Source organism: Magnolia sinica, chromosome 9 (genome assembly GCF_029962835.1).
Source record: "Magnolia sinica isolate HGM2019 chromosome 9, MsV1, whole genome shotgun sequence".
In the NCBI taxonomy this organism is placed as follows: Eukaryota; Viridiplantae; Streptophyta; class Magnoliopsida; order Magnoliales; family Magnoliaceae; genus Magnolia; species Magnolia sinica.
In genome coordinates this window covers 77,574,669-77,646,182 of record NC_080581.1, presented here as the reverse complement: position 1 = coordinate 77,646,182, position 71,514 = coordinate 77,574,669, and the positions used below count along the sequence as shown (strand labels likewise).

At 39.3% G+C, this 71,514-nt stretch overlaps 6 protein-coding genes, 1 long non-coding RNA gene and 1 other non-coding gene across 13 annotated transcripts in view; 6 read left to right on the top strand and 2 right to left on the bottom strand.

Moving 5' to 3' along the window:
• Positions 1 to 21,949: 21,949 nt before the first annotated feature.
• On the top strand, positions 21,950 to 24,278 carry LOC131255181 (receptor-like protein 7). The gene is made up of 2 exons (XM_058255878.1): positions 21,950 to 24,193; positions 24,246 to 24,278. The coding sequence occupies exons 1-2, from the start codon at positions 21,950 to 21,952 to the stop codon at positions 24,276 to 24,278; spliced, it is 2,277 nt and encodes a 758-aa protein (XP_058111861.1).
• Positions 24,279 to 24,313: 35 nt separating this feature from the next.
• Positions 24,314 to 25,315, top strand: LOC131256487 (receptor-like protein 33). Its single transcript, XM_058257367.1, has one exon. The coding sequence runs from the start codon at positions 24,335 to 24,337 to the stop codon at positions 25,115 to 25,117; it is 783 nt and encodes a 260-aa protein (XP_058113350.1). The 5' UTR covers positions 24,314 to 24,334; the 3' UTR covers positions 25,118 to 25,315.
• Positions 25,316 to 29,833: 4,518 nt separating this feature from the next.
• Positions 29,834 to 29,940, bottom strand: LOC131257281 (small nucleolar RNA R71). The gene has a single exon (XR_009177288.1). It is a non-coding gene; the product is annotated as a small nucleolar RNA R71 (small nucleolar RNA).
• A 3,589-nt stretch (positions 29,941 to 33,529) lies between these two features.
• LOC131255764 (uncharacterized) lies at positions 33,530 to 35,968 on the top strand. 2 transcript variants are annotated; one of them, XM_058256572.1, is made up of 4 exons: positions 33,530 to 34,943; positions 35,107 to 35,182; positions 35,335 to 35,366; positions 35,620 to 35,968. In XM_058256572.1, exons 1-4 carry the CDS (start codon positions 34,851 to 34,853, stop codon positions 35,653 to 35,655), a joined length of 237 nt encoding a protein of 78 aa, XP_058112555.1. In that variant the 5' UTR covers positions 33,530 to 34,850; the 3' UTR covers positions 35,656 to 35,968. The 2 variants fall into 2 exon arrangements, 1 of the variants encoding a protein (XP_058112555.1); XR_009176382.1 differs by lacking the exon at positions 35,107 to 35,182 and having other exon boundaries at positions 35,620 to 35,965.
• A 316-nt stretch (positions 35,969 to 36,284) lies between these two features.
• LOC131255763 (uncharacterized) lies at positions 36,285 to 42,424 on the top strand. 5 transcript variants are annotated; one of them, XM_058256571.1, is made up of 4 exons: positions 36,285 to 36,527; positions 41,246 to 41,463; positions 41,910 to 41,953; positions 42,046 to 42,424. In XM_058256571.1, exons 2-4 carry the CDS (start codon positions 41,286 to 41,288, stop codon positions 42,217 to 42,219), a joined length of 396 nt encoding a protein of 131 aa, XP_058112554.1. In that variant the 5' UTR covers positions 36,285 to 36,527; positions 41,246 to 41,285; the 3' UTR covers positions 42,220 to 42,424. The 5 variants fall into 5 exon arrangements, 3 of the variants coding, with proteins under 3 accessions (XP_058112554.1, XP_058112553.1, XP_058112552.1); XR_009176380.1 differs by lacking the exon at positions 36,285 to 36,527 and having other exon boundaries at positions 40,378 to 41,463; positions 42,146 to 42,424; XM_058256570.1 differs by lacking the exon at positions 36,285 to 36,527 and having other exon boundaries at positions 40,378 to 41,463; positions 42,049 to 42,424.
• Positions 42,425 to 45,877: 3,453 nt separating this feature from the next.
• On the bottom strand, positions 45,878 to 49,397 carry LOC131255180 (receptor-like protein 7). The gene is made up of 3 exons (XM_058255877.1): positions 48,807 to 49,397; positions 46,059 to 48,425; positions 45,878 to 45,904 (listed from the first exon to the last, which is right to left on the bottom strand). Exons 1-3 carry the CDS (start codon positions 49,395 to 49,397, stop codon positions 45,878 to 45,880), a joined length of 2,985 nt encoding a protein of 994 aa, XP_058111860.1.
• A 16,618-nt stretch (positions 49,398 to 66,015) lies between these two features.
• Positions 66,016 to 71,514, top strand: part of LOC131255760 (sister chromatid cohesion protein PDS5 homolog A-like) — a 15,411-nt gene continuing 9,912 nt past the window's right edge. The window contains exon 1 of the mRNA XM_058256567.1: positions 66,016 to 66,128. Within this exon, the coding sequence (XP_058112550.1) occupies positions 66,126 to 66,128 (3 nt within the window). The 5' untranslated portion in view covers positions 66,016 to 66,125. The remainder of the gene's footprint in view (positions 66,129 to 71,514) is intronic.
• Positions 70,016 to 71,514, top strand: part of LOC131255762 (uncharacterized) — a 7,663-nt gene continuing 6,164 nt past the window's right edge. The window contains exon 1 of the long non-coding RNA XR_009176379.1: positions 70,016 to 70,224. This is a non-coding gene — a long non-coding RNA (uncharacterized LOC131255762). The remainder of the gene's footprint in view (positions 70,225 to 71,514) is intronic.

Below are 71,514 nucleotides of genomic sequence, written 5' to 3'. Positions count from 1 at the left end.
TCTTCATGGAGACCTCCAAGAAACCGTATATTTGAAACCTCCTCCTGGCTCTTTAATCCCTGACGATAAGGTATGTCGCCTAAAGAAAGCCCTGTATGGCCTCAAACAGGCACCTCGGGCATGGTTCCAACGCTTTCACGATGTTGTTACGAGTGCTGGCTTTACTCAAAGTGGTTATGACCCATCCTTATTTTTGCGAACCACTGCTCACGGAATTGTCATTGTTCTGGTCTATGTTGACGACCTCCTGGTAGCGATGCTACTGGTATTTCGGCTTTAAAGGAAGTTCTACAATCATCCTTCAAGATGAAAGACCTCGGCCATCTCACATACTTTCTTGGACTTGAATTTTCACGTTCCAACCGTGGGATCCTGGTCAGCCAGCGTAAATATACCAAGGATCTTCTCGCCTTGGCATCATTGACGGATCAGAAGACAGTTCAGACTCCCTTAGAACTTAACGTTCACTATGGCCGTGACGATGGTGATCTACTTGCACAGCCCGACTTATACCGCCGTTTAGTTGGGAGTCTGGTTTACTTAACTATGACTCGCCCTGATATTGCCTACGCTGTCCAAGTCGTCAGTCAGTTTGTTTCTGCTCCTCGGACTCTTCATATGACTGCGGTGTTGCGCATCCTACGGTACCTTCGTGGAACTCTAGATCGATCCCTGTTCTTCTCCTCCACGGCGACTCTGGACCTTCGTGCTTATTCGGATGCTGATTGGGCTGGTTGCGCTCTCACACGAAGATCTACCACTGGCTACTGTGTTTTTCTTGGCACTTCTCTCATCTCTTGGAAGTGTAAGAAGCAGGCCACTGTTTCCAAATCGAGCACAGAAGCCGAGTATCGGGCGATATTCGTTGCGTATAGTGAGCTCGTCTGGTTACGTGGACTTCTTTCAGACTTGGGCATTCCTCTACAGAATCCTACTCCACTCCATGTCGATAATCTCAGTGCCATTCAGATTGCCTCTAACCCGGTTTTTCATGAACGGACGAAGCATATAGAAGTTGACTGTCATTTTATCCGCGAGAAATTTCAGTCTGGGCTCATTTCTCTTCCACATGTGGTATCCCATGATCAGATTGCTGACATTCTCACCAAGTCCCTCACATCTGCACGTCACTCTTTTCTTGTTGGCAAACTATTACTTGTCGATGACCAGCATTAGTTTGAGGGGGATGTTAGACAGCTCACATACTACCTTGTATATCTTCCTACCTTGTATAGATGATTGTAATATCTTTCCTTTCCTGTTATAGATGAGTGTAATATCTATATATTCAACCCCATTGGGTTGTCTCAAAGACATAGAAAAACCTTTTTGGATTCACTGTTTACAGTGACAGCAAGTAATCAAAAGCTATATCGCTTTTCCCTTAGTTTTCTTTTCTTTTGTGGGGACCTATGATACCACCAAACCCACAAGATCTGACAGTGATGTATAGCTTCATCCACAATTGGGTCAGCAATTTGGACAATCTAGATTTCTGAACAGCTAAAAGTTGCAATTTATCAGATATGTGTATCATTACAAGCTATGTAGTAGATAGTTTGTATTTAGAGAATTCTATAAGAATATCTGTAGCTCTTGTGTTCTTTGAACTGACTCTGAACATGTCTCATCACATTCTGGTATCAGCCAGCTTGTTTTCACCACATTGCAAAGTGGGACCGCATGGGACAACTTCCCGACAAATCAACAATCATTGTTTGGCGGTCTGAAACACAATGAATGGTGATTTGGAGTGTGAGCTAATTTTAACTGCTAATGTGTGCTACTTCTTCATGAATATAAATTTGCAGTTAGGTCCTCTTTAAGCTGGATTGGGCTTGGGCTGACCCTCTCATTGGAATTGGTCAGGTCAAGTATGGTTACCTGATTTGGCAATTCTGCTTCTATCCTTGTGCTTCTCTGTTGGAATGTAACTCTTTAGAGATGGTAAGCTTGTTTTGCTCTTTCTCATTTATTTTCTTTTTCTTTTTCTTTTTTCTTTCTCTAACTTTTTGGTCCATGCAAAATTCATTTTTTGGTGATCTTTTTGGTCCATGAACTTTGCACCATTCCTCAATTTGGTTTTCTTTTTGTTAGTTTCTATACTATGACTTGCATTGATCATTGTGCTTATCATTGTTATCTTATTTACTTTTCTACTGTAGTTGTTTATCATTGTTATCTTATTCACTTTTCTACGCTAGATGAAAATTGTTGTTTCATGGAAGTAGATTGACAAATTTTCCTTCTATGTGTTGCATTTTGCAGGATTCTGAGCCTATATGATATTAGGATGAGGATATTGATTGTGTTTTTAATCATTCCCAGCCTTTGCTCTTTATAATTTTGATGAATAACAGTTTGTTATCTGTTTTCTCAGGAAACCTTTTGTTACAAATATCATGTGGATGAACTTACTTGTTCAGACAAGTATCTATTTTCTCTTATGCAATGTGTTTCTAAAATTTATCATCATCACCAGAAAAAGGTAACAGTGTCTTTTTGCCATTGTCTAATCTTTTATTTTCCCTTGAACAGCTTTTACCATGCTTTCAGAGCTTGCTAGTTTCAAGTTAAAATCCATATACACTGCAATGAATAATTTATATTGCACAAAATCTTCTTTCTTTGGGAAATAAAAGAAGAACGTTAACATGTCAGTTCAAATGCGATTCTAATTCCATGTGCTATTTATGCTCAGTTTCCACGAATAATTTGCATTATTTGGTTGCAGCAATGATAATCCTCTCAGCCAAATGGAACAAGATTGGATCGTCAAGCCGATCATTTTAACAACCATCATCTGGCCTTAGAAAGACCAAATTGGGGTGATCTTACAATGGAACTGACTATTTTTTCCGTGTTTATTGCACTTCCGATCCGGTCACTCTTCACCAATCTGATCATCAGCTTCTTCAACATCAAAAAGGGCATTGCCAACATCATGGCCACAATCAACATCAGGATCACAATGTAGTGCAAGTTCCTCTTTATATTGGTTTTCAAGCTTTTTTTTTTTTTTTTCAAGTGGTGGTTGTGCAAAACACATGCCAATGTGGCATATGTTACTGAGATCTGGGCCATTCATCGGGTGGGAGCCACCACAAACATAACCAGGCCTAAAAACAGGTGAAGATTCGTGTATTTGACTGTCAGTTGCTGGAGGAACAGCAGTTCTTGTCACTTATCCCCTTGATTTAGTCCGGACCAAGTTGGCATATCATGTGAAGAACTTTGAATCATGAGCTACTTTACTACTTCACGTTGCCTTACTTCTCCACCTCTACCTCCACTGCTCTACCCTATGGTTTTAGGTCTACTAAAATTTGAAAGTAAGACTGTTCTGTTTCATTTCCTCAAAGTTGCCACTTGGGTGTAAATGGACTGAACCTGGGTTGTTTTGGTTTTTCTTATTGCATGCCACACCCATTTACACTTTAATCTTTTGATTTTTTTTTCTCCTATAGTTTCTGAGTCTTTTCTGTCTTATTTGGATTGAGTTTATCTTGCTTTTACATAAGCTTTGATGGAGATGTGAGTAAAGGTTATATATACAGAAGTTTTCTTAATATTTCTGACATGGGTTTCTCTAATCTTCTGATTTTTCTACAGTTGATTCAGAATTTCTTTCTTACTTGAATTGGGTTCTTATTTTTCCACAAGTTTTATTCAGATATTATCACAGGCTCACAGCATTTTCCTTAATGTTAGGGACTTGGGTTTTTGCAGTCATTTGATTTTTTGTGCTGTTTTGAAAACATCTCTCTTGCTTTAAACTGGGTTCTTGCATGCTCATAAGCTTTCATGGATATGATACTACTAGTTATCAGTATAGCAGTTCACTCAGTGTTCTTTATTTGGGTGATAGTAGAATTTTTCATGGAGTGGAAGAGATGTTTGGATGATGAAGAAATAAAACATGAAACAGTTGATAGAAAATCTATGGTTCTAAGTGAGGTTTTTGTTCTTTGTAATGTTTTAATCTCTATTTCCTATTTGGGTTTTCTTGTTTTTGAGACATTGCGAGCAGATTCAAGTTTTGTCGAGTTTCATCAAGTTTTCTTTTTTCAAGTTTTATGAGTTTTGACTAGTCAAGTGGACTGAATCTTGAACAAGTCTCGACTGAATTGTGACTAAATTGATTTTTATTTTTTTTCCTTCCTTTTTTCAAGTCTTGGTTAAATCTAAAATTTTCTTAATGAAATCATGTGGAAGTTTTCAGAATGCTGGAAGTGGGAACATGTGGTTCCATTGTGTTTCATGATAACTAAAAGTCGTCTTTCTTTCTTTCTTTTGGATATAAATTCATGTGGAACTTTTTTTTTTTTTACAAGTTTGTAATCATCTTTTACCATAAGATTGATATTTGGAGCATATGTATCTATGGAATAACCTGGAACAGTGGCTAATGGCTAAGATATGTTTTGTAGGTTAGAACTGACTGTTAAGCTGAGTGCTTCCCTTGAAGAATCTCCCAAATAACAGGTTTGTTTCCATTCCCTTGCAGCAGCTGAGTGCTTCACTCGTATAATCGCCTTTTAGAACCTTACTGTTAATACATTGATGAGTATTTTATCTGTCATGCTCAGCTGGGTGCTGACCAAATTCTTTTGCAGCATTAGGCTGACTACCTTTGACACTGTTAAAGGCTGACTACCTATGACTGGTTGTAGACAATCAGCATTAGGCTAAAATAACTGTTCCAACTGCCATGCCATCTTGGTTCTTTAATTGTTCTAAAAGAGGATGGGCATATTTTTTATTCCAATGTCCAATCTCTATTGTTTTCTCATTGGTCTTGCAATGATGATATGGTGATTGCCGTTTCAAACTTTAGTTGGATAGATTCAGTATGTCCTATGTACATTGTAATGAGCTTCATTATGTAGCCCTGGCTCATTGTTTTATCCATCTTCAAGCCATCTGCTGAAAACTCAGTGCCTACTGAATCTAGTTCCTTGTTATGTTCATTTCAGTTTACTCCATCTAATCATGTTTGGCTTTGGTTCCTTTTTTTCTTTTTTCTTTTTATGAACACAACCTGCAAAGCTAAGCTTATGCAATGGTAAGTTAAGTTGAGACAAGTGAAAGACTCGAGATACAAAACCAAGAGAAGCAATCCAATCCATGTTTTTTCCTTCACATTATTCTTTTCTGGAGACAAAATAAGGAAGTTACATATATTTTTCTACTCCCTCTTACACTGTCAGGAACATCTTTGACATAAAACTCTAGTAGTTTTCTATTTGTTTCCTCAAATCATACCCATTTTTTTCAGATCCTCTTTGTTGAAAGGTAGGAGAACCATTTTCCAAGAAAAACATTATCACAATTCACAGAAATTTCATTATGTTCAAAGGCTCACATCTTGCTAATCATTTAAATTTGTACACTTTTTATACTATAAAACCTTTAAAATTAGTTTAAGTTGGGAGCGTGATCTACTTTGTTGATGGGTTAATCTTAGATGCTACAAATCACTAAGCCATAAACCAAGAATTATGTAATACTTCGTCCCATACTGAACAAATTATGTTTGCACTACATTGATTTTTTATTTTATTTATTTATTTATTTATTTATTTTATCTCAATGTGAATGTGGTGCATCATTATATTTTTCTTACTAGTAAGTGACTAAAAATCCTCAAGGCCGTTGGTACTTGTACCATCCCACATTTTGCTTCCCTCTTGTGATATCTATGGTCCAATATATGATTCCATCTTTGATAAGAGCCTTTTGCAGCCAGCTACTGTTGGATGATTTTAGACTGCTTCGCCAACAAAGGAGCCCATTATGTGGATGGTCCAGATTGGTATCTTGAATGCCACACAAACAGTGGATGAGTTGCAACATTTCAAAAACAATGTGGCCCATGTTTTGGACAGTCCAGATTGGTGGTATGTATGCTGCTTTACAGTAGGTGAGTTGCAGCATGCAAATGGCATCAGGCAACAAAGGATGGCAACCTATTTGTTTCTTGATACAACATTCATTCATGGTGCAGCAATTTTTTTTTTTTTAACTTAGCAGGGCAGGAGACCACATCACCTTTTCTTTTTTCCTTTCTTCTTTTTATTTTTTATTTTTATACTTTTGATGAGAAAGCTTTGCTCTATGGCTACGGATTATTGGAAGCCATAAGTTCTATTGCTATGTATTTGATCTGTAGTCAGATCTATGACTGTAGCCTCATGTCTTTAACAGTTTTTATCCATAGCCTTTGACCGTTTTTCTGCTAGTGCAGCAAAAACTGATGATTAAGGGGCGTCCATCACAACAGCCGGTAAAGGTCCCTGACTGCAGGTAAATGCTTTATCAACGCCACCTTTACCGGCGCTTAACCGATCGCTGCAAAACTTTTAGCGGCGGTTTTGGCCTCTGTTCTGCAATCACATCAGTCACTGCCAGCTGCTACCTTTTTCCTACACTTCTGCTTTCTCTTCTCCCTACTATTGAGAAACGCCAACTCTAACTTCTCGCTGTAGTTTGCTCTCTCATATAGGGGTGAATGGATGCAGATTGTGTTCAGAGGCAGAAAACTCCACCCATCATTGTGCAGGCACCCCAGCTCTGGTGCAGTTGAAGCTGTCCGTTTGTTTGTCTGGTGGGAGTAGGGCTTCGTGCAGTTTTTAAACCATCATTTAGTTGGTAAGGACATTAAATGGCCTTGTGATAGGCCAGTTTGGGTTGGGTTGGGTTGCGTTGGGTTTGACAGCCCGTAACTATCTTTTTTCACGCTTAGGCTTCGACCAATGCTGGGCTCAGTCTAGGCAAAGGCCTTAAGTCTATATGTTGGGCCCGGCCCGGACCAGCCCAATCCTGATCTAGCACAAACTCGGCCAATCACCACTTCATAACTCATAGTGTAGCTAGTTGCCTGAGTTCACTTGGATAGTCCATTTCATGGGCTACCATGCAACAACTATGCTTATTGGATGATCCAATCCATTCTTAATTTGGCCTTACTTTCTATAGCCAATCTGTTTCCAACCCCAATGTGTACTGGATTGGTGTACCATTTGTACATTAGCCAATCAAATGTGATTTAGACTTGAATAAACAATCTAGATCAATGCACTGTACTTTTCAAGTATCCGAATGAAACTAGTAGACTTATAGTGCTGTCGGAGCACCAGAGCATTTCTTCAAGATGATGGTGCAATTTTGTACTGATAGATTACCAAATGGGCTCATGGTTTTGTAATCTAGACAAATTGGTCTGTCTAGACGCTTATGGTTTTCTAATCCAGACAATTGGTCTGTCTAGACGCTCATGGTTTTGTAATCCAGACAATTGGTCTGTTTCGACTATCTAACGGCTCATTAGCTGCACACGGGGCATACTGCGTCGCAATCCAAACTATCTATACTTCTAGCCCTCCTGTGAAAGGAGAATAGGCCAAAAATCACATTGACCCAAATCGAATACTGACCTATTTACTTGCAGCGGACGGACAATAGATGCTACACAGTCTTGTCCATTCAGATCCATTTGAGTCTTGGATCTGCCTTGCTTTTCGGTTCATACCTGGAATTGGATTGCTGTGTGCTTTCATCGTACTAAGTAAACTCTATTGAGCCCACAGAGAATGTATCTAGTTTATCCACATTGTTCATCCAATTTTTTTTTATCTCATTTGATGGGTTGAACTCAAAATCAAACATTCTCCAAATCAACTGGACCACACCACAAGAAGCAGTGGGAATAATGATTTCCACATTTGAAACCTTCGGAAGGCCAACAGCGATGATTATTTGTCATCCAACCTGTTCATAGGATCAAACATATATGGATGAAAGGAAAACACAAATGTCAGCTAGATCCAAAACTTATGTGGCCCTTGAGAATTTTTCAATGGTATATGTTCAATTCACACTGTTTTCTGTAGTGTGGTCCACATGAGCTTTGAATATGCTCCATTTTGTAGGCTCAAGCCCTAAAATTATCTAGTAAAATGGATGGTTGGAGTGGATAAAATACATATATCACAGTGGGCCCCACAGAGTTTACTCAGTATGCTAGTCCTAATCCGCTGGCAAAATTATCCGGCAAAGAAGGCATGCATATATCAAAGTGGGTTCACAGAGCTCCTGCCACGCCTGAGTCCAGGCAGGGACAGGATGCAATCTTCTCCCCTATCAAAACCTTTGCTTATTTAATGTTTCTTGGTAGCTATTTGAGAAGTTGCTAAGGCCCACCATGATGTTCATCTACCATCCAAACCGTTCATAAAGTAATTCTAACTGTGATCAAATGAAAGCATAAATATTAACCTAATCCAAAATTTATGTAGCCCGGTGAATGTTTCAACGGTGGGCATTCCATCCCCACTGTTTCCAGTAATCTGGTACACTTGACTTTTGGATCTGCCCCAGCTTTTGGATCATGCTCTAACATGAGCGGGAGAAACGGATGAAAGTAGTGGATTTCTCACCAACATCTCGGTGGGCCCCACTAGCTTCCGAAGGGTGTGCAGGGGCATAGGCAACTGGCTTCCGTTTTCTCATGCTGATACTACAAAACGTTAATTTGTTTAATAATAATTAAAAAACAAATTATTCTACAATTCTGCTTGAGACACCCACAATATAGAGAATCCAACCCATTCAAAAGGATAACCCAACCAAGAAATTAGGAAGCCCCAAAAATAATGCCGATCCAGCCATCACATCTTGAATTTGAAAGTTTTTCATAGATGTCCATTGTTTTCTGTGGTGTGGTATCTTGATTTTTGAGGCATCCGACGGACTCATGTGATGTGTGGGTCGTAATGAATACACGCGATGCTGTGGACCCCACACAGAGAGAATTGCATAACATTAACACAGCACGTGAGGCAGAAGATCGGGCCTCGTCCGGAAAAAGTCATTTTGTGTGGACGGATTTGCCCTCGTTTTGAAAGCTGTGGTTTTGTTTATTACAGTATGGCCTGACTAATGAGAGCTAATTGTATGTGCCCTGGGGCACAGAGATATAGGTGTGCCTGAGGCTATGTGGAGCCCACAGAGATGTCCATGACAAATCCACTCCATCCTTCTGTTTTTAAAGACGACAGTAAGATATGATTCTAAAAATCAGGCATATACAAAACTCATCTAGGCCATATCAAATGAAACAGAAAGGATTGAACGCCTGGGGTGACAAAAGCTTTGTATCATGATGATATTTGTTCTTGCAGTTTATCTGAGTGGTAATAACCATATGAGTACGGTTTGGATGAGGTTTGGCCCCACACAGCACCGGGCACATCTATATCTCCGTGCCTGTGGCACATGCAATCGGCTCTCCTAATAAATAAGTAGACCCGCTTGATTCTTCTGGTGGCAAGTCATCCACATGACGGTCCCAACAGATGAATGGCTTATATGTTCCACACATGATCACATCTACACATTTGGAGGCATGTATTGGGTTAGGCTATACACACGAATAAAACCTGAGTACTTTAATCATCAGGTCCGTTGCACTCCTAATGTAAAGGAGGGAAAGTGGTCCATGATCTAGACCATTGATCTGATTTCTTCCAATTTTCTTATTTGTTGCTGTTCACTGTCCCAGAGCACATCTATCAAACAATCATAACCATCCTAGTGGTGGACCTGTTCCTATTGATCTGACTGCTGCCAATATTCTTTATCAAACCTTTATTCTAAGGATATAGATAAGATGACTAGGGTGAGAAATTCATGATTTTGCCAATCCATAGTATGACCCATCCTCTTCACTTGTTGGAGATATATGCTATCACGTGTTAATGGGCTGGGTTTTTCTGTTAGGCTTTTGAGCCAAGCATAAATTTAGCCCATCTCTCAAACTTGTTGGGTTTGGACTAGTGTATGACAGTTCATATATAAGCCCGGCCTGGACAAGCTCATTAAGGTTTCCGAGGATAATTTTATAATATATATATAAAAAGAAAGCTCGTGGACCCTTTTGCATGACTAAATGGAATCATTTCCCTGACCGGGTCATGGTTGTTGCTTGCTTGACCTGGTGCTGGTTGTTGCCCACTCATCATGGGTGTCTCATATGTATAACAACAGTACGGAATTTCTATTTTATTGTAAACAGCTTAATTATTGGTGAGTGGTTGAGACTCCTGTGCTTGGAATTTAGAGAGTAGTTGGAAATTAGAGGGTGTTGGGCCCACATCTAATGGCCATTTTCAAATTCTTGGAAATGTGCTGTGATGCACATTAATTTGACTAAGAAGGGCTGCTTTTAAAAATAAAATAAAATTGGATTAATAGTATTTGTAAGATAGAGATGGGAAGTAGGCCACTTGATGCCACCTCTCTTTAGTGGTCACTACCAATTTGACTTGTTTATGCATGATTAGTTGATCATCAGCAATAGGAAATAGGGCAAGTTAATTCATCCCATCCATGTAAAACATCTAACACAAAGTTCCACATTACATCAATGAAACAAGGGGAAGTAGGCCCCACTCTGATGTGCATCATAATGTGGAATTTAGGAACTGTCGATGGGCTCATTGCATACATTCCTTGGCCAAAACAAAAACAAAAAACAAAAAAGAAAAACAAATCACGTAAACTTATTTATGTGAGTCCATCATGATAATCCATAAATAACAGGAAAAAAAAAAAAAACGGCAAAAGATGATCTGTGTGAACACATGTATGCACTTATTTTTACACACACACACATCCCCACACATGTGTGCATATTTATTTACACACGCACACATGTACACATCCCCACACACTCACACGGCAGTGGGATTTCCCCACCCATGGGTACTCCAACCCTTAACCTTGTGTTGAAACTTATGTGAATCTACCACTGGGGGCAAGAGCGAGGACCCCGGCCGTGCATGCATGTACTTTTTCTAACGATTGCACTTTCATTCGGCACTCAACGCACCTGTGTAAAACAGTCACACGTGTGAGATTGGAGCCATCACTAGATCATCCTGATGGTGGAGCTGCCTTGACTCAAAGAACGGACCATGACCATATATACGGAATGTGGTTAACTCACTTCTATGAATCATTCACATCTTGATACACCTCTTGGCCTGGTTTGTGAAACAAGGCGTGGAAAAAGTCGTGACTGCCTGATAAGTGGCCCTCATCTTTATTAGGTTGATCAAAGCCACTCATCAGTCAATCACGATAATGTTATACACCTTGCCTAATAGAATCTGGCCCATCTGATATTCAACTGGGCAAACTTGTTTGTAGAATGCGGTGATCGTCAGTCAAGTCTATCAATTAATCCTTTTAAAGTAGATGACTATCTCAAATACTTATCTTATTGCCTGGAGCCGTTAGATGCCATTGATGATGATGATGATAATGATAATAATAATGCCTCAAATTTGGCTTGTTCTTCCATACGATAGGACCCACCTGTCTTAAATTCGTTGCCGTGTGAGGTAAGGTATTCAGAAACTTTGCCAATGTACCTTATAATACTTAAGGTTTGTTGACCATGATTCATGAAACTGGTGAAATGAGGGCAGTCAATAGCTGAAATAAAAAAATGCATGGGAGGCATCACATCTACATAGTAGGATATGACTCTAAAAATCAGGCATATGCAAAACTCATGCGGACCATACCACATGAAACATAAAAGATTGAACGCCTGGGGGACACAAGCTTTGTATCATGATGATATTTGTTCCTGCTGTTTGAGTGGTAATAACCATATGAGTACGGTTTGGATGGGCTGTTGGCCCCACGCAGCACCGGGCACACCTATATCTCTGTGCCTGGGGCACATGCAATCCGCTCTCCTAACTTATAAGTAGACCCTTTTGATTCTAGTGGTAAGGCATCCACATGGCGGGTCCCAATTGATGAATGGCTCATATGTTCCACACATGTCACATCTACACATTTGGAGGTATGTATTGGGGAAAGTGAGATTAGCGGTATAATAACACTAAATAAAACCTGAGGACTTTAATCATCAGGTCCATTGCACTCCTAATGTAAAGGAGGGAAAGTGGTCCCTGATCCAGACCAATATTGATCAGATCTCTTCCAATTTTCTTATTTGTTGCTGTCTACTGTCCCAAAGCACATCCATCAAACAATCATAACCATCCTTGTGGTGGACCTGTTCCCATTGATCTGCCACCACCAATATTCTTTTCCAAACCTTTATTCTAAGGCTATAGATAAGACGGCTATGGTGAGAAATTCATGATTTTGCCAATCCATAGTACGACCCACCAAACAAACGGTATAGATATATGCTCAGCCTCATCACTTGAGTTGTTGGAGACAATGACTAGCCTTTTCCACCCCACTATAGATGGATGGTGCTGTTACGGACTGGGCTTGGCTGTTGGGCTTTTGAGCTCAGCCTGGACAAGCTAATTAAGGTTTACAAGGAGAATTTTATAATATATACCATTTGTAAAAATTTATATATATATATATATATATATATATATATATATATATATATATATATATATATATATATATATATATATATCCCAGCCTAACCTAGCCCATTGACACTGCAAGTTCTTATATATATATATAAAGCACGTAGACCCTTTTGTCGTGAGTAAATGGAATCACGAGCCTGACCCGGTCATGGTTGTTGCTTGGTTGACCCGGGTGATGGTTGCTGCCCACTCATCATGGGTGTCTCATATGTATAGCAGCAGTACAGAATTTCTATTTTATTGTAAACAGCTTAATTATCGGTGAGTTGTTGAGACTGCTGTGCTTAGAATTCAGAGAGTACTTGGAAATTACAGGTGTTGGGCCCATGGCCATCGTCAAAATCATGGAAACGCGATGTGATGCACATTTGACTAAGAAGTGCTGCTTTAAAAAAAATAAAAATTGAATTAATAGTATTTGTAAGATAGAGATGGGAAGTAGGCTACTTGTGATGGGGACATCACGCGCACACGCGCACTCACGCCGCCCCCCTATGCACGTACGTACGTAGAAGGAGGACCCCACTATCAATCTGGCTCGATGACGACGTCCAGGGAGGGCCTCCTAGCTAGAAGTCAAGTTTTGGTTCAGAAAAGTGACCCGATGGTCAAGAAAAGCCCATCATGGGATCTCATGATCATGGCTCACTCGTTGGATTGGTTTTATATTTTAGGTTTTGTTTATTGTTATTATATAGAACATCGTGAACGCTTTAAATTTTCTTGTTTGATTTTTATTTTAGTTTACTTCATCGCCAAGTAATAAGTGTCGCACATAGTGCGAGTTTTTGGGTATAGGGTTCTCCCTATAAATAGGCACCCCTTGTAGTTCTTTTCATTCATTAAAGTTAATAAAAAAATTCTTACTTTATTTTTCTACTCTCTTCGTGAGTTGTGAAAGAATTCAAAAGTGGGTGCGAAGCCCTCCCTTTTCGAAGGGCTAACTATCGTGGTGCAAAGCCACATTGATCCCAATTCACCCCCATCTTTCATCATCTTTTTTTCATCTTCCCCCCACCATCTGTATTTCGAATTTGTCCTTTTATTGCATCAGATTTCTTCATTACAGCAGGTTTTCAAATTTCGGCCCGCAGGCGAGTTGAAACTTTGGCGGAGCACTACGCACAAACCGTACATCGAATCGAGCTGAGATTTGAAAATTTTGGAGTCCATCCCTGGTCGACTAGGGCCAAGATGGCCTTTTTCTAAATAGTGGACCCCACACACATGCGGCCGGGATCACACGCACATCCGTCTGGGCCATTGTTGTTGTCCACACGCGGGATCATCTTTTGGCTTAAGTTTTTATCCTCTTTTATCCTCTCATAGCCATTTTTCATGAATCCTAACCCTAGATTACATGATCCCTAATTAATTTGCTTATTTTTATCACCATAGGGTTCCTTGAATTGAAATTACGGAATCCCTTAGATTAAGGACTGATTTTTATACATGAGTAGTTGATTTTATTTCTCTTTGACATTGTTTGGTTTATAATTTTATTGGTCCAGTCCTAGCCTGTGTCGGCTTGGACCTGCATAGATTCCCCTTTTTAATTGTATGTTTGGATTTTCATATGGGACGTGGAATTTGTGTGATTGTTTCTGAATTGGTAGGATCTAAGCCTGAAATCTTGCATATCATATTTAATTTTTCATGTCCTGCATCAAATTTGGTATCAAAGCCTAGGGTTATTATAGGGGAATTCATTACATGTTTAGGATTTGGTTGTTTATGTCCATTACGCATCAATTCTCATCATATATGGCTGTTTAGAGGTCCATAAACCCTAACATAAGCTGCTGAAATTTTCTATTATCCCCTTATTTGAATTATTTTAGAAATTAACTTAGTTTTCTATTTCTAGGTTTAGAAACTTTTATTTTCTGTTTTTTTTTTATAAACTAATTTTTTAGAAACTTTCTTAATCTGTTTTTAGAAACTAATTTCCTTTCCTTTTTCTTTTTTAGAAACTAATTTACTTTCCTTTTTCTTTTTTAGAAACTAACTTATTTTCTATTTTTAGCAACTTTCCTTTTTTCTTTTTCTTTAGAAACTAGGTTGTTTTTTTTTAGAAACTTTTCTAATTTGTTGTTTATTTTTTTAGAAGCTTTCCTAATTTGTTTCTTTAGAAACTTTCCTTTTTCGTTTTTTAGAAACTAGGTCGATTCTTTCAAAAAATAAAAAACATGGAACAATTGCAAGAGTCACTAAACAAGTTGTCTCAGAAGTTGGAGTTTATGATTAAGCGCTTGGAAATAGACCAATGCTTTGAGCAGCTTGATGAACGTATTGCCCGACTAAAGACCATCGCCAGGACAAACCCCACCATTGGGGTAGATGTCCAATCTCAGGCAGGTGGCTTGAAGGATAGACCAATGAATGGAGTTGGCCAAGGAATCAGTTATGGGCGTGCACCCATGTACCCATCCCATGAGGGACATCAAGACCACTATTTTGAGGGGTACAACGTGTGCAGCCTTATGACTGGAGAGAGTGCACCAGATGTTAGTGTAGAGTTATCCACTGAGGTCATTCCAGTAGTGGATGAGTTTCGTGATATTTGTCCTGATGATCTACCGGATGAGTCCCCTAGGAGGAATATAGAGCACGCCAGAATATGGGACACCGTAATACCTACAACCGAGTTTACGTTGAATAATTTTGTCGATAGGTCCACAGGTCTAAGTCCTCGTGAAGTCGTTACTGATTATAAACCTAGGAAACTAATTAATCTTGTCCCTATGTTACTGTCCCATAGGCCGTCAGAGTCTGCAGAGTCTTTTGTGCATCACATTCATTCATGGCATCAAGCAATCAGGCAGAAGATCATGACTAATAATGAACATTACACATTTTCTACAGAGCAGTATAAATGTTTCAAAGGATTCAATATTGGGGACTGTGTGATGGTTTGCATCAGGCCCGAGCGGTATCCTTCGAGGGCCGGTTGTAAGTTACACGTGTGTAGCACTGGACCCATCAAAATTATAAAACGAAACGGTCTTAATGTGTATGAAGTAAATCTTCCACCTTCCATGGAAATTAGTTTCACATTCGATATGGAGGATTTATTTACTTTTCAAGGGACCACTGATACTTTGTTTGGCCCTTCGCCCACCCATCCTGATTCCCCATATTTATCCCTTGAACCATTGCCCCTTCCCAACCCGTTTTCCCAACCTCTACCTCCCATATATACTTTTTCTAACCTTTCTTCCCAGCCTCTACCTCCCATACCTACCCTTCCCGACTCATTTTCTCAGCCTCTACGTCCCATACCTACCCGTCCTGGCCCATTTTTTTAGCCTCTACCTCCCATATCTACCCTTCCTAACCCATTTTTTCAGCCTCTACGTCCCATACCTACCCGTCTCGACTCATATTCCCAGCCTCTACCTCTCATACCTACCCATCCTGACCCATCTTCCTAGCCTCTACCTCCCATACCTATCCTTCCCGACTCATTTTCTCAGCCTCTATCTCTCATACCTAACCTTCACAAACCCAAAAAGGAAATAGAGGATATCCTGGACCATCAGATAGTTTCAACATCGGACGGCGGGTTTCAGAAGTACGTGGTTAAATGGAAGTCACGCCCAGCTTCAGACAGCACGTGACTCACTAGGAGAAGCTTCAGAGACTTAATCCTGATATCCTGGAGCGGTTCAGGAGTTTTATTTCATCAGTGGCAAAATCTTTGCAGCCAGGGAGAATTGATGGGGACATCACGTGCACACGCGCACTCACGCCGCCCCCCTACGTACGTACGTACGTAGAAGGAGGACCCTACCATCAATCTGGCTCGATGACGACGTACAGGGAGGGCCTCCTAGCTAGAAGTCAATTTTTGGTTCAGAAAAGTGGCCCGATAGTCAAGAAAAGCCCACCATGGGATCTCATGATCGTGGCCCACTCGTCGGATTGGTTTTATATTTTAGGTTTTGCTTATTGTTATTATTTAGAACATCGTGAACGCTTTAGATTTTCTTGTTTGATTTTTATTTTAGTTTACTTCATCGCCAAGTAATAGGTGTTGCACATGGTGCGAGTTTTTGGGTATAGGGTTCTCCCTATAAATAGGCACCCCTTGTAGTTTTTTCATTCATTAAAGTTAATAAAAAAATTCTTGATGTATTTTTCTGCTCTCTTCATGAGTTGTGGAAGAATTTAAAAGTGGGTGCGAAGCCCTCCCTTTTCGAACGGCTAACTACCGTGGTGCGAAGCCACATCGATCCCAATTCACCCCCATCTTCCATCATCTTTTTTTCATCTTCCCCCACCATCCGTACTTCGAATTTGTCCTTTTGTTGCATCAGATTTCTTCATTATAGCAAGTTTCTAGATTTCGGCCCGCAGGCGAGCTGAAACTTCGGCGGACCACACACAAACCGTACATCGGATCGAGCTGAAATTTGAGGATTTTGGAGTCCATCCATGGTCGACCAGGGCCAAGGTGGCCTTTTTCTGAATAGTGGACCCCCCACACACATGCGGCCGGGATCACACGTACGTCCGTCTGGGCCATTGTTGTTGTCTACACGCGGGATCATCTTTTGGCTCAGGTTTTTATCCTCTTTTATCCTCTCATAGCCATTTTTCATGAATCCTAACCTTAGATTACATGATCCCTAATTGATTTGCCCCTTTTTATCACCTTAGGGTTCCTTGAATTGAAATTACGGAATCCCTTATATTAGGGACTGATTTTTATGCATGAGTAGTTGATTTTATTTCCCTTTGACATCGTTTGGTTTATAATTTTTATTGGTCCAGTCCTGGCCTGTGTTGGCTTGGACCCGCATAAATTCCTCTCTTTAATAATATGTTTAGATTTTCATGTGGGACGTGGAATTTGTGTGATTGTTTCTGAATTGGTAGGATCTAAGTCTGAAATCGTACATAACATATTTAATTTTCCATGTCCTGCATCAACTTGATGCCACCTCTCCTCGACAATCACTACCAATGAGACTTGTTCATGTAATTAGTTGATCATCAGCATTAGGAAATAGGGCCAAGTTCATCCCATCCATGTAAAACATCTGAGACAAATTAGGTTCCACATTACATCATGGATACAAGGGGAAGTAAGGCCCACTCTGATGTGCATCATATAATGTTGAATTTAGGAACTGCCGAGGGGCCCCATTGCATACATTTCTTTGCCAAAAACAAAAAAAACAAAAAAACCAAAAAAACAAAAAAACAAAAAACAAAACAGAACAAAACAAATTCCGTAATAAAAACTTATCATGTGTGCACACATGCATGCACTTATTTTTACACACACATCCCCACACATGTGTGCACATTTTTTAACATGCCCACAATGTACACATCCCCACACACTCACACAGCAGTGGGATTTCCCATGGGTACTCCAACAGTTGACCTGGTGTTGAAACTTATGTGAGTCTACCATTGAGGCAAGAGTAAGGACCCCATGCGTGCGTGCACTTTTTCTAACGATTGCACTTTCCTTCGGCACTCAACGCACCTATGGAAAACAGTCACACATGTGGGATTGGAGCCATCACTGGATCATCCTGATGGTGAAGCTGCCTTGACTCAAAGAACGGACCCACACACACACACACACACACACTGAATGTGGTTAAATCACTTCTATGAATCATTCACATCTTGATACACCTCTTGGCCTGGTTTGTGAAACAAGGCATAGAAAAAGTGGTGACTGCCTGATAATTAAGTGGCCCTCATCTTTATTAGGTTGATCAAAGTCACTCATCAGTCAATCATGATAATGTTATATGCCTTGCCTAATAGAATCAGGCCCATGTCTGATATTCAAATGGGCAAACTTGTTTATAGAATGTGGTGTTTGTGAGTCAAGTCTATCAATTAATCTTTTTTTAGTACACAACTAGCTCAAAGAATTATCTTATTGGATGGAGCGTGAGATGCCATTGATGATGATGATGATGATGATAATGATAATAATAATGCCTCAAATTTGGCTTGTTCTTCCAAACGACAGGACCCACCTGTCTTAAATTCGTTGCCGTGTGAGATAAGGTATTCAGAATTACCCAAATATCTTAGGGTATTTTTGTATTTTAATATTCTGAAATATTAAAAAATCCTAATATAATTAAAATAAAAAATGTACAATGGTCGTATTTTAACAAATATTAAATCCTAATATAATTAAAATAAAAAATGTACAAGTGCCTATAAATCAGAGGTTAGAATTTCTCAACCACCCTGATTTTGGGACGGTGGAACAGAGACAACGGGTCCCATAGTTCAGACAGATTAAATTGCGTGAGCACCTACATTTTGCCATCTCTGCTGCTTATGTATTAAGCATTGTACTCTGCCACACTATCTGAATAGTGACAGAATACGAGTTTTATAGTCTCAGAATCTTCTCCATCACCTGCTTTACCTAATGGGCAAAATAACCAAGCTCTATGAAATCCACAATGTTGGATATGTAACATCCCACTCCGTCCATCTGCTTATGTCCTGGATTCAGGCCTTGGGACAAAAAACCAGCTAGATCCACAACTCAGGTGGGTCACAGCACAGAGAACCATAAGGATGGGATGCCAACCATAAGCTTGAGCGTGGGGACACCATGATGTATATCTTTCATCAGCCTGTTGGCCAAGCGTAAATCGCTGAGATGAGCTGAGGACAGAAATAAAAATAAAAATAAAACCTGAGCGAAAACTCAGGTACGGCATACTGTTTGTACGTTTTAGGAGCAATTTTACATTCTTCTGGTCGTGGTGGCTTAAATTCCCTATCAAGTTAAGCATTTTGTGCATATGGATCTCTCAACATATGAACTGAGAGGATTTACATAAAGCACAGAAATGGGTTTACACATAGAATATGGTGTGGCCCACAGAGGTTGAGGGTTTTACATGCTACTTAAAATTATTATTATTATTATTTTTTAAATGCTACTAAAATGGTTTTATGAAAAATTCTGGGCAAGTTTCCTTGTGTCTATCCCTCTAAGGGTTACAATGTGTTTTAGAAGGAGCTGTGTAAACAAAAGCTCTATAAGACTCACCATGATGTCTATGTGGCATCCACTCCGGCCATCAATTTCTCCGGCACCCATGTTTTATGCCATGAGTCGAAAAATGAGGTGAATCTAAACCCTAAATGAGCCACACCATTGGGAACAACATGAATAGAAATGTTCATCATTGAAACCATTTTGAGCCCACTTGATGATTATATGCCATCCAAAACATAAGTAGCCCAAGAATTCAAAGGTGACCGCCTGATCATAATCCAAACCCTCTTATGAGAAACTGAACCTCACAAGTTGCAGTGGTGCACCAATCAAACTAAAATTTGGATTTGATAGCGCTTATATGTGCCCATATTTGAACCCGACAACTCCTGATTCCTTGGTTGGATAGCTCATGTATGTGCCCATATTAGTTGAATCTGTAGTGCAACTCAATCCTGATCAGTTGATAGTGCTGATGATGAAATCTGAATGGGTTAACTCATTGATATGTTTCCACATGTAAAAAACAGGACCTTCAACACCTGTAACATTGTTGCATACATGTGAGAGATTTGGTACATTTATTGGTTGAGGATCGAGTCCTCACCATGAAAATAACCTTCAAAAAATCCACTCATCAAGTGGGACATGTTCAAACACTCAAAAACTCAACTTTACCATCAATTAATTAATTTAAGTATTTAGGTGGGAACCACATGATTATAATTCCTTGCCTCATGGAATACGGTATTTCTGAAACTTTGTGGATCTACTTTATAACTTGTACTGTTTATTAACAATAATTCATGAACGCGGTGATGAAAGAAGAGATGAGGGCAATCATTAGCCATGAAAAAAAAAAAAAGCCTATGGACCTATTGCATGAAAAAAATGGTACAGCCTGTTTGACGGGCTGAAAGTTGTCGCTTGCTTGAGTGGAAACATTGAGTGTGGACCATTATCTGTTTCTCCTCACCATCCATTAATTTTATATAGCTGTAACCAACCATCTTTGATAATGGATTAGAGAGCCAACACTAAGTAAAGCAACATAGATTTTTTTTTTAATTATTATTTTAAATAGCCTAATTTTAAAGAGTTTTTTACCCGGAAATTCCTTGAAGCATATCATATTATGTTTTTTGACCATCCATATAAATGAAAACATTCCTCCATGCATACGCGTAGGGATGCAATATGAAATGTCCACTTTACTCTTTACAAGAGATTTTTGCCAAATCGAAGCCGCCTCTCTTCCCAATGCTAAGAGATATTTCACTTGAAAATATGGAAAGCTATGTGAGCCTTAACTTATTGTGTATCTGAAAATCCAATCCGAGCATTAGTTGAATGGCTTAATTTTATGTATAGGTATTAAAAAATAGCCTTATCTATAATTTAGGTGGACCATATGATTGAATATAATGTATATGATGATTGCCACCTTCCGAACTGTTTCTTTCCATGTAACCCACCTGATTCATGGATTGTCCTGATTCTTGAGCCCTGATAGTAAATATTATTGTGAAATCTAATGGTTGGAGTAGATTTCTTATAACGGTGGGCCCAATAAAAAATCAATATTATTCCAAAGATTTTCTTTGGTGCGGCCCATCTGAATTACAGACAAAACCGTTTCTTTTTTTTCTCTGCATTGGCCTAATATCCTATTGCACGTGTAATGGTTAGGGTGAATTTTATATACAGATCATGGAAGGCCCATAAAAAAATAGTAGTGCATAGATTTAGGTTTGGCATATGCTGTGGGCATTACAGTGGGCCCTATGAAGTTTTTAACTGTGGGCACTCAATCACCATTGTTTCCTACGGTCTGATCTACCTAAATAAATAAAAAATATACATTAAATGTCTTAGGTAAGGCGTGCTGTGATGTTTGTGAGAGCTTATTTTAACACTTGAAACCAAAGGTGAGCAGGATCCAAGACAAGTGGGCCTCAGTAAAGGAAAAGTTGGGTAGGAAAATTTCCACAGTTGAAACTTTCCTAAGGTCTACAGTGATGTTTACATGCCATTCATGCAGCTCGTAACGTAATTCCTACTGGGATGAACTTAAAAAACAAATACTACCCCATTCAAAACTTTTGTGGCCCCATGAATATTTCGGCTGTGGAAGTTCAATCTTCGCATCGTCGGCCCACTTGAGTATTCGATGGGGCTTATTTTTGGCCTCATGTCTTAAAATGAGCTCAAAAAATGGATGAACAGGGTAGATCTCTGGCAAACACCACGGTGGACCCCACCTAGGAGCAGCAACTTCTGCCAAAGAAATCTGCGTACCCAAATTGGAAACTGTACCATTGGGAAACCGAGTGAAAAGCTCTTCCGTTTGTGTATGAAAATACCCACAGCGCGCTTTCTCTTCCTTTGATGACTGCTTTTATGAGCCGCTCTCGTATTCCACACGTATGATTCTTAATAGTGGTAAAACCTCTTCACTTTTTGACTATAAATAAAGCTCACCCTTTCTATTCCTACACATCCCAAGCTCTATTAACTAATGGCTTTCCTCCGTTTTTCTAAAAACTCACTATTTCTCATTCTCTTCCTTTTACCAGCTCTTCTCTTTCCCATTACCCAACAATGCAACCATCATCACTTCTCTGCTTTCCTCCACCTAAAGCATGGTTTTCACTTAACTGCTTTCAGCCTCTCTACTCTCTCCTCATGGAATTCAAACAATACCAATTGCTGCTCTTGGGAAGGCATCACGTGCGATGGACCCACTGGTCACGTGATCAGCCTCGACCTCAGTGAGCTCCATATCTCTGGTCGGATTGATTTTGAAAGCCTATTTCGTCTTCGGAGCCTGCAGAGGCTCAACCTTGCTTACAATGAGTTTGATCCCACTCCAATCCCATCTGGGTTTGACCAGCTCACCAGTTTGACCCATCTCAACCTCTCTCAGTTATCCTTTTATGGCCAAATCCCACTGGAAATCTCCCGCTTGACCGCTTTGGTTTCTCTCGATCTTTCTTCCAATAATTATTACAACGGTTCTATATATCAACTCCTGAAAATCGAAAACCCAAGCCTTGGAGCACTCATCCAAAACCTGCCCAATCTGAGTGAACTCTATCTCGACTCGGTAGACATCTTAGCGCTGGGTAGTGAGTGGGGCCAACCCCTATTCTTCCGACTCCCTCCTCTCCGCAAGTTGAGCTTACAAGTTTGTGGTCTTTCGGGCTCCATCTATTCTTTCCTTTCACAGCTCCATTTCTTATCTGAACTCGACCTCAGTGGAAACAATCTCTCCTATGCAGTGCCCAGTTTCCCAGTGAGTCTGCGCAAGTTGATCTTAATAGATTGTGGTCTTTCAGGCTCCATCTATTCTTCCCTTTCACGGCTCCATTTCTTATCTGAACTCGACCTCAGTCGAAACAATCTCTCCTCTGCAGTCCACAATTTCATAGGGAACTTATCCTCCTTGACGTCCCTACTCCTTACAGATTGTGGATTGCAAAGAAAATTCGCCGACAGTGTTTTCCAGCTGCCAAACCTACAAATCCTTGACATGTCGAGGAATCCCCTTCTGACTAGCTATTTGCCAGAATTCCCTCGAAACAATACTCTACAGAAATTGATCTTGTCAGGCACAGGGTTTTCAGGAAAGATACCAGATTCAGTCAGTAATCTCAAATTCTTGACTCAATTAGACCTCAGCAATTGCAACTTGTCTGGTTCATTACCATCCTCACTTTCGAACCTTACCAAACTTCAATACTTGGATCTTTCACAAAATAGATTGAGCGGTCCGATTCCTTCTTCCTATGGAAATGAGCTTCAGAATCTCAAAGAGATCATCTTATGGAATAATTTGCTTAATGGGACCATTTCATCATCTTTGTTTTCACTCCCATCATTACATACGCTGGACCTCACAGGTAACCAACTTAATGGTCAACTTGGTGAGTTCCACAATGCCTCTTCTTCACGGCTGGAGATCCTCTATTTGGATAGCAATAAATTGCATGGGATGATACCCGGATTTATCTTTCAACTTTCCAAGCTTCAACTACTTTCCCTTTCTTCCAATAATTTCAGTGGTGTTGTGGAGCTATGCTTATTTCAAAACCTCAAAAAACTTTATTATCTGGATATTTCAGATAACAACTTGTCAGTCCAAGATGGCATTGCTAATTCCACATTTGTTCCCATCCCCCAGATTGAATCTTTGTTGTTACGTTCTTGCAACATCAGCTCATTTCCAAATTTCTTGAGAAATCAAGAGCGGTTGAGGGAATTGGACCTTTCCAACAATAAAATTATTGGCGAAATACCCAAATGGATATGGGAGGTTGGCAATGGGTCTTTATACTATTTAAATCTTTCTCACAATGTTCTGCAGAGAATAGAACCATCTCCACATCTTTTGTTGAGTGCCTTTAGCATTCTTGACTTTAGCTTCAACATGCTAAAAGGTTCACTTCCAATACCATCACCATCTGTCTTTTTCTTCTCAGTTTCAAACAATAGCCTCCGTGGAGAAATCCCTCTATCATTTTGCAATGCAACATCCCTAGCGGTCTTTGATTTATCTCACAATCACTTCATTGGTCGGATTCCATCATGTTTGGGTGAGATTGGTGATAGCCTTAGTGTGTTGAATCTTCAAGGAAATGCTTTCATTGGCACCTTACTTCAGACATTTAAAGAGGGATGTAACATACAAACGCTTGATCTTAGTGGGAATCAATTAGAGGGCCAAGTGCCACGGTCTTTGGGCAATTACAAAATGTTGGAGGTATTAAACCTTGGAAACAATCAAATAAATGACACCTTTCCATCATGGGTAGAAGCATTGCCCCTTTTGCGCATTCTTATCTTAAAATCCAACAAATTTCATGGCCCAATTATACTTCCACAAATAAATCAAAGCTTCCCAATGTTGCAAATCATTGACCTCTCTTCTAATAGTTTTATGGGTAGTTTGCCATCAAATATGTTTGAGAATTGGAAGGCAATGATAGATGAGGACAAATCTCCATCTTTTCTTCATAGAACCCTACCTGGACCAAGGGAAATGGTATACCATCAAGACACGGTGATAGTAATGATCAAAGGAGTAGACAGGGAACTCACCAAGATCCCATCCATCTTCACAACAATTGATCTCTCAAACAACTATTTTCAGGGGGATATTCCAAAATCTATAGGGATTCTCAAGTCGTTACATCTACTCAATATGTCGTGTAATGGTTTCACGGGACAAATTCCAACATCACTTGAGAATTTAGCGGTGCTGGAGTCATTGGATCTCTCACACAATAATATCTCAGGGGAGATTCCTTGGCAGCTGACAAAGCTAACATTCCTCTCGGTATTAAACCTTTCACAGAACCACCTTGTGGGAAGCATACCACAAATTAAACAGTTTTTTACATTCACAAATGAATCATTCCAAGAAAATCTAGGATTATGCGGACCTCCACTATCAAAAAAATGCAAAGATGCCGAGGGTGCACCATCATCCACTCCGTCAGCATTGCAATCTGAAAGGAAATGCAATTGGGAACTAATGTGGATAGGATTTGGAGTTGGATATGGAGTAGGTGTGGGGATGCTTTTTTGGACTCTAGCACTTTGGAGGAAGGGAAGGAGAGAATTCTATATATTTGTTGATAGAATGCTTTCCTTGATTTTTCCTTCCATGGTGTTTTCTAAATAGCAACGATGGTGAGAGGATTGGAGATAGGGTAAGTATGTTTGGATAGTTTGTGGCTAAAAGAAAAAAGTTGTAGTTGTTTTCTCCTTTTTATAATTTTGTGTATTTTGCTTAGTCTTTATGATATGCGTGGCAGTTGTTTGATGCATTTGCACCTGCTTGAATAGTTGTATAAAACATTTTCAAATCAATAAAATTACAGGTGGTGTGCTCCCACATTTCTGCAAAAAAACAATTTTTTTTTTTTAATGTCTCAATTGTCTCTTTGTTTTTAAATTTTGGCCCACCTCAGCAAAAAGATAACTTAAGCTATGAGTTGGATGTTCTAACCAATGTAGCCTACCTAACCAGTAGTCTTTTTTCTTTTTCCAATGGTGTAGACAAATGTTGGCTAAGCAAACATTGAGATGAAGTGAAGTGGTATTTTACGTATATTTTTATATTTTGTATTTTTCAATCATCACACAAGAGTTCTTTCACCTTCCCACATCTATGTATATGGGTGTAAGAGTAATCACTTGTTACTATGTGATGATTTTTGAGTTGGACTTTTGTGATGCCAAAAGGAAGTGCGGGAATCATCATCTGCTCTCAAGGCACCACAACACGCAGTTTTCTACTTGCAATGGGACAATTATCCAGTCTAACCAAGCAATATGGGTTGTGCATTACGTCCAGAACACATTTCTTAGGCCACCATATAAAAATCCCACCAATAAGATGATTCATACCATTTGAACAATAACTATTTGGTGGACAATCAACATAATTTATGGGAAAGTAGGCCTATTCAGCAGAGGGCCATCTATATGTGAGGCCCATCATCTATTGCTTATGGTTCTAAAGAATCAATTTTATCAGAAAATCCTAACCATCTCATCCATGGTTTGGCAATAAATAAATATAAAAAGAAGTCCCACATATGGATGGATTAGATCAACACCTTAGGGGAGATTTCTAGGCAGCTGACAAAGCTAACATTCCTCTTAGTATTAAATCTTTTATAAAATCACCTTGTGAGAAGCATGTTGAGGGTCAAATATTGCATATCAGACCCAATTATTACCTGAATTTATGGACATGATACTATTTAATGCACCAGTTTAATCGTGTTTGTGATGCAAGGTGTATTTACGAGCATGGACTGAAAAATGATGCTAAAAGCATGGATTTAACGTTCAGAATGCACCAAGGCAAGGGACGGACTCCAGGGGACAAAGATCGAAGAAATTACATGCCAGGGATCCGAGAAAATTGAGAAACTGAAGCTCAAGTGGCCTGAAAGTCAGCCAGAATGCAAGATCACTGGGTTTCCATCATCTGTTTGGCTCGAAACTTTATACATGGCTCGAGGACCAAGAACTAACCGTACACGTCAAATTTCAGCCATTGGATCCTCGTGAAAGTGGCTGAACTAACAGATCAGTCCATAAAATCCTGATTTAGGGCCCACCCGCTATCTAGATACGCTTTAACTTCGGCCCCCACGGCTCAAATGAAATGGGGAACAAGATGGATGGTGTGGATTTCTCATAATCATTGTACAGTGTACATAGTACACTTTTTGCACTAAGAGTGCATGGCAACAGGGACGTCTCTTCTTCAAAACAAACAGAACTCTGTTTCTGGTATGAAACAGAGCCTGCGGATGATCTCAGTGGGCCATCATCATGGTCCAAATGCTCAATCTGAGCCGTCCATCATGCAGAGGGGTTCGATTTACCCAAACCCATGTTGATATTATATACCCATGCACCCATACATGCTGGTTTCAACGGTCACAAACGGACAGCCCTGCACTGATTGCAGCGTGATTACCACCTTGGCCGCATCCATAACATTCCAAAGCCGGACACATCTAGCTGAAATTTTGTTGTAAAGACAATTGACGCAGTGGATTTCGAAGATACCAAGTACGTGGACCCCACCAACTCTCATCAGAGCCTTCCGTTTCGGTCTCTGCTGCGGAAGCTTGAACAGGGACTTGCGGCCGATCTCTTTGGGCCAACACCGTGCATCAACGGTCAGATCTGAACCGTTTATGAGACTCAAACCGCTCCTCTCACTTAGGCCTAGGTGGATAGATTTCAGAATGCATCGGAGATCGGTTTTTGATCGTCCGAACGGAAGATAGACGGAGGAACTGTTTCAATTGATGGGCTACACTAAACCTGAGAAAAAATACTCCTTCTCGACTGAAATTTCAAAAGGAATTCCATGGACGGGTCGGATTTCTCGTCTGACATCAATCCTGGGCCCACCGACTTCAACAGCGTAAGATTTACGCATTACGCACGGCCAGACGCAAACGACTTTCGTGGGCCATTGTGCGATCGTATTGATGGTCGGATCCATGATCTGGACCATACATATGTTACAACAGGTGGCCATAACCCTAGCCAAGATATTAGAATCAAGAGATGAATTGATTTCGCGCCGGAATTCTTCTCCAGAAGGTGAGTAGTTTCGCATGGCTCTTTCGCACATTACTGGGCTGCGTAAGGGAACTTTCGCATGAAGTTCTTGGACTCGAGCCGACCTACAGAAGAGTATAAGAGGAGAAGCACATGAGGAGGCCAAGGATCGAAGTGAAGAAAGGAGAAAGGGCAGGGATCTAAGGCTTGGGGCTAGACGTCTACATAGAGAGTTTGTTTTTTTAAGTTTTAATTTTTTAATTTTTATTTATTTATTATTAGGTGAGAGATCAAGCCCGATCATGTTGGGCTAAACCTCTTAGCTAGGGCTAAGAGGTGAAGCTTGTAGCGTGATGGGAGAACTTGTTGCTTGTGCGTTTTGTTTAGATTGAAGGGGTTTTTTATTTAATTTTATTATGGGAATATTTTTAGTTTTTAATGGCCTGTTGTGACTGAAATTACAATGGGTTTGCAATGGCTTTGAGTATTTCTTTTTCCTTATTTTGATTATGACGTTAGGAAGCCCTGTTGTTCGCCATCGTCTCCTAGGCATGGTCGGATGTCGGTACCCTTCTTGACCTTCATAATCATCTGATTGGTTGGTAATTAGTTTAATTCTGTTGTTGACTTTGTCTCCTGGGCATGGTTTGGTGATGGAATCCATTCTAATTCATATACCTTTCACCTCTTGAAAACTATATCAAAGGAAGTCTAATTAATTTCTATGATTTCTGAAGCAGGCATAAGATCTCCCTGATCCCTACAAGTGGATCCTCTGAATCCCTAGTTTTTCTTCCTCTAAATTCCTTAAGTTTTACATTAATCTCTCACCATTATTCATCAATTTATATTTGATTTAGATTGCATCTTAGGCTAGTTCTATTTCTAGTTAGTTTCAGGAAACGTACAAGTTTCAGTCCCTGTGGATTCGACCTCGGTCTTACCGAGTTTATTACTACATCACAACCCTATACTTGGGGAGTGAACAAGTTTTTGGCGCCGTTGCCGGGGACTGATAGTTACGATTTTCTGAAATTAATTAGTTTTAGAATTAGGATAAGATTAGGATTTTATTAACTTTAGTTTTAGATTTTTTCTATTTGATTTTTAGAACTAACTTGTTTCCTGTTTTGTAGGATCCTGACATAAAATCTCTAAATTGGTAATTCTTTCCTAAATTCTCTACTTTTTCTTTTTATAGAATTAGGGTTTAGATCTTAGAAACTTTCTAATTCTAGTATCCTCTGTTCTGTAGGAAATAGGTTATTTTTAGAATTTAGGTTATTTAGAAATTGACTTTCTATTTTGGTTCTATTAACTTTCTAATTCTAACACTTTTTGAATCTAATTCTGTTTCTTAATTTATTTTTAGGATTTTTGTTTAGAAACTAACCTTCCTATTTTGTAGGCCTTTAAGATAGAAATCTCTATTTTGGTACACTCCTTCCCTACTCTCTATTTTTCAATTTTCTTGTAGTAATTTACTTTTTAGTTTAGGCTTTCCTAGTTTACTTTAGAAATTTCCGTTTTTCTTTAAAGAATACTTTCTTTTAGAAATTACTTTACTGTTATTTTTCTTTTAAAGTATCGTTTCTCTCCTTTATAGAATCTAACTTATTTTTGTTTTATTTTGCAGGTCCTTAACTTAGGAGCTTCAATTTGGTAATCCCTTTCCAATTCTCCCTCTCTTTCGTTCTAGATTTTCTTTCCTAGGGTTAAGTTTTTAACTGAGGGCTGCGAGTGTTTCATGCCCAAGTGGGCCCGTGACAACACACGACGTCTCTTGACTGAAGGAGGATTAGTTGAGGGGTTGACTATCCATCGCAGGATTAGACACCGCTCGAAATCCCCTGAGTTAAGTGAAGTCATGGCTGAAGACCAACCTCCTCTACTTCCACCCAGGGTGGAGGATACCCAAGATGAGAATGAGGTGCAACAGGCACCCCCGCCTCGTACTTTACGAGATTTTCTACAACCGGCGGGAGTGAGTACGCCCTCATGCATGATTTTTCCTGAAAACACAGGACAAATGGACATCAAGCCAGGAGTTATCCAACTCCTTCCCAAATTCCATGGACTTGAATCAGAGAGTCCATATTTGCATTTGAAAGAGTTCGATGAAATTATAGCTACATTATGTTTTCCTAATGTATCTGAGGATACAATTAGGCTGAAACTCTTTCCTTTTTCCTTAAAAGAGAAAGCTAAGACGTGGTTACATTCACTGCGTCCTAGATCCATTGGCACATGGAACGACATGCAGAGGGAATTCATAAAAAAATTCTTCCCACATCATAAAACGATTACCCTCAGAAAAGCGATCATGAACTTTGCCCAAAAGGAAGATGAAACATTCTTTCAATGTTGGGAAAGGTTCAAAGATTTGGTCAGTTCGTGCCCACAACACGGATTTGAAACGTGGCGCATTACAAATTTTTTCTATGATGGGTGACATCTTCCATGCGCCAAATGGTCGAGACAATGTGTAATGGAGAGTTCATTAATAAAGACATCGACGAGGTATGGGACTACCTCGATAGTTTGGCTGAAAAAACACAATCTTGGGACTATTACCCAAAGTCGAACACCACGTCTAGGCCAACTCAATCAAAGGAGAAAGGTGGATTATATCTTTTGAAAGAAGAGGATGATCTCAAGTGTAAAGTGACTACGCTCATAAGGAAAGTTGAGGCCATGGAAGGAAAGAAGGATAGGGTCAATGAAGTTGTTTGCGGCATCTGTGATTGCAACATTCACACAACTGAAAACTGTCCTACAATACCTGCCTTTCGAGGAGTGTTGAATGAACAAGCCAATGCCGTAAATAACTATCAAAGACCTTTTACTGGACCTAACTCTAACACATACAATCCTGGCTGGAAAAATCATCCAAACTTCAGTTGGAGAAATGGACAAACGGCGACTCCTCCAGGTTTCTTCAATCAAAATCCAAATCAAGTGAAACCTCAAGAGGAACCGGTTCAAAATCCCATACAAGAGCTAGCTCAGGCAATGCGGGGAATCACAGATTTTATGCAAAGGATAGATTCTCGTATGACGGTTATAGAAAAGGGGATGCTTCCTGCACAACCTATCCCCAATCCTAAACCGCAATACGAGAATAATGATCCCAGCTCTTCAAATCAGATGGGGCATGCTAAATCCATCACCACTCTTAGGAGTGGGAAGATCATTGATAAAACTCTTCCGGTTAGGCCCGAAAAGCCTCAAGAACCAGAAGAGGACAACAATGATGGATCCACTGATGCCCCACAAAAAGTGGAACCGGAACTTCTAGAGAAGCCAGTTGCTCCATTCCCCCAACGGTTGGTTTCACCAAAACCTCTCTCTAACTCTCAGGATATTCTAGAGGTGTTGAAACAGGTGAAAGTCAACATTCCTCTGCTTGATGTCGTTAAACAGATACCTTCATATGCCAAATTCCTAAAAGACTTATGCACGACCAAGCGACGGAGAATTATTCAAAAGAAAATCTTCTTGATCGAGAAAGTGAGCGCCATCCTCAAGCAAGACGTGCGCAGAAATTCAAGGATCCTGAGCCCAACCATATCATGTGTAATCGGGAACCATCGAATTGATCACGCACTTCGTGTTAAGAGCGAGCGTCAATTTGATTCCCTACTCGGTATACAAACGATTAGGTTTGGGTGAATTAAAACCCACCCTAACCACACTACAACTCGCTCGCTCTGGTCGTGTACCAAGAGGGATAATTGAGGATGTGTTGGTCCAAGTTGATAGATTTTACTACCCCGTAGACTTTATCATCCTGGACACCGAACCCATCAACATGAGACTCGATTCCCGTCATTCTGCTCACGCATTCTTGTTACGCCAAACAATGCAGACACCGCAGAATGGTACTGACTATGTCTTTTGAATGACATCGGAGTCAAACATTTTTTCATTAACGCAATAATTCGAGAGGGATGATGACGATTTCCAATGTATATTAACATGATCACCTTTCTGCGGAAGATAATGGCACTTCCGACCTTATCCTCCACCATCTAGATGTCACTCCACTATGCGATTTCCGATGATTTACATGATTAGGGAGACTTGCGCATGCAACAATGATCAAGAGCCTTTGTGTGATGTAGAAGGTATACCAGTATTGTAAACTTAAAAATTACATTATGTAGTTCTTTAATGTAGCTCTACACTACACAAATTGAAAATTACCATCCTGCAGTGACCACATCACGTCCTGGATTTTTCATCTGTTTTGGGTGGAATCCATCCAACTTAGAGCTGTTTTTCAATTACAAGTTCTGACATTTCATATCGTTACAGTTTCTCCTTTGAAAACTTGGAGGAGTTTCCCTTTGCTGATGTGTGTTCTGAAGTAACCATAGTTTTCAGCAAAAATTAGAAGGATTTATAACCATGGTCCTTTTCTAAATGCTATACAAATATGATATACAGAAACACATATAACACTGAAACAGCATACCACTTGATTCCACTAGTTGTAGCTATTGCAATTTTCAAAGTTTGAACAGTGTACAGGAACTCCCTCAAGCCTTCATCTACGTTCTGTGGGATCATCTTGAGAAGCTTCTTCGCTGCTTTGACCTGAAAAAGAAGCAAATCATTCCATATAAATGGTACCATATAACAAGAGAAGCTCTGTTTCTTACCTGTTTTCTGCTTGGAACAAATTGAAACATGTGAGGCCTTTCCTGCATAACAAATGGTTAACAATGTTGAAACTAGACCGAGGAAAATGATCATATAGTGATAGTCAACACAAATGAGTACATAAAGATTATGCAAGTTGATATGTAATATAATTAGCAATTTGGCAACTGAAATAAAATTGTGTATGGAACACAGTCTCATTTTCTAAAAGACTCTAATTGTCCAAAAGAAAATAAATAGTCCTGCAAGTCTGCACCGTTCAAATGCTGACTGATATTGCAGTATAATTATAAAACATATGCAGCTTTGTTAGATAATATGTACTACAGGGAAGGTGGAAGAGAGTCCAATCATTTGCACAAAACTTATTCTACTCAAAATTATAGAGTCATACTAAACCTCATTGAGTTGTGGATACCTTATGGTTAGTTTACAATATTCTAGGAAATGTGACATCAATTTGTTTGTTATGGCTAAACCAAGAAATCTCGCATCAAAACCTTTTTCCCGAGTCTCATGATCTTGCTCTTTAAACTATAGAACACAGATAGATGTAGATATAGACAACCTACAATAATTGGATCATTTGGAAAAACTGGAGTATCCAACTCAGATGCTTGGATATTTGCATAAGGTATCCGCTACTTAGAGACTTGGAATTCTAATTCAAATGGGGCTTTGAACTCCTAACATAGTTTTGTTGAACCATTGGTTTTTTTTTTTTTCTCCTTTCTTCTTCTTCTTCTTCTTCTTTTTTTTGACAAAATTGCTCACTCCATTCAGAAACTGTATCTGTTAATGAGGCACCTTATACGATTTTTTTTATGTACTTAGATGATGCATGGCTTGTTTTAAGATTAAAATATGTAAGTGGTTGTTTTAAGTTATCAAATTTGAAGAAAAAAGTCAAACTTGTGTACTAGTTGCTATTTTCTATGGATTGTTTTGTTTTGTTTATCATCTCCTCACTTTATGCAATGGATTAAGGGAGTTGTTGGTTTTATCCTCTATGAATTTTCCTTTTTCGAATTTTAAGCATGAACTCTTGCAAAAATTGCATGAATCTACGGTTGCCGCCTCCTCTAAAATTTCAGTGCACCCACGAATGATATAGGGCAAGGTGTTCCGTATCCGTTACGATACGCCTGTAAATGCCAATGTGTATAGGTAATGGCCATGACCGTTATGCGATACGGGGCAATTAGTTTTTTGGGACTGTCTCAGCCGTTATGGTAGCCGTAAAGGCCGTTACAGGGCATAATGATCGTTACCCCCATAACAGTCGGAAAACAACCACTTTTTTCTATTTAAATCTATCTCTCCTCAGCTTTTTCAAAAAGTTTCGTAGATCATTTTACAACAGATTTTGACCACTCTTACTAAAGTTTTTAAGATTAAAACTAAAAATTGAAGTGATTCGATTGAATAGATCTTGCAAAAAAAAATAAAAATGAAAAAGTAGTATTTATGCCTTTTTATTTCTAGTTGTAACACTTGATTGTAATGTGTAAACATTAGATACATATAATCATGTTCACAAATTCACTAGACGGCCCGATACAACATTCTCACCAAAGAGTGGACCATTACGCTACCATAGACATGTTCAAAACAAAAAATGAATACATATATAAAATATTTACATTGTTTTGGATTTTCTACATATTTTTTCATAATTTTTCAGTCAAAAGAACATTTTCAACTGTTATGGGAGTCGTAACGGTCGTAACGCCCTTGTAACGGCTGTTAGGGCCAATACCCGTATCGGTAATGGTGGTGACTATTACAGCCACCGTTGCCGATACGGAATACCTTGATCTAGGGTCACCTAATGAGTGTTTATGTGTGCAGATGGTACATTTTATTGCAAATATTACCTTTTTTATTTTTTTTTATATTACTCGGCCTGTGTACATCTTGTGCATGACTTTGCCTATGATTGATAATTGCAGTTCTTATCTTGGTTTCTCATTGAATGTCTTATTTAGTTGGGAATCATTTCGCAAAGAATCATGGATTAGATCTACACAAGGTTGTATTCAAACAGGCTATTGATGCAGGTCTCAAAGTCTGGTTCTGTAAAAGTGGAGAAGCTTATGAATGTCGAACGATACTCCTATGTGATGCACATTAGCTCGACTGTGAGATCTTTTGCTTTCAGTCATAAATGGATGGAAAATAGAACTTTGACAAAGTTCCAAAGTCTTACATATTACTTCTACGTTTTGTTGAAATTCTTGATACATATTGGCTAATATGATATGAATTTGTCAATAATCTGCTGACCTCTACCAAAATAAAGGGGTTTGGATCTTCCAATCTGATGGAGATTTGTAGGGCATCCTCCATCTACAGTTCGGGCTCCAATCCTTTTATTTTAGATTACATCTTCTCTATGATTCTGAAAAGTTGCATTCCCATAGCTTTTATCATGACAATGAACCTTGAGTGAGCAAACAAACTCCAATTCAAATACCTTATTATATGTCATTGAAGCTTTTAACACTGGATGTGTACTGTTTGGTAGCAACTGGCTCAAAACCTGGTAGAAAATTCAAGTGTTTTTTTCTTTTTTTTTTTTTTTTTTTTTTTTTTTTTTTTTTTTTTTTTTTGTGTGCAGGTTATGGGGGACTTGTTGGATCATCAAACTAGCTGGAATGCTGGAACATAATCTATTGTTGCAGTTTAATGCGGACCAGTGTATTTGGAAAAGTTGCACCAGTCCTCTATCTAGACCAGTGTATTTGGATGTAAGCTATTGCAGATTGCAATTTGTTATTGATTGTGCTTAAAAGATGAACTTCATTTCTCTAGTCTACTGATCACAGTGCTACGAAGGGAAACAACTTTTTGAATTTGATTGGGCTCACAAAATAAGATCTTGCCTCGTATTGTTGTGGACGATTCGCAAAGAACAACACTTCACAATTGCCCGATGCAAAAATGAAGAAATTTACAGAAGATGCTATCAAATTCAAAATGGATGACAGTATGTGGATTCATAATTTTCACACTACCCTTTGCATTTATGTTTTAATTGAAATACACATAAAGTTCGAAGTTTACTGTTTTTTCTTTCGTTTTTCTATGTATGAAGCATACCTTCAATGTCATGATATTTCCTTTCTTGGCTTTTTGCAGCTGCTGAACTGTATGACTTTGATGATGAGAAGGTGCATGTTGATTTCCCTAATTTTGATATTTGAAGATGGGCACTATGAGTTGCTGCTAATGTATTTAATTCTTTCATAAGTTCTGCTTATTGATTCATTGCCTTAAAAAATGTATCCCCACGCCCCATCATTTCCCTTCATCTCTGAAACCCTCACAGGGAGCTTCTGATTCCCTTCGAACTCTCTGTCCAAATAATTGGATCAATGTAAAATGGAGAAAATTGATGTCTCCTGCTTCTTCTGGATTATGCAGATTTGTCGTCCGTTCGCAGAACTGATCCGATTATAGCAACTTCAGAACACTTGGATTTAAGATGGATGGATGGGATGGAAGTTGGATCAAGTTGGTTGGGAGAAGCATTTTTGGTTTTGCTGCTGCAGCTACCACTGTGATTGCCATCAGCTGCGATTCCTTGGGCCTCGCGGAGTCTCTCATCATTGCTTTCCCTGCTTCTCATGGAGAGCTTGATCGGCCTCGTGAATAGGATCGAGAGGGCCTATATGGTCCTCGGCGATTACGGTGGCGACAACTTCTTGCTAACTCTTTGGGAAGCCCTTCCGTTCATTGCTGTCGTCAATGGACAGGTTCGTCTCTCAATCTGTTTCCATATACTTCAGCTTCTTCATTTTTGTTGAGTTATGTGGTTTATACTTTGATTTTATTTCATTTGATTGCAGAATTCTGCAACGATTTTGGAGAGCATCGTCAGGCGAGATTTTCTTTTTAGGGGATCTGGTTGGAGTACTGAATTTTTTATTCTTTTACTTTTATTTTTTATTTTTTTGAGTTTTTTCTATGGTGGATCTTGTGGTATTCTTGAAGGGATTGTCACATGTCGGCCATCTGCAGCTGCACAAGACAGACAAAGGACAGACGGAGCATGTTGAGTTTCTTCATATTTTCAGGTTTAGGTAAATCTTGTTTTTCTATTGCTTTGTAGATTCGATGTTTGATTTATGGGTCTTTTTTGCCCCGAAATCTCCCCTACATTGTCGCTGCTTCTTGATTTTATTTTCATCTTGAATTCCATCAATTCTAACTTAATGAGTACATGCATACAGCAACAAACATCTTCAAGTAGGCAGAGGAACTGTAAAAGCGAAATAATTACTCTCTACTGCCATTGATCCGAATTGTTTTTTTTTTTTTAATGAAATAAGGTATTTCCACCAGGCTCTTTTTTTAATAATTATTTAATAAGTAGGTTGATTAGATTGTTGAATGAATACATGGATATGAAAAACTAACGTTGAATCATGAGGGAATGGAAAACTACAAATTTCATCAGTTACTCTGCTCTACTTTCTAGTCCATGAATTTGTTTTTGTTTTTGTTTTTTAATTTTTTGTGAAATTCGATACAGTGGTTGATGAAGGATTTGTTTATTTATATATATGATGAATTCTGCCCCTTTTTCTCAATAATCAAGAAAATTAGAATTCCTCAAAAAATCATTTTCACTTGAAGGTATTCAACTCAGATCTGTTCACAAGTGCAAATTGGGTTAACTTTGTACATGAGTCTGTCCCTCATTCTGGGATCTTTTGTTGCAAACTTCTCTGGAAAGTAGAAATTAGCTATTGTTTCTAGCTTTTGATGCGTTGATGATATATATATATATATATATATATATATTAATGGGATGTGATTGTAGGATGTGCATTTCCAATATATTAACTGTAAGTTGCAGCTATCTTTTTTATCTACTAAAAATTTTCAGTAAAACTATTTTTATTCAATGTATAGAATGTGATATTTCTAACAAAAAACAAGAGGCAATAACTTACAATGCATTTTGCATATTTACAAACAAGTCCGTCCACAAACATATTAGGATAGAGAATGTTAAAAATTCACCCTACGAAAAAAGCAAGGAACTTGTAACATTATGGTTAAGTTGGATTTCTGCCACCAATAACAATCCAGCCTCCGGTGGTGATAAACAATCGTAAACTTTAACTTTCTTTTGATCTTTTTTTACCAAAAAATCCAATTAGATTCTTGTTTCATGTACTTAAAGCATTACTAACATTACTTATTAACTTGAGCATCAGAAACAAAAAAAATAAAATTAAAATGAATATGAATGCCTTATTAACATTATGTTTGATAGTATTTAGCAGCAACTGGCAATGAGTATTGGTGCAACTCTTGTGACAGTGTACTAGCAGTCTGTAGTGCTAAATCCTCTGTTTGTTGCAACTTAAAAGTAGTCCATGGGGATCCATATGTGCTGATGAGCACAGGACTTGCATGTCATCGTAACGCTTGCTGTGCATCGCCTTTGTATTCTTTTTTACGAAAGAGTTACCAAAGGTGCACTTGGTGTTTCTAGGATTTGGTTTATGAGGGAGAAGAAGTATCTTATCCATCATTGTTATGGCTAAGTGACGCAGGGGAGGACGTGAGGTCGAGCACCGTCTTCCTCAAGAGGATAACTATTCCGAATCCACGGAACTTCTCTGGACTCCTCACAGAGACTTCTCGAATCCACGAGGAAAGAAAGCAGAAAATAGAAATAAATTCTAATAAAATCGAAATTGATTGATGAATAATTGATAATTTCATAATGTGTGTCCTTACACCATTAATATAGAAAAAAAAAATTCGTAATTACCAAAAATAGCAAAATTCTAACTCTAATAAAAAATCCTAATTCTAATAAAACTCTTCTAAGTCCTAATTTCTAAAAATAAAAATTGCAAATAAACTTTCTCTAGAAGAGTCCTAGTATAACTAAAATTTATTTCTAAAAGGAAAGAAAATCTAAAACTCTAAAAAATATTAAAAAAATCGGAATTACTAAAAATAGTAAATTTTTTTCTAAAAATTCGTTTTTGAGCTGAAAGCGCACGTTTTCTGACGAAACGGACAGATGCGACCCACTTTGTGGGTTGGTTCACCTCGGATGGCCCGTTTCAGTAAAGATTGATAGGTTGCATGCCCCATAACAATACCCGGATCAAAAGTTATGGTTAATTCACCGTCCATCTTCTTTTGTCTCAACCATGGTGGGAACTTATCTGTGATACGTTCTACATCACTAACTATCAAGATATAGACAAGCTTGAAGGGTTGGCACATGTGTCTGAGATATCTTCTGACGCCGATGTTCATTAGTCCTTTTTTTGTACTTGGCATTAAGCTCTTGAGCTGACATAATATACGTACTCATGTTTTCCTTGACTTGACTAATATTGATCAGTTCCTTCACATCTGTCTTCAAGATCTTATATTTTTTCTGATAATGTGGACAATTAGGCGGACTTGCCCCTGAGATGGGATCAACGTAATTTTGCATATCTCGTATGGGAGGTAATTTATTGGGGAGTTCATCGAGCACAACCCCCTTGAACTCCTGCGATACTGGTTCCAAATCCTTTAGGATATTCACAGGCTCCACATATTTTTTCTCTTCAACTACTGCATATATGTCTCCCGTTTCCTTAGATTGTTTAACAAAGGCCTGTTCAGTCATGAGAGATTGTCCCTCTACTTTAGAAGTCTTGAGTTGGCTCACCGTTTCCATAGGGGTCACATGTTTTCCACTGATGAATCCTGTGGTTTGTTGCAACTCCGTTTTGACTTGATCACCTCTCGCCGACAAATAATAGGATTTCTCTGCATAACCCTTTAATGATTGGTTATCTTGCCAATAATTTTGATTTTGTTGGAATAATACCTGATCGTAATTGGTAGGGAAGAATCGCATGCACAATAACTTCTTCATCTGCGACCACATGCGGATTGGCGCCTTCATCATTCTCGTTCGCTCGAGTTGAAGTTGTTCCCACCAATTTGAAGCTTTGTCCGTCAACTTGTAGGCCACGAGTTTAACTTTCTTTTCTTCCATTATGTTCATGTAGTCGAAGAAACGTTCGACTTTAAGCAACCAATCGAGGAAGTCCTTGAAGTAGAGTTGACCATTAAAACTAGGAAAATCGACTTTCATCTTGAATTCTTGGTCCATCCGATCCATCTGATCAATGGCTCGTCTAGGATGCTGTAAAATCATGTCGCTAGATCCCACTTTATCAGAATTGATCCTGTGGTTCACTGATAGCGTCGCCCTACGATTAATATGATTACGAATTCTAGCAATTGTTGATGGTGGATCACCACCATGAACACGGAGCTGCTTTAGGGCCTCCGCCAAACGATCCGCCATGCGATCGATGGAAGCCTGCAGCCCTTGCATGGCTTGCCGATTCTCTCGCCGTGCTGCTTCGAAAGCTGCCGCCGTTAAAGGTAAATTTTCTGAAGCACCGCCCATGGGATTGTTGCCCGACCCGTCGTTAGAAGCCATCAATCCGAGGAGAAACCTCGCTTTGATACCAAACTGACGCAGGGGAGGACGTGAGGTCGAGCACCGTCTTCCTCAAGAGGATAATTATTCCGAATCCACGGAACTTCTCTGGACTCCTCACAGAGACTTCTCGAATCCACGAGGAAAGAAAGCAGAAAATAGAAATAAATTCTAATAAATTCGAAATTGATTGATGAATAATTGATAATTCCATAATGTGTGTCCTTACACCATTAATATAGAAAAAAAAAATAAACTAAAATTCGTAATTACCAAAAATAGCAAAATTCTAACTCTAATAAAAATCCTAATTCTAATAAAACTCTTCTAAGGCCTAATTTCTAAAAATAAAAATTGCAAATAAACTTTCTCTAGAAGAGTCCTAGTATAACTAAAATTTATTTCTAAAAGGAAAGAAAATCTAAAACTCTAAAAAATATTTAAAAAATCGGAATTACTAAAAATAGTAAATTTTTTTCTAAAAATTCGTTTTTGAGCTGAAAGCGCACGTTTTCTGACGAAACGGACAGATGCGACCCACTTTGTGGGTCGGTTCACCTCGGATGGCCCGTTTCAGTAAAGATTGATAGGTTGCATGCCCCATAACAATACCCGGATCAAAAGTTATGGTTAATTCACCGTCCATCTTCTTTTGTCTCAACCATGCTGGGAACGTATCTGTGATACGTTCTACATCACTAAGTTTGTAATAAAAACTTTCTTTGTTTTGTAACAATTGGTGATGAAGCTGCACGACAGTAGGTGTGTTGTCAGCTCTGCAGATTTTACCTGTTCCCTGTTCTGCATAGCCTTTGGTTTGCTCATTTAAAATGTGGTGCTATATTTTGGTTTCGTAGGTTAGTTTGACAAAAGTATTCACAATCAACAACTAATTTGATTTTGGGAGAAGAAAATACCCTTTTGAGTAATTCTGAACTGATTTTCCTGAAGCTGGTGCTTCCCTGCTGCACCATAACCATTGCATGGTTACTACACCCCATGCATCACGCATTGTTATAAAGATTAAGCTTTCCACTAAAGTTGAAATACTACTTTCTCACATAAAGTAACCTGGAACATTTCTAGAAAGTCTGAAAGACAACGAATCTCCTTTAAACTCTCCAAAAGTTTAGTATTCACCTAATTAGGATAAAACTCCCACATTCCTACATAAGGGTATCAATACCAAACATTTACCATATTTGTATTTTTCTCGTTTAAATATCATTTCCAAGCACAAGTTTCAGGAAATACAAAACCAACCATCCTTACAAAAGTCCTAGAATATGGGTGTTTGATCGTTATGGCCTAACCGGAAAATAACAATCTGTAAATCCAGGAAAAGGGACTCTGTATGACCTTGTAAGCATATGACAGGAGTAAAAGTATGTTCTGTCAACTAAAATTTTGAATAAGGCGATATTTATGTTCTATATTTGTATTTGGAACAACATGGCAAATTCTTTTAACGATATGCCACGAAACAAAACTGATCCATCAACCAAACTGTAGTGGTAAAATATCGATTTTTTCCTCCCTTGTATTTGTCTTTTTAATGCTTTTCCATTCCAGGAAACTTCGAAGAACATATTGGAAATTGGATATCCAAGAGATGACACTAGATATGAAAATTCACCTCAATCAGAGTATATTGACCTCCCCCAGTACAGGCAAGCAACACGTGTATTCGCAGCAACCATTACTCACAAACAGCTTTGATTCTGTTCACTCATCATTATCTCCTAGCTTTGCCACACTACTGACAAGTTGTTCAACAGAAAATTTGAAAGGTATGATATGCAAACAAGAAGTGTTGTAGTCTTGCCATATTGTTGTGTAGATTTTCTTTTGTACATTGTTCAAAAAGCTTGTGGCCTGACTGAAAGCTTGGTTGAGTTGACCTGTTCAAAACGGGAGCAAAACATTCCAAGTTGATGATTCACTTGGAGTATTAGTAGTTTCAACCCAGCAAGTTTCTGGCTTGTTGAAACCGAAGTAAAACTTTCAGTTTCTTCTGGGAATTGCTGGCATTTTGTTTGGTATCATCTTTTTGTTGATTCCATCCACTCCTTTACCGCTTCCAACACAAGGAAAACCCAATTGAAATTGGTGAACTTTTGGCTTGTATTATTGGTTTATGTTGGCTTGTAATTGAAAGGTCCCCTTCACGATTACACTTGTGATCTGTTTTCTCTCTGTACCAATTTCTTCTGACCGAGGTTTACGAATGCTGCAGAGGCACCCGAACCAATGGAAACAGAATTCGTGTCCCAAATCATTGTATTGTTTTTTCTTGACCATTCATTTCTTTGATAACAATGTTCCTGCTACTCCAATATATGTTTATTTATTTATTTTGTTCTTTTTTTTAGCAGAGATACTTGTTGGATTCTTTTGATTACACAACTAGCTCAAAGTATTTGTTAGAGTCAGAACCTACATCGAGTAATTTGATTACACATTGGATTGCAGGGATATGGACCGCGAAGACGATCAACCCAACAGTGCCATCTATGTTCAACAAGCTAATGCATGAAGTGGCTTGAGGAGAGGTTTACCAGTTCGGTCTTCTCCATTTCATTGGACAGTGGCCAATCTAGGAGCGGACCACATGAAGGATTTTTATTTATTTATATGTATTCAAGACCATTTTCAACATATTATTGTAAATATTATATATTTTATTGTAAAGTAATACAATTTTTGTTTAATATTCATTTTTAATTGTACCCTAACATTTTTTAGGTTTCAAATATTAAAAAATACAGGTTCCAATCGAAAAAAAAATTACTGGCTTTTGCCATGGGTTGCACGGCTTTTAACAGTGCTTCTCAAACCTTTGCCGGCGCTTCTCAAACCTTTGTTGTGCTTTGGAAGACATTTATCGACACTTGGACAAACTTTTATTTGACGTTTTTAATGTTCCTAGGCGCCTTTTCAATGATTACTGGTGGCCAGCAACGGTGCTTCAGAAGACTTTTACCAGTGTTTGGACAGACTTTTGCCGGCGCTTTTTCCGCTTTCCCAGACGCTTTTTTAGTGATTACTAAAGCTTATCCTGGTATTTTTGACCTTTGCTGGTGCTTTTGAACACCGATAAAAGTCATTTTTCTTGTAATATATTTAGAAATCAATTTCAAACCTCAAAGAAAAAATGCAAAGAAGGATTTAAAGGTAACAGCAAGATGCATCATAAAAATTAGGGAAGAAAACCATAATGGTCCATTCATCCGGTAGGTTTCTGTTGAACTGAGTGAACGGCCAGTGGTCCAACTCAATCTATGTGTATGTCCCGCCTAGTGATGGGTTGTTCTAACTTCTTCAAGTAATCCTCGTGGTATAGCCACTAGTTTTACAGGTATGATGAGAGGTGCTTTTGTCATTTTAAGTTATTAATATGAGTAGCCCGGCCAAGGGCAAATGCATATACCCTGCACTCAACACCAAAACAAACAAGACTTCTACCTGTTACACGCAACGGGTAAAACATTTGTATTCTATCTCGACCACCGAATTTCTTGTGTGACATGCACTTGGTGCAAACAACCCCATAAACAACTCCTGTAGGCTAGATTCTTAGTAGCAATGTAAAACCATGCCTAAAATTTCCAAGTTAACAATGTGCGGTTTGCACGTGTTTTGGACCATGATGACTCTTGGAATATTATCTATTCATCCTAATTAGACTAATTTGATGACCGGACTGTATAGAATATACACACCATTTAGGCCACACACATAACCTATGGTTGGCATCCCCTCTTACATTATTTCTTGTGTTTAGGCCCAACTCAGTTGTGGATGGAGATGAATTTTTGTCTTATGCCCTAAAATTTCAGGCATACCTAATTTAGGGACTGGATGTCAGGCACACAAAATAGTGGGCTTAGAGCTCGATTGTTGTTCGAGCTGTGCTGTAGGCCCACCTTAAAGGCATGCATGAAAGTCATACATATCCATTCATCAGGTTGCCAACACTGTAGAAAACTATACATGATATAAAACAAAATTACTCAAGAATACAAGTGTGGCCCACTTGATGATCTTTGGGTTGGGACCTACCTTTCTAGGGATGGGTGCCATATACATTGTCACTTTAGCTATATAAATTCCTAAATGTAAGAGTGCAACCTACAGTTGTTATGAAACTCAAGAGTTCCAAACAATGACAAAAGCATGAAATCCTTTTATTTTTGAACGTCCCCTTCGAAAAGTGCCAATGATTTGCAAATGGACTCATTTGCTAAGCCCTCGTGTCTGTGCTTCAAGCTCATGTATGGAATCACATGTTGCAACATGGGATATAAGTGTGAGATCCCATCCATCCATTAGGTTGGTCTGACCTTTTACATGTTTTCCTTAAATAAATCTGGTCCACTAAGCATGTGGCCCCTTAAAAGTAGATCAACCAAATTCTTGGGCTAGGGAATGAATATGGTGATATTTTTCTGATGGATGGTTGGATTTTGGCTTCATAGTTCCATGCTGGCATTATGGCATGTAGATGAGCTTTGGTGCTCGAGCATATGGGCTTAACAAAGCTCTCGAAAGTTGATGGATGTGAGATTGTAAATGGGATAGAAAAAGTATGATTTGTAACCCACCACCAACAACTATTAATTTGGGTATATTTGATACATCAGAACACTTCCTTTTCCCTTATGCTAGCTAACAGGTGTGTAGAGTTAAGCACTTGAACACAAGCATCCAGAATGAAAATTAAGCTAATAACTTATCTCTCCGCATCAGGTAGGATACATTTTTTTCAGTTTATTCTTCTTTACAAAAAGGTGGGAGCACACTGCCTGTAATTTTTTGATATGAAAAACAACCATTTACAATCCTAAGGAAAGACAAAAAAAAAAAAAGAAAAAAAGAAAAATCCAAACAAAGGCAAGGCTAAACCAAACAAAATCAGCCACCTCAAACCAACAACATACGTGCCTAAACATTTCTCGGAGAAGCTAGGAGTCATGAACAACCATAACTTAAATCCACTTATGGTCATCGCTTTAGAGCAAATATTGCAGAGGAAAAAAAAAAAAAAATCAATGAAAGCATCTTATTTATAAATTTATTATATTCTTTCCTTCCCTTTGCCCATAATGTTACAGTCTAGAAAAGAACTCCCGTTCTTACTTTATATCTGACTCCAAATCCTATCCACATGAATTTCCAATCCAATTCTGAATTCGCATCTTCAAAGGTTGGTTGACATTATTGATGGTGGTGCAATGCATTTTCTCAATAGTGAAGGTTCACATAATTCTGAATTTTTTTGGAATGATTCATTTATAAATATAAAAACCCGTTTAATTTGTGATATGCTTCTCATAATGTGATTTTGTGAAAGGTTCAATACTGATAGGAATGTTACCTTTGTCAATTGCCAAGAAATCTCCCCTAAAATATTGATCTAATCCATCCACATGTGGGACTTCTTTTTATATTTATTTATTGCCAAACCATGGATGGGATGATTAGGTTTTTTTGATAAAATTGATTCTTTAGAACCGTAAGCAATAGATGATGGGCCTAACAGATAGATGGCTCACTGCTGAATAGGCCTACTTTCCCATAAATTATGTTGATTGTCCACTTAATAGTTATTTTTCAGATGGTATGCTTATTGGTGGGATTTTTACATGGTGGCCTAAAAACTGTGTTATGAATGTAATGCACGACCCATATTGCTTGGTTAGAGCCAAGTGTCCCCTTGCAAGTATAAAACTGTATATTATGGTGCCTTTAGAGCATATGATGATTTCCACACTTTTTTTTGGCATCACAAAAGTCCAACTCAAAAATCACCACATGATAACAAGTGATTACTCTTACACTCCACATACATAGATGTGGGAAGGTGAAAGAACTTTGTGTAATTGATTGAAAAACACAAAATATAAAAATATACATAAAACACCACTCTTCTTCGTCTGAATGTTTGCTTAGCCTACATTTGTCTAGACCATTGGGAAAAGAAAAAAAAAAAAAAAGACCACTAGCTAGGCTACATTGGTTAGATCATCCAGCTCATAGATTAAGTTATCTTGTTGTTAAGGTGGGCCAAAATTTGAAAACAAAGAGACAGCTGAGACATTTTTTTTTTTTTATTTTTTTTTTTTTTTTTTTTTTTTTGCTTGCAGAAATGTGGGAGCACACCACATGTAATTTTATTTATTTGAAAATGTTCTTTACAACCATTCAAGAAGGTGTAAATGCAACAAACAACTACAACACATATCATGAAAGACCAAGCAAAATACACAAAATTACAAAGAGGAGAAAACAACTAAAACTTTTTTTCTTTCAGCCACAAAACTATACAATTAACACACTTACCCTAGCTCCAATCCTATTACCATCATTGCTATTTAGTAAATACCATGGAAGGAAAAATCAAAGAAAGCATTCCATCAACAAATATATAGAATTCTCTTCTTCCCTTCCTCCAAAGTGCTAGAGTCCAGAAAAGCATCCCTACACCTACTCCATATCCAACTCCAAATCCTAACCACATTAATTCCCAATCATATTTCCTTTCAGATTGCAATGTTGACAAAGTGGGCGATGGTGCACTCTTTGCATCTTCGCATTTGTTTGCTAGTGGAGGTCCACACAATCCTAAGTTTCCTTTGAATGATTCATTATTAAATGTAAGAAACTGCCGACTTTGTGGTATTTTGCCTATGAGGAAATTCTGTGAGAGATTCAAAACTGCAAGGAATGTTAGCTCTGTTAGCTGCCAAGGGATCTCTTCAGACAATTTATTATGTGAGAGATCTAATGATTCTAGATCCCTTAGATTCTGTAGTGATGTTGGAATTCCGCCTGTTAAATCATTGTTGGACATATTAAGCACAAGGAGTGACTTTAGATCCCCAATTGATTCTGGGATATGCCCATAAAATTTGTTCCTTGAGAGATCCACTACAGTGAAGGCAGTAAGGATCTTTACCACTTCCATCATTAGCCCTTTGCTCACTACAGACACTTTGTTTTGATAGTATATGGAACTTCTACCGTGTATGATCATTTGCCCTTTGCTCACTACAGACACTTTGTTTTGATAGTATATGGAACTTCTACCGTATATCATTTTTCCAAGGACCAAAGATTGGGATTTGTCGTCTTCCATCATTGCCTTCCAGCTCTTGAACATATTTGATGGCAAATTACCCTCAAAGCTATTGAAAGAGACGTCGAAAATTTGTAACAGAGGAAAAGCTTGATTTGTTAGAGGATGCCCAATTGTGCCATGAAATTGGTTGGATCTCAAGACGAAAACACGCAACTGGGATAAAGCTTCCGACCAAAAAGGGAAGGTGTCATGTATTTGATTGTTTGCAAGGTTTAATACCTCTAACATTTTGCAATTGACCAAAGACCTTGGCACTTGACCCTCTAATTGATTCCCACTGAGATCAAGCATTTCTATGTTACATCCCTCTTTAAATGTCTGAAGTAAGGTGCCATTGAAAGCATTTCCTTGAAGATTCAACACACTGAGGCTATCACCAATCTCACCCAAACATGGTGGAATCTGACCAATGAAGTGATTGTGAGATAAATCAAGGACTGTTAGGTATGTTGCATTGCAAACTGATCGAGGAATTTCACCACCAAGGCTATTGTTTGAAACTGAAAAAAAAAAGATGGAAGGTGGTGGGATAGGAAGTGAGCCTTCTAGGTTGTTGGAGCTAATGTCCAGAACACTGAAGTCACTCAACAAAAGATGGGGAGATGGTACTATTCCCTGCAGAACATTGTGAGATAGATTTAAAGAGTTTAAAGACCCATTGCCAACCTCCCATATCCATTTGGGTATTTCACCACTAATTTTATTGTTGGAAAGGTCCAATTGCCTCAACTGCTCTTGATTTCTCAAGAAATTTGGAAGTGTGCTGATGTTGCAAGAACGTAACAACAAAGATTGAAACTGGGGGATGGAAACAAATGTGGAATTACCACTGCCATATTGGACTGACAAGTTGTTATCTGAAAGATCCAAAGAGTAAAGGTTTTTGAGGTTTTGAAATAAGCCTAGCTCCACAACACCACTGAAATCATTGGAAGAAAGGTAAAGTTCTCGAAGGTTGGTAAGTTGAAAGATAAATCTGGGTATCATCCCCTGAAATTTATTGCTATCCAAATAGAGGTTCTCCAGCTGTGAAGAAGAGTGGAACTCGCCAAGTTGACCGCTAAGTTGGTTACCTCCCAGATACAACCCTTGTAATGATGGAAGTGAAAGCAATGATGATGGAATGGTCCCATTGAGCAAATTATTCCATAAGCTGATCTGTTTGAGATTCAGAAGCCCGTTTCCATATGAAGAAGGAATTGGGCCGCTCAATCTATTGTATGAAAGATCCAAGTATTGCAGTTTGGTAAGGTTCCAAAGTGAGGATGGTAATGATCCTGACAAGTTGCAATTGCTGAGGGCTAAATCAGTCAAGAATTTGAGATTACCGAGAGAATCTGGTAACTTTCCTGATAATCCAGTGTATGAAAGGATCAATCGCTGTAGAGTATTGTTTTGAGGGAACTCCGGCAAATTGATAGCTACAAGTGGATTGTCTGATATGTCGATGATTTGTAGATTTGGCAGCTGGAAAACACTGTCAGGGAATTTTCCATGCAATCCACACTCTGTAAGGAGCAGGGATGTCCAGGAGGATAAGTTGCCTATGAAATTGGGCACTGCAGATGAGAGATTGTTTCGACTGATATCGAGTTCAGATAAGAAATGGAGCTGTGAAAGGGAAGAATAGATGGAGCTTGAAAGACCACATTCTTGTAATATCAACTTGCGGAGACTCCCTGGGAGGCTGGGCACTGCAGAGGAGAGATTGGTATAGCTGAGGTCGAGTTCAGATAAGAAATGGAGCTGTGAAAGGGAAGAATAGATGGAGCTTGAAAGACTACAATTATATAAGATCAACTTGCGGAGACTCCCTGGGAAGCTGGGCACTGCAGAGGAGAGATTGTTATAGCTGAGGTCGAGTTCAGATAAGAAATGGAGATGTGAAAGGGAAGAAAAGATGGAGCCTGAAAGAAGACAATCTATTAAGCTCAACTTGCGGAGATTAGGGAGTGGCAAATCTAAGGTCTGGCCCTGCAGTAAGATGTGTACCCAGTCCAGATAGAGTTCACTCAGATTGGACAGGTTTTGGACGACTGCTCCAATGCTTGGGTTTTCGAGTTTCAGGTATTTACCGGAGGAACCATTCCAATATTCATTGGAAGAAAGATCGAGAGAAACCAAAGTGGTCAAGCGGGAGATTTCCCGTGGGATTTGGCCGTAAAAGGATAGGTGAGAGAGGTTGAGATGGGTCAAACTGGTGAGCTGGTCAAACCCAGATGGGATTGGAGAGGGATCGAAGTAATTGTCAGCGAGGTTGAGCTTCTGCAGGCTCCGAAGACGAAAGAGGCTTTCAAAATCAATCCGACCAGAGATAAAGAGCTCACTGAGGTCGAGGCTGATCACGTGACCAGTGGGTCCATCGCACGTGATGCGTTCCCAAGAGCAGCAATCGGTATTGTTTGAATTCCAAGAGGGGAGAGTAGAGAGGCTGTAACGAGAGAAGTGAAAACCATGCTTGAGGTGGAGTAAAGCAGAGAAGTGATGATGGTTGCATTGTTGGGTAGTGAGAAAGAGAAGAGATGATAAAAAGAAGAGAATGAGAAATGCTGGGTTGTTTTTAGAAGAAAAGAAGAGAGCCATTGGTCAATGATAGATGGGTGTTGGGAGTTTGGGATGTGTAGGAATAGGAAGCGTCAGCTTTATTTATAGACAAAGAGTGAAGAGGTTACTACTGTTAAGACTCATACGTGTGAAATACGACTCGTGGTGCCCGTTTGATTTTCCAAATTCCAATATATGTGTGGCCCACCATGAAGTATGTGGCTTATCCACACCGTCCATTCATTAATTCAGCTTAATTTAGTTAATTAGAAAACAATTGAGGAAGATCAAAATCTCAAGTGCACCACATGCAAAAGGGAATTTAACACCGACCGTTAAAAACTTCATGGGGCCACTATTTCCTTTGGTGTGGTCCACTTGAGCTTTGGATATGAATTATTTTTGGACTCATTTACTAAAATGATCTCTTCAAATAGATGAACGGTGTGGATATAATAAATACAACATTGTGATGCCCATGCAACTTTGATCTCATTTGACGAGCTCGGCAAGCGTCAGCGGTACGGGGATTTCCAGCCAAAGTCTTTCCCATGAAGTTCCTGCATTGTGATGCTAATGGGGCCCACCGTGATGTCTATGAGAAATCCACACCGTGCATCCGTTTTGAGAGATTATTATAGTATCTAAGACCAAAAATGAGGTGGATCCAAAAATCAAGTGCGCCGCACGGGAGGAAACAGTAGGAATACAGTGACCACGGTTTGAAACATTAGTATGGCCAGAAACTTTCATCTCAGGCAAAATTTTGGGTGTTTTCACTTCATCACAGTGGTAATGACCTTATAAATGGTTTGGATGGCATATAAACATCAAGCTAGATTTGGATTGCATTGTTGGTACTGGTTAGTGGTTGATGTTCTCTAAGCCTACCGTAATTTACGACTGTGGACCCCACCTTTTATCCAGCGGTTTTTTGGAAGCAATACAAACTTAGAATACGCAGTTGGACCTCCTCGTACGGAGTCAGAATTTGAGGACGAAAATACCCCTCCTCCTTACGGAAACGGATTCGGTACTCCCCCTGCCACCAGCGAATGGGGGACTGTCGGCGTTCTGTGAGCCCCACCATGATGTATGCTTTTCATCCATGCCGTCCATACATTTTTCCACGTCATTTTATGGTATGAGACCAAAAATGAGGTACATCCAAATCTCAAGTGTACCACGTTACAGGAAACAGTGTTGAATGAGTGTCAACCACTAGAAACCATTAGAGGGCCATAAAAATATAGGATGAACTTGATTTTTGTTTTTTCCCTTCATCTATGCCTGTACGAACTAATCAACAGATTAGATGTCAATTAAACAGTTCATTGGGCCTTAGGAGAAATTTAATTGTCAATATCCAATCAATATTATCTTCTTGTTGTGTGGTCCACCTGAGATTTATATCCCTCTCATTTTTTGGACGAAGGATTAAAATGAACTGAAAAAATGGATGAACGGAATGGATGAAACACATACATCATGATGGGGCTCACAGACCACCGACCACAGCCATTGGGTGGTGGCAGGGTGAGTAGCCAATCCGTTTCCTTTTCTTTAAACCCCTGTTGCTTTCACTCCCTTCTCAAAATAACAGTCTTTCACTCCTTTTCAATGATAAACCGACGCACGGAGGTTATTCTTCTCATTTTCCTCGTCGAATCTTAGTGAATCATGTAGATATTATCATTCTACATTTGCCATTTTCTTTCTTGGCTGGGGTTACGTAAAATCCCATGAAGTGGCTGCATTTGCAATCCTTGAGAAGGTTAAAAATATTCCCTCACTCCAAAGCACCTCTTTTCAACCTACATTTGACCTGTACTACGGTAGTTGGTGGTACAAATATTTTTAAAAAATGCTCGGCTCGTACAATTGCATTGCATGCGAAGTTCGGTCAATTCCATGTATTAGGCTTACTCAATTTCATGTGTTAGGCTTAGTTAATTTTATGTGTTGATCGGTCCAATCCATGTGGAACTCGCTCAATTCTATTTGAAGCTCACTCAATTCCATGCTAGAGCTCACTTGATCTCATGCTATGCTCGTTGAATTTCATGTTTACCCTGCTCAATTTCATGCCAGCATCGCTCAATTTAATGTTAGCCCAACTTAATTTCATGGTAGGTAAGATAAGGTCAATTTAATGTTTGCTTCGATAAATTTCATGCCAGGATCGGTCAATTTAATGTTTGCCCAGCTTAATTTCATGCCTAGATAAGATAAGTTCAATTTAATGTTTGCCTCGATAAATTTCATGCTAGTATCGCTCAATTTAATATTTGCCCAGCTCAATTTCATCATAGATAAGGTCAATTTAATGTTTGCCTCGATAAATTTCATGCTAGGATTGCTCAATTTAATGTTTGCCTAGCTCAATATCATGCTATGCTCGCTCGATTTAATTTTTGCCCCGCTCAATATCATGCTATGCCAGCTCGATTTAATGTTTGCCCCGCTGAATATGATATTATGCTCGCTCGATTCAATCTTTGCCCCACTGAATATCATACTATGCTCACTCGATTTAATGTTTGCCCAGCTCAATATCATGCTATGCTCGCTTGAAATATCATTTGCCCAGCTCAATATCATGCGACGCTCGCTCGATTTAATGTTTGCTTGCATAGCTGAATTTATAGTTTGTCCCGCTCAATTTTCTGTTTGCCCTGATCAATATCTAGTTTGCCCGACTGATTTTTTGGATTTTCCTGTTGAATTTTGTAGGTTGCCCCCCTCCATTTCTAGTTTGTCCCGCTCAATTTTCATGTTTGCTCTGCTCAATTTTAGTTTGCCCCGCTGATTTTCTAGTTTACCCTGCTGAGTTTCATGTTGGCCCCGCTCAATTCCATGTTTCCCCAGCTCAATTTCTAGTTTGCCCCGCTCATATTTCCAATGTATGAGCTTTGGTTGTTTATTTGATGCTAGCTCAATGAATTTATTGATGTACTTATTTGATGCTAGCTACGGTCAATTTAATGCAAGTTGATGCGCATGTGTTAGACTTAATCAAATTTATGCGTTAGGCTTATTGAATTTGATGCGTTGATGGGGATTACATACACTCGATTTAATGTTTGCTTGCATAGCTTAATTAATAGTTTGCCCACATAATTCTATGCTATGCTCGTTGAATTCCATTTCGCTCAATTTCATATTTGCCCTGTTGAATCTCATGCTTACCCCCCCCCCGAATTTCATATTTGCCCTGCATAATTTGTACGTTGTCTTGCTCATTTTTCCAGTTTGCCCCGCTCAATGTCATGTTAGATTGCCTTACTCAATTTAATAAAATACGATACGAAATCATTCGTAGAAGGCCTAATCCATATAAGCTCTGGTTGTTTACATGAAAATTTAACGCGTTGCTTATTCTTTATTTCCTTAAGCTTTGTATCATTCTCATTTATAAGGGAAAGCGAGTTTTCGGTCTTTTATTATTTTATTGAGTTTTGTCTTATGGGAAGCTTCCGTTGTTTAACGATTTATTGATAATTTGTCATTGCATTGGATTTTGCAGATAATGGCTACGAGAATCATCTGTTGCTATGACGGGGAGTTAGAATGTGAAAACAAGCAATGGACGTACACGAGTGGAAGTACGGAAACTATTTCGCTAGATGTTGATACTACGTACGAGGAACTTCTATCCAGAATGTACAGGATTATTAAGAGAACACCAACAGATTGTGATATTCAAATGAAAGATTTGTATCCCTGCTCCAATAAATCAATCCCTCCAACTGTACTTGAGGACGACGATGATATCAAAGTGTTCTTGGCAACATAGTTGGAGCATTCGAAAAAGTTCATCCCTTTAGTCATCGAGACAATCGAACACATTAATATGACATCACACATTGACAGTGTGGCAGAAGAGCATGGCGTGGAATTTGAATATAAGCCAAATCCATTACAAGTAGTAGGAACAAATGATCAACTGTCCAAGTTGCCCCAAACATCAAAATTTGTGAGTACCCAAGCCTGCGGTGCATGTGACATTGACCTCATTTGTGATTGCATGACACCGCCTCTAGCAACAACAGCAGATCTGCCGTCATCATCCATAGCCCGAAGATACATTAGTCCTGAAAGCAACATCCCACATCCAAATCTTCCCGAAACAACAAACTTCAATACCCGTCAAGTTCCTGTGCCGTTTGATGATGCTGCATTCACTAATGCAGCAATGCTGGAATATACGGATTCGTTGAGTGAATCGATCGAGATAGCCGTTGGGCAAACATTTAAGGACAAGAGTCGGTGTCAGCATGTTTTGAGCCAATTTGCCCTTCAAAATAAATTTCAGTACAGGGTACTGTACTCAAATTCTAGGAGATTTACGGTTGTATGCTTCGAAGAAAGATGCGAATGGAGGGTTCATGTATCACGCGTGGGTGATTCAGGAATTTTCAAGATACGGACTTATATGCCAAATCACACGTGTGGCATGTCATGGATGAGGAGTGATCACCGGCAAGCAAGCAGTAAGTTAGCATGTGATTTGGTTGTTAGCCGCATAGAGCAACGCCTAGGGTTGAGGCCACGTGATATTATCTTCGCCATGCAAGAGAAGTATAATATTGTTATCAGTTATAGGAAGGCATGGGCAGCCAAGGAGCTTGCAATCAATCAGGTGATGGGGTCTTATGAAGACTCCTACAATCAACTCCTCTTGTATTTACATGAATTGAGGACGGTTAACCCAGGGACAGTGACTGCCCTACATGTTAACAAAGAGACTTTCAGGTTCGAAAGATGTTTTGTTGCGCTCGGACAATGCGTTAGAAGTTTTCAGAAATCATTGCGGAGGGTATTAGCCATTGACGGGACACACTTAAAGGAAAAATACAAGGGTGTTTTATTCATCGCCACGGCCTTAGATGGGGACAATCATATATTTCCAGTTGCGTTTGGCATCGGGGAATCGGAGAACGGTAGCAGTTGGAATTGGTTCCTTACTTACCTTGGCGATGCGATAGGGTCTCCGGAGGATCTTGTGATTATATCCGATAGACATAAAGGTTTACTGAAAGAGGTACCCCATGTCTTCCCACGTGCAATTCATGGCTACTGCGCATATCATATCTACAGAAACTTGGTGGACACCTTTAAAGACAAGTCATTGGAGATGTACTTCTGGCGGGCAGTGAAGACATGTAGGGTGGCTGAATTCGAAAAATTAATGCATGATATCGAAATGGCCAACCCCGCAGTACATGCATGGCTGACAGAAATCGGATACGAGAGATGGGCATCTTCACACTTTCCAGGAAAAAGATTCAACTTGGTTACTACAAACATTTCCGAGTGTGTCAATGCCCTCTTCAAAGAAGCACGCGAATACCCCGTTACGAAATTGATAGAAGGGGTTAGATTGAAGATACAGGAATTGTTTTATAAGAGAAGAGAATCTGCGGCATCGTTTATAGGGCCATTGACACCATGGGCGGAGCAGCAGTTAAAGGATCTTGTGCAGAAGGCGCGAGATGTTCGCTGTCATCCTATTTCTCGAGACGAGTACTATGTTGTGAGAGATTATAATGATACAGTCAATCTCAGTAAGTTTTCGTGTACATGTCGCGAGTTTAGCGTGAAGGGGTATCCTTGTATGCAGTCTTGTCAGCATGTATAAACTACAATCTCCCTCATTACTCATACTGTTCCCCATTCTACACGGTGCAAAATTACAAAGCCACATATAGCGAATCGGTGTACCCAGTACGTGACAAGAGTGAGTGGGAAGAAATTTCAGTGGGCTTCAAGGAGTATTGTGCGCAAATTAAACCCCCAGGACAAAGGAGGTCAGCTGGCAGACCCAAAAAGCTTAGAATTCCATCGCGTGGAGAAGAATCGAAAACAACAAAGTGTGGGCGATGCAAACAAACTGGGCATAATCGCCGGAGATACAAGTTTCCCATATCTGAAAAATAGCATACTTTGTAAATTCTTTAGTGTTTTGATGTATAGCATACTTTGTAAACTTGGTGGATGATGAATGAACTTTCTACTTTGTCCCACTGTATTTTCAATTTGTCCCGCTAAGCTCGTCGAAAAGGAAAATGCACATGGAACTCCATGCAAGGCAATTGCCAAGATACTAGAATGAGCAAAACCAAAAACTGATGGCTGATAGACAAGAACTTCACAGGCATAGAAGGGAAACTCCTTGCCCGCTCATTTTCATGAGAAATTCACTGAATTCCTAGTTTGCCCCCCTCAATTTCATGTTTCCCCCACTGCGTTTCTATTTTGGCCCGCTCAAGTTTAAATGGCTACAAAGCAGGGCTGGACCACAGTTCCAAAGTACGATCGGAGGTGGAAGTGGCACCAGGAATAGAAGGATTATGCAACTAAGGATTGGAGCACATGCAAATAGTCACACCAATGAGGTGAATTACATCCACCTGAGATCTGCTGCAGAATTTGGACTGCAAACCAGGCTCTAGTTTCCACCAACTAGATGGTTAAGATAATCCAATGAGGAGTGACTTTTGATTCTCCATCCAAAATGGGCCACATGACTGCATATGCCTAAATTGACTTAAATTACATGCACGGTGGATGAGTTGCAAATATTTAATAGACGATGGGAGAACACACGTGAGTCCTTGGAAATGACGTGGACAAATGAGACCCGACATCATTAGTGTACCTTCTACATAAACAATCCACACTCGATTATAATTTATAAGTAGCTAATATAACAATCGGGTTTGTGTTGGGTCGAGCAACCTGGGACCTCAACCTAAGCCCAGCCTAAGTTTTCTCGGGTTGGTGTTTGTATAGCCCAACCCGAAAATCACCTGGGCAAACTAGGAGATCGGCGATGCAAACATGAAATTCAGTGGGGCAAACTTAACAGATAATTTTATGGCTTAAGCCAATAAATCTAAACGTATCCAATGTTCAAATGGACCACACTCATTTTCATGTTTGCCCCGCTCTTTTTCATGCTTGCCCCGCTCTTTTTCATGTTTGCACCACTTATTTTAATGCCTACCCCACTCATTTTCATGCCTACCCCACTCATTTTCATGTTTGCCCCGCTCATTTTCATGTTTGCCCCGCTCATTTTCATGCTTGCCTCGCTCTTTTTCATATTTGCCCCGTACTTTTTCGTGCTTGCCCCGCTCATAATTGATTGTCCCATTGTTCTTCTAGTTTGTCTCGTTCATACTTAAGTTTGCCCCACTGTTTTTCTAGTTTGCCCCGCTCATACTTAAGTTTGCCCCACTGTTTTTCTAATTTGCCCCGCTCATAATTCAGTTTGCCCCGCTGTTTTTCTAGTTTGCCCCGCTCATATTTCAGTTTGCCCCGCTGTTTTTTAAGTTTGCCTCGCTCATAATTCAGTTTGCTCCGCTCATATTTCAGTTTGCCCCGCTGCTTTTTAAGTTTGCATCGCTCATATTTCAGTTTGCCCGCTGTTTTTTAAGTTTGCCTCGCTCATATGACAGTTTGCCCCGCTGCTTTTCTAATTTGCCCCACTCATATTTCAGTTTGCCCCCCTCGGGTGGTAGACTCTTAGGAGTTTCAACACCCAGTCAAGCGTTCGAGTATCCATAGGTGATGAAATTCCACTAGTGTGAGTGTGTGGGGGTATGTGTTCATGTTTCCCCTACTAAATTTCATGTTTCCCCCGATCAAATTTCTAATTTGCCCCACTCAATGTTTTCTCAAAGTGATCGTTTTATATATATCGCAATAGAGAATTCCATCGTTTATAGTTGAAAAGAGGAGTCAAAAGAGATATTATGGGGTGAATTCCATCGTATATATATCACTGATCAAAAGTGTCCATGTGGGGTGAAGATATTATCACGTGCACTCCACAGATTCCATGAAACATGCATCAAAGCAGCATTCCTCTTCTGCTTATAGTAAGGAGAAGATGATTTCCTAGTAAATAAGGAAACAAAGTCACCATAGGAAACAAAGAATGTATTTTAGCCAAAGACAATCAGTTTCCTGATTCATCCTATTGTTTTCTGATCCCATTCCCACCTATTCATATAGCATACCCTGCATCCACTCATACAGTAGGCCACTGCACATGAGACAAATTGATGGCTGGCTAAGCATGTTTTAGCTGTTCATTTGTTTTGTAGACTGTGCCCCATCTGATGGATCAACTGCTAGCGCCCACTGATTACTGAGCCAGGTCGTTGAAGGAGTAACGCCCAACTGATGGACAGCTTGGATCTTGCAGTTGTTTACTATCTAGGCACATGTGATGGCATGTAAATCGGCTGGATTGTAAACGCTTAAGACTTTGAAGTCTCATTACATTCTTAAGCATTCAAAGAAAGGATATTAACTGTTAAGAGCAATGGAGTTCAATTGGCAAACTGAAAAAAAAATAAAAAAATATTAATTAATATTATTAAAAGTTAGAACGTGTGTAATTATAGTTTATGGTGTGAATGAAGCAGAGGGAAATAAAGCAAAGAAGAAGAAAAGCTCACCCGCCTTTGTAAAGACGTTGAATGTGCCCTCCCATGCGTTTTTCCATTGGTGGAAGAAACAAGCGACTAAACTCACCTGCCTTTGATAGCCGGCCACAGCAGCAACTTAATTTATTTTCAAAATTGCTTCTTAACCTAAGACATCATTTCATATTGTGATTCCTTTTTACACATCAAACACCCGTTAACCGATGGCGCTTTCGAATGATATCAATTGTAAAAGTCTTGTTCAATGTACTAGACCACAAAAAAGCCTCGCAAGAGAAATAACAAAGGATCAACCAATGCATAGTTATCCTAAAGGGCATGTTTGGATTTGTTGTAAAAGGGGCATTTGATGCATAAACACCCTTTTGAGCAACCCCCCTTCTGAGCCACCAAGGCACTGATAGCTTTATTCACTTTTCTTGCATATCTGATCTAAACAACTGATGGCATTTTTCCTTCACAAACATGGACGGTGCTATGAAGGGTAACATGGATGAGTTGCCACAATGACAATTTCACATCAAAATCTAGCCCATCAAAATGTTAGGGTGCTTTGCCTGGGAAGGGTGGCTACGAATTGTGAGCAAACCTTTTGTTGGGGGGATTTTCAAATATTGCTAGCATACATATTAGCAGAGAACATTAAAAACAAACCATAGATTCAAGAATTCCTGGCAAATATCACCCGAAACATAACTACATCCATACATTCTTCCCCTATATACCTAACCAGTAGAAAAAACATAAGGTACCCAACTACAAACTATTAAACTATTAGGTGAAAATTCCTCATTTCTTACAACCCACAAATACAAAACACATAACCACAACCATGGCTTCACCCGAGACCTAATGGTCCTGTGAATTAGTCGGATGTGGCTCTACTCCATCCTTTTGGACGCAGCATAACACTTCCTTCAACGTACGTAAGATCTTCTTGTTCCATTGCTCTTGTTCGGTCACTTTGGCCTTCATTTCAGTCCTGAAATCAGTTAATTCAGACCAAACCGATGTCAACTCCTCTTCCACCCGATTGAAGCGCTCATGTATAAGCGGGGGGGCCACAAAATCTTCGTCGATGTCTTCATCATCGTCTTCCTCTTCTGCCTCTTCTTCTTCCTCCTCCTCTCCTTCTCCTTCCTTATATCGTTCTCCTCTTTCAACCTCTTGTTCCCTATTCAATTTCATCCTTTTAATAGAATTAGCGTCAATAAAATTCTGCGGCTCAAGCCTTACATTGCAGCTGAAACTAAACCCACAGTCCTTCGCCATCTTACAGACTAACCGTCCAAAGGGTAAGGACATATTGGAATTGGTGGCCGCCATCATTATATGCCGCATTACAATAGATGGGTAGCAAACCTTTTTGCGGGTACCTACTAAGTATAGAACCTCCAACATATACTGTGTTAGTTGTGTATGATTACTCAATCTAGGATACACATTGTACGTGGAAACAAGGTGGAGGAACCTGTAAACTGGAAGCATCTTTGTTACCTTCAAACAATTATCATCCTGTATCCAAGGCTTATTTTCACCACAAACATGAACAGTCTTCTCCTCCTTGTACCTGGACCTCTTCGAATCCTTATATGGAACAACCACTGTCCCATGTGGCACCCTAGAAATCCTCTCAATGTCAGTAATACTAAAAGTTCTCAAGGAATTACCGATTAACACGTCGAAGGTCATTGACTGTAGACTTGGATTTTTAATTGAAGCGTAGAAATGTCGCACAGTATCAGCGTCGGCATTGTTGTAGGGTGTGAAGATAGGATTCCACCCAAGTAAGGCAAGCCACTTGCGCTCTTGGGTATCGGTGAACAAGTCCTTATGCACGTACCGCTCAAAGCATATCTTGCGTTTGGCGAATCTTCCAATATCCACTGCTTGTTCTGCCCCGACTCCCCGGCCGCGAGACGTTGACGGACCCGCCCGAGACATGGATGGACCCTTTTGAGGTCCCGAGGTAACTCTCTTCTCCCGGGTAGCTGCGACTGTTGAGGTTGGCGCTCCAATGTCCTCCCTTCGCTTGGAGGGACGATTGTATTGTTCTTCTTCTGTTTCCTGTGCACCACACTTCTTAGCCATAAGGCTCACCATTAATGGGAATAGTAGCCATGAAGAAACGAGAAGAAGGAAAGCCCCCATTGGAAATTATCAATGGGTTTTGTTTGGAATTTTGTAGATTTCGGTGGAATAAGATAGAAAAATGAAGAAAATGAAGGAAATGAAAGTGGGTTATGGGATTTGTATGGGAGTAAAGAAGGGAGCAAAGAAGGATTTGAGAAAATAAGAAGGATTGTGGAAGAAGATTTTAGAGAATGGAATGAAGATGATGATGGGTTTAGGATTATGGAAGAAGGGAACGTGACTAGAAGATGAGAAGGTGTGTGGAAGAAGAGGAAGTGGGTTTTAGGCAATGGGTTTAGGAGATAACTTACATTTCGACCGGGCTTCGGGCTTCGGGCTTCGGGCCTGTTGTTAGGCATTTTAATGGTCGAAACCGTCGACTGGCTAGAAGTACAGGACAGCGAGATGGGGTCGACCGGGTCAACCCGGTCGACCGGGTAACCACATATACAACAAGATGGGGTCGACTGGGTAGACCCGGTCGACCGGGTAACCACATATACAGCAAAATGGGGTCGACCAGGTCTACCGGTCGACCGGGTAAAAGTGTATTAGAGCCAGATGGTCCTATTCTTTTGGTCTTACTATTCTTTTGAGATTTTGTTGGGTAGCGTCTTATGCGACCCATGTATTCTTTTGGACATGTATATATGTATATATATATATATATATATATATATATTTGTATTCGGTCTCTTTCATTTCAGTGGACTTGTATGGATGTACTTCATGTTCCAGGAGATTCCAGGCTGCGCATTTAGACTAGATCGCATATTAATAAAAATTGGCTATAAGTGACCCCAGGAACTCGAGAGTCGAGTATATGCACGACCCCCGATTTTCAGGGCGTTACAAAAGTTCTCTCTCTTCCTTCCTCAACTTCGGGATCATCTAATATGGTGCTTGCTGTGTCCACCACTACACTAACATGTGGTTCCACTTCTTTGACTTGTCGCGGCTGCAATAAGGTGGGTCATGTTGTCACTCAATGCAAAGAATGATGCGCTTGTTGTCGACGGACTGGTCATGGTATTCAGGACTGTCGTACACGTGCCTATGTATCTTCTTTAGGCCGTGGACGTGGTAGTCGTGGTCGTGGCCGTGATCATGCTCTTTCTGCTACTACTGCCACTATTTCTTCTGAGCTGTCTGTTAGTGATTCTACATCTATTATTTTTGTTGAAGGTCTTTCATCTCCGTTGACTCCTGCGATGCTCCAGCAAATCGTTCAGACCCTTTCTACGGCTGGTATGTCAGGTATATCCCCATCTTTTACATGGTTCTTCGATTCGGGTGCTTCCAATCATATGACCGGTGTTGTATCCCATCTTCGTGACATTCGTCCCTACACCGGCATTTAGGATATTTCTACTGTGGATGGCACTAGACTACCTATTCAGTCCGTTGGATCATTGACTTTCTCTCCTTCTGCTCATCGCTAGTTCACCCTTCGTGATGTGTTTTATATCCATAATCTCTCCTCTAATTTAATTTCAGTTGGACAACTTACATCCAATAACTGTTTAGTCATATTTCTTCCCAACTATTGTTTTGTGCATGATCTGGCAACGAGGAAGGTACTTAGGAGGGGTAGGCAGCATGGTCGTCTGCACGTGCTGGATTTTGATCCATCTGTCACTCCGACTCGTTATTTCTTTTCTCCATCTTCATCAGATATTTGTTCGGTAAATAAATTGTGAAAACTGTGGCACTTTTGCCTGGGTCATCCACATTCTGATCGATTACTTCAGTTAATTTCATCTGGCATGTTAGGGAATATTTCTTTCAATAAAAATGATTTGGATTATTCTTGTTTTTCTTGTTTTCTTTCAAAAAGTAAGTGTCCCTTTTCTTTAAGTACTACAAAATCATCTTCTATGTTTGAACTTATGCATACGGATGTTTGGAGTCCTTCACCAATTATGTCTCTCTCTGGGTTACGATATTATGTTATATTCATTGATGATTTCACACGTTACACTTAGATTTACGTTCTGCAATTTAAGTCACAGGTTTTTTAAAAATTCAAGTTATTTCACTCTATGGTGGAGACTCAATTTCGAGTTCCAGTTCAAACTCTCCGCTCTGACTCAGGGGGGGATATCTCTCAACTGATTTTGGTACATTTCTTCAAGGGCATGGGATTATTCATTAGACCACCTGTTTTGATACTCTACAACAGAACAAGGTGGCTGAACGAAAAAATCGTCATATTGTTGAAACTGCCAACAACCTAATGACAGTTATGAGTGTTTCTTGTTCTTTCTGAGTGGAAGCAATGTTATATTCCCTCTACTTGATTAACCGAATGCCAACTAAAGTTCTAAACAATAAATCTCCTTACTTTGTTCTCATCGGCTTACCTCCTGCATATTCCACATCTCGTGTTTTTGGTTGTATTTGTTATGTTCACCTAGCTTCACGTGAACGTAACAAACTATCTCCAAAATTGGTCAAATGTATGTACTTGGGATTTGAAAAAACTTAGAAGAGTTTTTGATGTTATGATCCGGTTTCTCGTCGTGTTCGGGTTTCACGACATGTTGTTTTTCTTGAACACATTGCCTTTTATTCATCTTTTCCTCCTCACACTCCAAACTCTCCTGGTCTAACCACCTTTTCAGAAATTCTGTTTGCCTCAAGTACTCTCCCTCGTCTGTTGCAGGTTTACTTACGTCAACCACGTACAAATCCACCCCTTATTACTCAACCCGAACCTACTGTACCCATTACAGATCCCGAACCTACCTCGATACGTCGTTCCGCTCGTGAACATCGAGTGCTTAATCGCTTGATATGCTCTATGTCTGCCATAAATGCTACTCTGGATACTGTTTTTATTCCTACTTCATACTCTTAGGCAACTACTCATGATTGTTAGAAGAAGGCTATGACAGAAGAACTTGCGGCATTAGATGATAATCATACATGGGACATTATCACTCGACCTGCTGACCAACAGCTAATTGGTAGCAAATGGATTTATTCTGTCAAGCTCAAGTTTGATGGATCATTGGATCGATACAAGGCTTGATTTGTCGCTCAGGAATACAAACAAGAATACGGAATTGATTACAATGAGACTTTCATTCCCGTAGCTAAGATGAAAATTGTTCGTACTCTTATGGCTATATCTTCTATTCGCTCATGGTCACTCGCTCAGATAGATGTGAAAAATGCCTTTCTTCATGGAGACCTCCAAGAAACCGTATATTTGAAACCTCCTATTGGCTCTTTAATCCCTGACAATAAGGTATGTCGCCTAAAGAAAGCCCTGTACGACCTCAAATAGGCACCTCAGGCATGGTTCCAACACTTTCACGATATTGTTTCTGGTGCTGGCTTTACTCAAAGTGGTCATGACACATCTTTATTTTTGCGCACCATTGCGTACAGAATTGTCATTGTTCTGGTCTATGTTGACGACCTCCTCCTAACTGATAGCAATGCTACTGGCATTTCGGCTTTAAAGGAAGTTCTGCAATCATCCTTCAAGATAAAAGACCTCGGCCATCTAACATACTTCCAACCGTGGGATCCTGGTCAGCCAGCGTAAATATACCAAGGATCTTCTCACATTGGCATCATTGAGAGATCAGAAGACAGTTCAGACTCCTTTAGAACTTAACGTTCACTATGACCGTGACGATGGTGATTTACTTGCACAGCCCGACTTATACCGCTGTTTGGTTAGGAGTCTGCTTTACTTAACTATGACTCGCCCTGGTATTGCCTACGTTATCCAAGTCGTCACTCAGTTTGTTTCTGCTCCTTGGACTCTTCATATGACTGCGGTGTTGCGCATCCTATGGTACCTTCGTGGAACTTTATATCGATCCATGTTCTTCTCCTCCATGGCGCCTCTGGACCTTCGTGCTTATTCGGATGCTGATTGGGCCGGTTGCGCTCTCACATGAAGATCTATCACTGGCTATTGTGTCTTTCTCGGCACTTCTCTCATCTCTTGGAAGTATAAGAAGCAGGCCACTGTTTCTAAATCGAACACAGAAGCCGAGTATCGGGTGATGTCCGCTGCGTGTAGTGAGTTCGTCTGGTTACGTGGACTTCTTTCAATATTAACAAATAATTTTAGGGCTTACGCGAAAAAAGTAAAGCATATCCAACGCTCAAGTAGACAACAGTGTGAATTGAACTTTTATCATTGAATATAATTCTTAAGCACCATAAATTTTTTGGATCAAGCTGACATTTGTGTTTTCCCTTCGTCCCCATTTTGTAATTTTATGAACAGGTTGGATGAAAAATAAACATCATTGTAAGCCCTAGTAAGGTTTCACTGGTGGATATCATTATTCCCACAGTTTCCCGTGCTGTGTTACATTTGAGTTTTGGATATGCTTCAATTTTGGGCTCAATCCCTAAAATAATATGGAAAAATGGATGGACATCATGAATAAACCACATACATTGCAAGATGGGCCAAGCAGAGTTTACTCAGTGGGATAAAAGCCTACTTAGTAAGTACGCAATCCGATTCGCCTCCCATAAAATAATCTCTAACCAGTTTGGATGCCAAAGAGGTACATAAACATCACAGTAAGAGGTTTCCATTGTAGTCATGTCTACAACCACTTTCCCATAGTCAAGCCCACTTTAGTATTGGACCTACTTATTTTTTGGGCATGTCTTAAAATAATATGAGCAGACAAGTGGATTTTTCCGAAGTATCACGTGGAGCCTCACATAACTTCTTGTGAGGAAGTTCATGCGACAGGCCTTCTGAAGGATGTTGAATAGACACAAAAAGGTCCAGCAGGATGAAATAAAGTTGTATAGAAGGTGGACGCGGATTCCCACTTGTGCGGCTGTGCCTTTGAAGCTGCAGCCTTTTTAGGCTGATTCCTTATCAACCATTAAAGTAGATTGACCGTGTGGATAAAAACACATGTTAATGTGGCCTCACAGAGCGCTGCCAGGTCAATGTCCGTCCTTTTTTTTTTGTTAGATTGTTAGTACACCCACTGTCAGGTCAATGTCCGCCTCTGCATGAGTAAGAGTGGATGCAGATTGCGTGATGTGCAAAACACTACCGTGCGGATGTTGTGTTGACGTCATCAATTTCTACTGGCCCCACCATGATTTATGTTATCTATGCTCTCCGACCATTTTATGATAGCATTTTAAGAAATGGGTCCAAAAATGAAGTAGATCCATCTTCAAGTGGACCACACCATAAAAAGAATTAAGATAATGATGCCCACCTTGAAACTTTATTGAGCCTAGAATGACATTTATTTGCCATTCAACCTGTCGTAAGGCCACACATACAAGGAGAAAGTAAAACACACAAATATCCAACTGATTCAAAACTCTATGAACCCTGAGAAGTTTTCAGTGGCAGACGTTCAACCTACACTGCTTTCTGTATTGTCGTCCTCTTGAGCTTTGGATCTATCTCATTTTTTAACCCAAGCTATAAAATGGATGGACGCTCTAGATATACCACAAACATCACGGTGCGGCTCACAGAACTGGGTCGTGTCTACGCACCACTGATTTCATTGGCGTGTAGCACACCACGCGATACTTCTTAGGTAGTTGGGTCGTGATGATAAATCTTGACAAAACAAGATGAACTGTACAGCCTGACAATATACCATCTGTCTACTTCATGGGGTAGGTGATGTATCAATCGGGGTCTATTCATCTACCGCCATATCATGGTACGGCTTACTTTTCAAAAATCAAAGAGGTTATATATAGAATCCTATTTATCATTTTCCCTCAATTAATTAACTCTATTGAATATTGGACTGTTAACTATTTTCATTTTTTTTTTTTTATAGATTCTTTGAGGCCGCAATCTGATTGATAAGATTCTTAGATCTTTTTAACTGTTTGATCTTACTTTGAGAAGAGTTGGATGAATGGTCCCAATCTAAAGATTACCCTGTCAAGTGTACCATGGAGAGGTGGCTCTACCTCATCCGTATTCCTCTGCTCACAACAATCACAACACCACACAGCTGGGCCACTCCACCACACAGAGAACATTGCATACTTGAGAGGGAAAACTACAGAGATATGCTGGAGTTGGCACTTCTCAACAGCAAGGAGAAGAGAAAGCAGAAGTGTAGGAAAAGGGTAGCAGCTGGTTGTGACTGAACTCACATCAGAACAGAGGCCACAATGTCAGACACCTGGACAGCACACTATGGTGATTGACCTACTTCTAATAACAATTTAGTTTCCTACTGATTACAAAAGCTTGTGGGTATACCGGAGACGAGAAAATCTGCCTGTTGTACTGCAATCTCTGGGATGCATAACGCAAACTACAATGCCTGTTTTTGAAACCAGAGGGCGAAATTGTGGCTATTTGTGTATGCCTTTTTTAGTCTTTAAAAAATTAAGCATCTTATGCATGCCATTATATATTTCTCCCATTTTGATAAGATCTTCTCCTTTGGATATAATTATCTCTGCTCCAAGAAATAGAAGACAACACTAAGGGATGCGAGGTATGCTTGTGGCTTCTTATTCAGCATAACTGGATCCCATCCACTCAAGTTTAAAGAGGTGAGTATTTGTTATAATTTATTCTATAGAACAATCACTTGGAAAAGTTTCTCTAAGCTGCATTTCACTGAATATTTTGCCTTTTCATGCCTGTATGAATGGGGTTGAAGTGTCTTATACTAGATAATGTCTTTGTTGTATCTTTATCATATTGATTCCATCATACAAACATAATGGATGTTATTCAAATGTGTTATTCTATGCAACATGATGTGAAAGTATTCTCACATATTTGGTTCATACACTTGCACATCATCCTTCATAACCTAATGTTGATGAATGCAAAGAGGTTCAAGCATTTGAATCAATTTACTTGTATCCTTGCTCTTCTGTTTCATTCGTTGCTCTGTACAAATTTCCGGTCTCTTAATTGCTATAAATGAGGATTCCACCATGGGATGGTGTCTTGCTCACATCATCCTTCATATACCACCATGTTGTATATGTAAGATCAAATCTGTCCATCAGTTGTATTCCTCCTTTCTATGCCCTATGGCCAAAAATCATTTAAACCCACAACTCAGGTGTCCCACACCACAGGGAACAATGAAAATAGGACCCCAACCATAGGTTAGTGTTTGTGTGGTCAGCATGGAATGTATCTTGCATCAAATCTGTTCATCAGATGGGACTCACTTGGATCGTGGTTATATACGAAAATCAGCTTGATCCAAAACTCAGGTGGTTCACAATGCTCAAACTTAAAGGCTTTAGGTGCAATTCACATTGTTCTATCCGGATGATCTTTTTCATGTACACCTGATGGAGGGAATGAATTTCAAATAGGCAACATTTCATATGCCAGCCTGAGTGTTTTATGCGATGCGTAAAACAGGCGTTGTAAACCCTTTTGTCCCTCATCTATGCACTTAGCTCCTCTTTTTTCTCCCATCTACATTTCTCACCTAACACATTTCTATAACAGGATTATTCTAGAATGCGGTTTGTGGGGTCCAGTGTGGTGTAGGACCCATATCTAATCCGTCCATAAGGTGCACCCATTCAACTTCACTCCTATACCTGAAGATCATTAGTGTGGGAAAGCCCAACCATTAAAACATTTTAATTAGGCAGGGCATGAGGCCCAACATATCTATTATACGCCATTCAATCCATTCAGAAGATACATCCTAGTCGGATGCATGGGCACGACAAAAATAAGGCCATTCCAAAACAAAAGCCGTAACGTTACATTACAAGTACAATGGTTGATCATTTTTTTATTATGTAACTGAGCTCAACAGGTTTTGATATTTCAAGTTTATTAAATTTTCGTTTTTTATTTATTTATACATTACAAGTATGATGGTTGATCATGTGTGGGTGGGACGTAGTTCATTCATTGAATAGAAATAGCATTGAACGCCACCTGACAAGATTAAAAGTTTAGACTATCCTCTACTTTAAATGAAAGTCAGGTTTTTTTTTTTTTTGTTTTTATAAATGGGGATCATAGTTCATGGATCTAAACCATTTGTCAGTTGGACTGACATTGGATGGACCACTTCCAAAAGACGTTTAGGTTGGAACATATTATCAACAAATGCGGTACTTTTTTTAGTTGGATGTGTGTTGTTGTTGATTTTTTCTTGGTTCATCTGTTTTTTTTTTTTTTGCAAGACACAACCCTTACTGCAATATTTTGAAGTCCTGACATGTATCATTGAATCATTGGCCCACCTACTGCTCAAAAGCTAAGCATACATGAATGTCCTCTTTCCAATACCATATAAATTGTGGCCAGTCAAAAGAATAACATGAATGAATAAACAGTCCATGTCATACAAATTAGGAGCTGTTGTGAATGAGGTGTAGCTTGGAAATCACACAGATCATAAGATACTAACATTTTGATTTGGCATGCCAAATTCAGCTACTTGCCATTTTCTTTCTAACCGTACATTTCATGGTAACTCAAGGAAATATTTGTATTATCTGATTAGTGCAATTTCAGGTTATACTCCTTCATAATGGTACAACATTTTAAATATTTAATGATAAGTTTCTTTTTCAAAAAAAAAAAAATTTTTAAAAAATAAAAATAAATTTCCTTAAAAATTCTAAAATTATTTATTTTTAAAATTGTGGAACCGTTTCTAGCTATCATTGAATGTACCATGCGCATTGCATTATGAGTGGATGAGCATGATTTTTGGGGCAGGTCACATTCGTCGTAGTTCAGAAACTCAAGAACTCGACCTGGCTCCTTGCCTAGTCGGGAAATAGTAGACCTAGTCTTTACCTGACTTGATATTCTTAGAAAGTTAAGGTCTATGTATATAGTGATTTGGGCCTTGGACTTTACTCTGCATGTGCATCATTACTGTAATTGAACTTGAGCATATTTCAAGTTTCATCTTATTCATTCCAGCATCCATTCGATCTATTTGGTTTTCTTTTAAAATGGATGATTTAATGGGAAGTGATAAACAAATAAATAAATAAAAACTCACATCTTAACATATTGTAACTTGCTGCATCTCACTGTTACCATGTGTTTTTTTTTTTTTTTTTTTTTTTTTTTTGCATTACCCAGGTTCCTTCCATTATCATAAGTTATCATCTACCTCCCTGTTTTGTAGCATAGTTCCTGGATCATGATGAGCAAAATATTAGAGTGTGGAAATTTATGCCATCTTTAGCCATTACAAAAGTGAGCCATCTTATGCACCTTATTGTATGTTTCTCCCATTTAGATAAGATATTCTCATTTAGATATATTTATCTCTATTCCCTGAAGTAGAAGATCCTCTTGGGTAAAACAAAGTGAACTTTGTTTATTGAAGGTCAGTTAGGGTATGAATAGTTTATTATTCTCTAGTTATTTCATGTTATGAAATATTAATACATTTAACAACTAATTCTCTAAAATTGTTAAGATTTTCTGCAATCCAGTTACCATATAAAGTTTGCTTTCACTGCTAATATCCCCACTTTGTTCCTCTTCATTTTTTTTTTCTCTCTGATTTTGCATTGCAGGTATTTGGCATTAAAACCTTCATGAAAAGTTTTTTACCATTTAAAGATGCTCATCTGCACCCATGGATAGAAAACATATTGGAAATCCTAAAGACCATAATTTCTTTTGGAGAGATTTCAAAGGATAGAAAATCAAGGCATTGTAGGTCTACTATCACGAATAACAATTTCACCTCTTGGCGATTGCCATCCTCGCCTTCATTTTACATTTGTAATTTGCATATGAATTATCTCTTGTTTTAAGTAGTTGGAAGTAGAATTATACCAGGGGACTTTCTCATCTTGCAGTACTGTGGAAAAGACCCATCAAAGGCTCGCTGAAGTAAAAGTTGTCATGTGCCTGTCAAAGTACTCGGATAAAAAAATACCAATTGATGTCTTTAATTTGACTTTAAGATCATCACATGAGCTTTTCTTTTTCTTTTTTTCATGCGGAAGTTTGTTGCAAATGGTTGTTTACTTAGCATTGTATTCCCATTCTTAGTATAAAAATAAAATGTGTTGATTGTTCCATTGCCTTTTGTCATCTAAAAACAGATCTAAAAACAGATGATGTTTGCTTATACAGAGATTTTAACATCTTTCCCACTAGTTGCAACTGACTTTATCTTGGCATGCAGGATGTCTACCCACAAGCTAGGAAGCTATTCCTCAGCAAAGTACTCCAATATATAAAGGAAAGGCTTCTGGATGCGAAGTATGCATGTGGCTTCTTATTCAACATAACTGGATCCCATCCACTTGAGTTTATAGAGGTAAGTGTTGACAATTGGGAGCAATTATCTTCAAGTTGGTTCTCCATGATTCAAGCTCCTGATTTGTCTCTACTGCTAGCTGTACAGATAGACTAGAATTTCTGTAAATATTTGATTGTATCTTGGTAGTTATAGCTTTCCTTATATTTATCAATTACGGTCCTAAACTATGGGATCTAAAACTGTACAAAGGCTATTTATGCCGATCAAGTAGAAGAGAAATGTATTGAAGCTTTTCCTCATAAACTTTTTATTTTTGACTTGGTATCAAAGTGGTTCTTATTATTAGTTCTATATCATCATAGCCTGAATTCTCATATACTCCTCGCACCATGACTAACGACAAACTCGAATCATCCTCTGTACCAGTTATCCATGTGCAATCAGAAAACCCCGGCTTCACAACCAGTGTCATTCTTACCGAAGTCAATTATGATGTCTGGTCCAAAATCATGTAAATGCAGATGGCAGGATGTGAGAAGCTTGAATACCTTAAGGGTGAAACACCTCCTCCGCAGGTTACTGATGCTTCCTATGCGAAGTGGTATGCTGAAAATCAAAAGGTCAAAGGACGGTTGCTGACTTTGATGTCACTGGAGATTATGAAGCGCTATCTTAGACTGTCTACTGCACGTGAAATCTGGACTGCACTGGCCAAAGCTTTCTATGATGGGTCAGATGAATCGCGACTTTTTGCATTGAATCAACGGGCATTCTCTACCAAGCAGGTTGGGTCGCCCTCGTTCCACCTATTATGGTGATCTGGTAGAAATCTTTCAAGAGCTAGATCATCGTGATAGGATTGTCATGAAGGATCCCAAAGATATTGTCGCCTATAAAAAATCAGTTGAGAGACTGCGGGTGCATATCTTCTTGAATGGACTAGATATAGATTTTGAACAAATTCGAGGTGAGATTCTTAGGAAGGATCCTGCACTTGATCTTGAAGAAACTTATGCATATGTTCGTCGTGATTCTGTTCGCCGAGCTGCATTGAATGGTGAACCTGAACACTCAAAGTCATCTGCCATGGTGGCGCGCCGAGTCAAGCCTCAACAATCACAAACACATCCGAAATCAGATCAAACATTTGGTCCGCCGAATCATACTATTGATCAAAATCGGTCATCTAATCGTAGCTATGAAATAGGAACTGCAAAATCAGAACGTGTGTGTACTCATTGTGGTGAAACCGGACATACTAACTCACAGTGCTATGAATTGATTGGGTATCTAGAATGGTGGGATCCTGCCAAGGCACCCCGCAAACGAAATTCAAAGTCAAATCAT

Coding starts and splice junctions, on each gene's coding strand:
- LOC131255181 (XM_058255878.1), top strand. CDS start 21,950: ATGGCTTTCCTCCGTTTTTCTAAAAACTCACTATTTCTCATTCTCTTC. Junction 24,194..24,245: donor GCAATTACAAAATGTTGGAG/GTATTAAACCTT, acceptor CATCATGGGTAG/AAGCATTGCCCCTTTTGCGC.
- LOC131256487 (XM_058257367.1), top strand. CDS start 24,335: ATGTTGCAAATCATTGACCTCTCTTCTAATAGTTTTATGGGTAGTTTG.
- LOC131255764 (XM_058256572.1), top strand. CDS start 34,851: ATGCTGGAACATAATCTATTGTTGCAGTTTAATGCGGACCAGTGTATT. Junction 35,183..35,334: donor CAAATTCAAAATGGATGACA/GTATGTGGATTC, acceptor GGCTTTTTGCAG/CTGCTGAACTGTATGACTTT. Junction 35,367..35,619: donor ATGACTTTGATGATGAGAAG/GTGCATGTTGAT, acceptor TGGATTATGCAG/ATTTGTCGTCCGTTCGCAGA.
- LOC131255763 (XM_058256569.1), top strand. CDS start 41,229: ATGCTTTTCCATTCCAGGAAACTTCGAAGAACATATTGGAAATTGGAT. Junction 41,464..41,909: donor TTCAACAGAAAATTTGAAAG/GTATGATATGCA, acceptor CGAATGCTGCAG/AGGCACCCGAACCAATGGAA. Junction 41,954..42,045: donor AATTCGTGTCCCAAATCATT/GTATTGTTTTTT, acceptor TCTTTTTTTTAG/CAGAGATACTTGTTGGATTC.
- LOC131255180 (XM_058255877.1), bottom strand. CDS start 49,397: ATGGCTCTCTTCTTTTCTTCTAAAAACAACCCAGCATTTCTCATTCTC. Junction 48,426..48,806: donor GTGAACTCTATCTGGACTGG/GTACACATCTTA, acceptor TCCCTTTCACAG/CTCCATTTCTTATCTGAACT. Junction 45,905..46,058: donor CTTTGATTTTTCCTTCCATG/GTATTTACTAAA, acceptor TATGTGTTGTAG/TTGTTTGTTGCATTTACACC.